At 43.2% G+C, this 72089-nt stretch overlaps 2 protein-coding genes across 2 annotated transcripts in view; both read right to left on the bottom strand.

Moving 5' to 3' along the window:
• Positions 1-2998, bottom strand: part of MIDN (midnolin) — a 10581-nt gene extending 7583 nt beyond the window's left edge. Inside the window, 3 exon segments of the mRNA XM_056517332.1 lie at positions 673-735; positions 1814-1901; positions 2474-2998. Of these exon segments, the coding sequence (XP_056373307.1) occupies positions 673-735; positions 1814-1901; positions 2474-2670 (348 nt within the window). The 5' untranslated portion in view covers positions 2671-2998.
• A 24350-nt stretch (positions 2999-27348) lies between these two features.
• ATP5F1D (ATP synthase F1 subunit delta) lies at positions 27349-56697 on the bottom strand. The gene is made up of 5 exons (XM_056517343.1): positions 56471-56697; positions 49973-50126; positions 48545-48633; positions 28939-29067; positions 27349-27418 (listed from the first exon to the last, which is right to left on the bottom strand). Exons 1-4 carry the CDS (start codon positions 56591-56593, stop codon positions 28945-28947), a joined length of 489 nt encoding a protein of 162 aa, XP_056373318.1. The 5' UTR covers positions 56594-56697; the 3' UTR covers positions 27349-27418; positions 28939-28944.
• Positions 56698-72089: the final 15392 nt, after the last annotated feature.

Raw genomic sequence — 72089 nt, forward strand, 5'->3', positions numbered from 1 at the left:
CTGTGTGTATGACAGGTACAGCATGTCCTCTTCTCCCTGTATATATGAATGCAGCTACTCTCCCAGTTTTATCAGGCTGCTCTCTCTGACTCACCCCCCTCCAGCCCACGCCTGCAGGAACAGCTAAAAATAGCAGAGTCCAGCACGCAGTTGGGAGAACAAGGCCAAGGGAGGGGGTATGGGGGAATAAGGTACAGAAATGGAAAGGCTTTGTAGGGTGGGAGGTATACAGGGCACGGAGAGAAGTAGTACAAAGGCTTGGCACCAGTGTAAAGAGCAGTATGTACAGAAAGCTGCTGTGCAAGCAGTGACACGGAATGACACCCCTGGTGATGTACGAGTGTGTTGCAATAAGGAAATGCAGCTGTCGTGAACAAAGAAAAGTAACAAAAAAAACAAACTGCTGGTGGAATATCATCACATAGCATAGTCGACATTTATCAATTGAAATCACTATAACATAAATAACATAAAATAACCCCGCCAACCAGGAAGCTGCCACTTTAAGAAACAAAGTATGGGAACTACTCAAGGGAGGAGAAACAGAAAGGAGTCACCACCCTTCACACCATCCCATTAGTAACCAGCTTGTTTGTCAGTAGGAAGGGCACGATCTGCGTCATAGGGCGCACAGTGACGTCATACCAATTCCAGTCCTTCAGGGCTACTCACCTGGGTCTCCGTGAGACTCTCCAAGGCCTGCATCACAGACTGCTCCGGACGTGACATCTGGGACTACAGGAGAGATAAACGGGGGTTACTAGAGAGCACCTTATCCCAGGTGTAACGGGGGTTACTAGAGAGCACCTTATCCCAGGTGTAACGGGGGTTACTAGAGAGCACCTTATCCCAGGTGTAACGGGGGTTACTAGAGAGCACCTTATCCCAGGTGTAACGGGGGTTACTAGAGAGCACCTTATCCCAGGTGTAACGGGAGTTACTAGAGAGCACCTTATCCCAGGTGTAACGGGGGTTACTAGAGAGCACCTTATCCCAGGTGTAACGGGGGTTACTAGAATGCACCTTATCCCAGGGGTAACGGGGGGGGGGGGGGGGGCGTTCTAGAATGCACCTTATCCCAGGGGTAACGGGGGGGGGGGTTACTAGAGAGCCCCTTATCCCAGGGGTAACGGGGGGGGTTACTAGAGAGCCCCTTATCCCAGGGGTAACGGGGGGGGTTACTAGAGAGCCCCTTATCCCAGGGGTAACGGGGGGGGTTACTAGAGAGCCCCTTATCCCAGGGGTAACGGGGGGGGGGGGGGGGGGGGGATTACTAGAGAGCCCCTTATCCCAGGGGTAACGGGGGGGGGGGGTTACTAGAGCGCACCTTATCCCAGCTGTAACGGGGGGTTACTAGAGCGCACCTTATCCCAGCTGTAACGGGGGGTTACTAGAGCGCACTTTATCCCAGGTGTAACGGGGGGGTTACTAGAGCGCACTTTATCCCAGGTGTAACGGGGGGTTACTAGAGCGCACTTTATCCCAGGTGTAACGGGGGATTACTAGAGCGCACTTTATCCCAGGTGTAACGGGGGGTTACTAGAGCGCACTTTATCCCAGGTGTAACGGGGGGTTACTAGAGCGCACTTTATCCCAGGTGTAACGGGGGGTTACTAGAGCGCACTTTATCCCAGGTGTAACAGGGGGTTACTAGAGCGCACTTTATCCCAGGTGTAACAGGGGTTACTAGAGCGCACTTTATCCCAGGTGTAACAGGGGTTACTAGAGCGCACTTTATCCCAAGTGTAACAGGGGTTACTAGAGCGCACTTTATCCCAGGTGTCTCAGTATTAGGGCCAGCCAAGGAACTCACCATAAGTCCTGCCTCCACCGTAGGCAGAAGGGTCAGCCGGCTCCCGTCTGCAACTCCCAGATCTTGTAACTTTCCTGAACTTAGACGTCTGAAGAAAGGAGAGATACAAAATTCTAAGCGGCCGCTCCATAACCAATACTACAAGGCATCAGCAGGCAGGCATAGCAAGGGTGCCACTATAGGGGCTTTATACTGGCAAGGCTATAGGTTCTCCGGCAATCAAGGGGTTAAGATGTTGCGATGATGTCACCAGCGCTGCTAGAGCCTCCCTGAACTACTTACTGGAATAGAAGGTAGCTGGGGCCAACCTGGGGGGCAGATTCCTTCCACTGGAGGAAAGCCTAACAGGAGATCACTGAATGAACCTCCATGGTAGGAAGGGGGCAGCAGCTCCACACAAAGGAGGACATGTGCACACACTGGGCAGGAAGGAGGCAGCAGCCACTGGGCAGGAAGGAGGCAGCAGCCACTGGGCAGGAAGGAGGCAGCAGCCACTGGAGAGCGATCAAGTTCGGTGACACAAAGACCCCCCCCCCCCTCCTCTCCCCCGGGGTGCAGAACAAAGGACGGAAACACCGGGGTACCGGCACGTCCCCGGGCAGGGCGAAGCCTACAAGTGAATACACGGCCGGTACTCCTCCGTACAGCGCAGACACTCACGTCTCCCGGTGCAGCAGGGTCAGCCGCTCCTTGGGCACCTTCAGTCTCTGGGAGATGCGGCGCTTTAGCCCGTCCACCGTTTCCTCGAGCGGCACAGAGAGCTCATAGCGAGTGCCGGTGGTGCTGTGAACGTTCAGGTTCATGAGCGTCTCTCCTCCTACGGTCGTGCAGCTCCGGGCGCTGGGCTGCTGCTCCATCCGGGGATCGTTCTCCAGCTCCGGTTTCCGCTCTGAGCTCCGGCGTAAAACTAACACACAAAGTTCCACGAGCTCCCCCTCCTGAACAGCCGCGCTAGGCCCCGCCCCCAAACCAATCACAGCGCCCTCTCACCTCCCCCACGTGGCGATAACGTGACCCCTCCTCTACAAACTCCAGCCAATCGATAGCAGGAACCAATCTAGCTTCACGCTGCCCCGCCCCGTCTCGCTGAAGCCACGCCCATCCAGGCCATTCATAATAAATCGGATATAAAACAAAGAAAAGCTGGGTGCAGGCGGATGACAAGGAGAGACGACCACGTACGCCGGTAGCTGGAGGGTACAGGGCTGCCACCAGGGTTCACTCAAGTGCCAGGCAGACAACAAGCCGTAATCCAAAGTGTCGTAATAGAAAGCTGATAATATGAGAACAATGAGGCTGGGTCACATCGGATCACCGGAAAAATGGCTTCTAACACATACTGCGGTGTACCCATAGAGATGAATAGACTGGGGGGTAGGGGACCACAATTATACTGGACTACATGCAGTTTATGGACACCACACAATCCTTTACAACTCCTGACGTGCTGTGCCCTGACGTGAACCCAGCCAAAGGCAAGGGTCACAATACGTTTTTGTCTCTCTTTCAGGCTGGGTTCACGTCACATTTTTCAACTACGATTCCCGCATAAGTTTTCATTAGTGAAAACGTATGGAACGGTATTGAAAACTATACATAGGCAAAGCATTGCAAACCGTATGCACCCTGATGCATACGGTTGCGTACGGTTTGCTTGCAATACGGTTTTTAACAGTACTCCAAACCGTGTTCAACCGTGTAAAAACTATTGCAACCGCATACCCTTTTTTTTTTAACATGGACATCAATGGGAAATGCACATGTATATGGTTCCATACGGCAAAACCGTCTGTGTTTTTTCTTTGCACATGCGCATTTGCATCCTAAAGTCCCCACCCAAGACCCCTCCCATTAAAAATGGACAGAATTTTCAAAAACTTATGTTTTAAAAAAATAAATAAAACCGGACGGAACTGTATGCACTTTTAAAAACTATACGGTGTTAAAAAAACGCATACGGTTTACTTTTTTCCATACTGTTCCATCCGTTTTTTCCCCATACTGTTTTTGATAGAAAACGTATGAGGGAACCGTAGGCTGGGTTAACATCACGTTTTGTCCCATACGGGACCATATACGGCAGGGGGAGCTGAAAACTTGCGGTCCCGTATGTAATTCATTTCAATGAGCTGACCGGAGTGAAACACTGACTCCGGTCGGCTCATTTTTGCCCCGTATGCGGTTTTCCACTAGACCTAAAATCGTAGTCGACCACAATTTTAGGTGTGGTGGGAAAACCGCATACGGGGCAAAAATGAGCCGACCGGAGTCAGTGTTTCACTCCGGTCGGCTCATTGAAATGAATTACATACGGGAGCGCATACGAAGGCATACGGGAGCGCAAGTTTTCAGCTGCCCCTGCCGTATGCGCTCCCGTATGGGACAAAACGTGATGTGAACCCAGCCTTACATATGTTTTTCAGAAAAAAAAAATTGTTGCTAGGGTTTATCGTTTTTTTAGGGCCGATACCGATACTCTGTGGAGGTTAGGGGCAATAGCCGATAACTTATACCGATATTCCGGTATAAGTTAATGGCTATTTATCCCCCCCGGCGAGACCGCTGTAGATCATTGATTTAAAGTGGGCGCTTTAAATCAATGAACTGCAGCAGCTTTTGCGGTGCCAGAGACCGCCGCCGCCACCCACTACTCTCCCCCTGCCTTTCCCGGGATCCTGAGTCCTATCCCTGCCACGACCCCCACCCCCCCCTCCACGCACCGCTCCGGGCAGAGACCGCCGCCGCTGCCCCATTGCCTCCCCCATTCCCGGTTTTATAATTACCTGTTCCCAGGGCGCGGAGTCTGCTCTACTTCTGTCTCCGGCGCCATCCTCCTGAGCTGTCACTGTGTGCAATGACGGTGAAGTCGCGTTGAGGACATCACTCGTCGCTGCGCAGCGCAACACAGGACGGCGCAGGAGCCAGAAAAACCTAGGACCCCGGGAACAGGTAATTATAAAACCGGGGATGGGGGAGGCAATGGTGCAGCAGCCGGGGCGGTGCGGTGGGGGCGGGGCATTATCGGATTATCGGCAAGGTAATTGCAGATACCGATAACGTCCAAAATCGTGAATATCGGCCAAACCAATAATCTGTCGATCCCTAATTGTTGCTGTATGCCCTATGGCAGTGGTCTCCAACCTGCGGACCTCCAGATGTTGCAAAACTACAACTTCCAGCATGCCCGGACAGCATGCTGTCCGGGCATGCTGGGAGTTGTAGTTTTTCAACATCTGGAGGTCCGCAGGTTGGAGACCACTGCCCTATGGCATTACCTGCTTTCTAATTACTTAGATTTAAATTGCATACAGCAAAAGTAAACAGATTGTAACAGAGCTAAAAATGTGGTGTGAACATAGCCTAAACCGTAAGGGGATATTCACACCCACCGTTTATTCCCAAACATCACATCCCTTCTATTTATTGGATGGTGTTGTTTCTGTGGCAGGCAAAGGGATTTCTGGGAAAATGACATATCCCAGAATGTAAGCCTTAGGCTAGGTTCAGACTACGGAATCTCCGGGCAGAAAATTTCCACCCGGAGATTCCGAGTGCGGCCAGCGCTGACTGAATCAGTCGGCGCTAGGACCGCACGGACACTGCAGTCTCCAATAGACTGCAATGTGTTCCGCGCGGATTTCCGCCTGAAGAAAGAGCAAGCAGTAAAATGAAGTATGTGCTGTGCATTATACAAAACACTGCCAGAACCTATCCTGTAATCTGAATATCGCGCAGAAATAGATATCATCTGTCTCATCCTGTATTTATTATTTACACTGCAAAAATAAGACAGGAAAAACCGCAGAGCTGTCAGATTTGGCCTGAGAATCCATGCTGACAACAATATAAAGAAGAGCTGCTAGTCCTCAATCTACATTTATAAAGCCATATACTAGTGGGGCTCCATTCACCATACGGAGGGCTTTCTTACTGAACAGCATTATAACTAAAACCTCTTTTTTTGGGGGGGATTGCAAGTGACCAACCTCCTTTAACATGGCTGGAGCAATATACAATTAGATAGGTACCCTCAGACTATCTCATGTGAATTAGGAAATGGGAAATATCTGGGGAGAAATGATTGGATATTATTGGCGACGGTAGGGGTATCAGAAACTGCAGTGGTGCCATCACCAAACTGCAGGGCCAGTTTTACAACTGTTCGTGATGGTAGCCCTAGTTGGATAACCCAAAATTAAGACTGGATTGGATCCTGACAAAGAGACTAGATAGGTGTACCACAAACTGGAAATAAGGCTGCTACACCATGTGCGTGTCAGGCTCATACTTTTTTGTGCCCAACTTTCTCTGTGAATGACCAAATACCTTATTTACCAGATTCCCTTCTACTATGATAGTACTGACATGAAGAAAAAGCAAGCGCTGCTCCCCGTGACCGTGCTCAATGTTAAGCGAGCTTGTGGCAATCATGCCAGCAGCAGTGTCTTACAGTTCAGGGATATTGCTTCACATGAAACAAGCCATTAATAAGGCTCACACTTCCCTCTCTGTGCCTTCACTTCCCACATCTCATGAGCTGCTATTGTGACTGACACACATCCTGGCCTGACAAAGGACACAGTGTACAGCAGGGCGGAAGCTTCTCTTCCTTCCACAGGTCACTCTGACCTTGTGGAGCTCTGAACTGTTCTTCCCTTCATGAGGCACAAATGGAGTGTTTATTAAAATAAGGAATGCATGGAAATCCTACATGGCCCGGGTACAGAACAACTCCCGACCACCAAATAACATGCTTTCTTAATTTTACTGTCTATTCACATGGTTTACAGTATCCTATATTACAAAAAATTAGGCTGCATTCACACCTGCATGGTAAATTCCTTTGTTCTGTTCTTTCATAGGCGCAAAAAAAAAAAAAAAAAATATATAAAAAAATTCAAGTTGTTATGAACCACACTGACTAACAATAGCATCCAACAGATTCTGTCATGGTGTCAGTCACTTTAATGTAAATAGTGCTGCATGTTGTGCTGTTCTTCATGTGATGGCTCCTTCTTTGAATGCTCTAACCAGATCCTCTAACACAAATGTTAACAGAGCCTTATGTAGTAGAAGGTGATTCACATTTGGCATTAGAAGATAAGGACATGACATCCCCTTGTAATTTTTCCCCTTTTAGGCCAGGTTCACACTAAAGAATTTTCAAGCAGAATTCCACTGTAAAACTCTAAGATGCAGCAGAGTCCCATTGCTGTCAGCGGGATCCTGTCAAATGCGATCCAAGCACTGACTGATTCAGTCTGCCCCGGCCACCCTCAGGATTGGGATCTCTGGCCATAGAATGAATCTGGCCTTCTAAAGAATCTATCACTTTCATGCTGCCCTTACCATGAATCATCGAGACTGCCCCCAGCAGCTTCTTCCTGTTCCACCAGCATTGACAGATAGCGCTCTCTACACCCAAACAGGTAGAGAGATATCCACCAATGCTGGTGGGCAGGAAGAAGTCATCTGGAACGCCCCTGATGGCTCATGGTTAAGGTAGCATGAAAATGATGACCGGTTCACTTCTAAGAACTTCTTCCCCAAAGCTATGGTGTTACCTAGAGATATTGCAGGTGTGGTTTATTCCCTGCCCAGTTTTCTTGCTCCTCCTGTTTCCTCAAACTGAAGACCTACATAACAACATTGTAGAAGAGAGTGCAGCTGTTTGGCAGTATATCCCTAGCAACTAAACTGCCAGATATACAGCCTGATGGTAGATAAAGGATATGTCTAGCTAATAAACGTGTGTGGACACAGACATACAAAACTGGGGAGCAGTTTGACATGTAAGGTAACCAAAGAGTATTAGCAAGTGATGATAGTCAAGAGTCTGGATAATGTTTAATCGTATACGATAAAAACCAGAGCAAACGATGACCAGGTACAATCTGCGATCATATATGGTCACAACTGCAACGTGTAAACCGGTTTCTAAGGAAATTACTATATGCTATATACCAAGAGGCGAAGGAACCAACGTAAATGAACACATTCTATGTATAATATTGTTTAGCATATGGGCATTAAATACATACTGGTTTTAAAGAACAGTCTGCAAGATTAGCATGTTAAATCTGGAATGAGAACAAGATACGTTAAGTACTTGAGAAATAATTAGACAACTGATGTGAAATACAATAAAATAGCACTAAATAAATCCTAGTGAAAAAGTAATTACAAAATCATTCAAATATAAAAAAAAAAAAAACTGCAGAAAAACTTTTGGGGGAGAATTATCAAAACCTGTCCAGAGGAACCAATCCGATCACTTCTTTAATTTTTCAGAGGCCTTTTAAAAAAATGAAAAAAGCGAGCTGATTGGTTACTATGGGTAACTCAGCAACTTTTCCTCTGGTTAGGTTTTGATAAATCTCCTCGTTAGGGTTTATGTTTGGCTGGCATGTAGTATTTGGTTCAGGATAGGGTAAGTATTTTAGACAAAATCAGAAGTAGAACTGACAAAAGAAAAACTATGGTAAGTATAATTAAGATTTGCACCTTTTTTTCTGTGTTTTGGACCCACTCCTGGTTTTGGCTAAAATACTAAGCAAAATACTATGGGGATTTATCAAAAACTGTCCAGAGGAAAAGTTGCTGAGCAACCAATCAGATAGCAACCAGATTGCTTCTTTCATTTTTGTAAGAAGCTATCTGATTGGTTGCTCAGCAACTTTTCCTCTGGACAGGTTTTGATAAATCCCCATAGTATTTTGCTTAGTATTTTAGCCAAAACCAGGAGTGGGACAAAAATAACATTGAAATGGATATAAGATGGAGATTAGCAATTCCAAGAACATTTTTATAAATGAAATTCTGATTTTCAGTATCAATGTATTTACCATGTATTCGTAATATGCATATCTTCAAAACAAAGCATGAATCATTCCATGATCTCAAACCTGTTCTTACGTTAAATAGTTCCCCTGTGTACACAGGGAATGTCGGTCGCTGCCGAGCTGCTTCCCTCCTCACTCACAGGTGGTGACAAGAGTCATGTGTCCATTGGTCGCACCCAGAGTGGCTGTAACTACATATGCATTCCTTTAAAATTACAGTATAGATTTCTGAGTCACCCTCAATCCTCTATTTGTTGAATAAAAGATCGAAGTACCCAACATCATTATGTGTTAGAAACACGCTTATTTTATAGATTGTTTTAACATACAAGAAGAAATTCAGTTCTTGTCCTCTAGAATATAGAGATAATCCAGTCTGTGACTACGAAAAGGTCCTCATGACAACCTATGGAAATTTTAAATTCTCAACAGCCCGTCAGTTCCTACAGCTCCCTAAAACAATCGCAATTGGGCCTTATTTTATCTTGCATGAATATATCCATAATTGGGACTCTTTTTAACATGCTGAATCCAGATGTTACATGAATAAATGATACATTTTTATAAGCCACAGTAACTCCTAAAGGGCACCATAACCTATTTGTTGCAGTTTTCGCCCCAGTGTGCAAAAATAAAAAAAGGACATCTTTTACATCGCAGTTGTGTTGCAGGTCTAGGCTGCAATGCAGAAGGAAAGAAAAATCTATAATGGAACACTTCATAAATTTATATTGTGAAATTCCTAAACACGGCCAGTATATGATCCACTAAAGGCTATATACATATTAGCAACAGGTTTTTTTATTGCTACAAAGAATCTAAAAAAAAACAAAAAAAAAAACTATTTAACAGTCTTAAATATCATTTGTGTGTATAGTTTCCATACAGATCAATAGGTGTCCATGGTAACAGACTACAAATTCGGCGTGTAGTCTGATCCTGCAGTCATATTCTCTTCCATTTGTCCTTTTCTTCTTGCCAATTATTGCAGAATAAGGCTTCACAGGAATTGGGGCCAATACTCTTCTTATTTGCTCAGTGGTTTTTTTTAAAGTACAAGCCAGGAGTGGATCCTTAATAAAGAAGATATTAAATAGAAACATATATTTTTTTTTTTTTCTTTAATCCACTCCTGATCTTGGGCTTTAAGGGGTTTCTCTGGCTGTTCACACTACGGAATGAAAATCATAGTCGGCTATGCATTCCGTGTGGAGTCAGCAGAAAGAATGAACAGGTTAATTCCGCCATGTGCACAGCACAGCAGAATCCCGTTGAATTCAACAGGATGCAGCGGAATCTCCATGCAGAATTCCACACAGACATTCCGATGCGTGAACATAGCCTTTAGTACAGGACACTGCAGCCAATTGTTTGTTTTTTCATTTTTCTTCCCAGTCCCTGCTTAGCAATTAAACCTTCCCTGTCATCCCTCAGTAGCACAATATGGGGTGCTAATAGGGCAGGGGATTTTTTAATTAAATCAAACAAAATAACCTATAGGCATCTCCCCTTTTGCCTATATAACCGCCGGCTACACAACAGGACAGTGAGTTTTTATTTTCTGTCCTGATGTGAGCGTGGATGTCAGGCTGTTCCCTTAATCCTTCCCTCATTTTTTCTTTTCGGTTACCTGATCGTCTTGCTTAGTCTGCTGGCAGCTCCCGTGTTCAGCGCCATTTTGGTGAAGCCCTTTAGGCCGCAATCCCTAGAATTTGCATTGCGTGTGCAGCACTTCCGGTGATGTCACTGGAAGTTCTCGAACGGCCGAGAAAAGATTTCTGAGGGCAGCTGCAGGGAACCAAAGGAGGTTCCCTGCATTTTCTTTACATAATGTTTTTTTTAGTTAATAATCTATTATTCTAAAATTCTTTTGTTTAGTTTGCTTTCTCATTATGAATGCCCCGGAAGTAGGCGGGGCTTATTTTTTGGCACCAGTTATTTAAACCCTCCTCTTGCTCTGCTCAGTCTGAGCTTATCTGCATTCCAGTGGTGCTTTGTGTTTTTTTACACTGCCTTCTTGAATTGCTTTCTTTCTATCCTAATAGCTTATTTTAAACCTGTAATGTAAGTTTTTTTCTTAGAATCCCTTCTCTGGCTCTTTTTTTTCTTTTTTTCTTCTTATACTTGCTAATGATTTTTTAGGTATACTGTCATGGCCGTAAATGTTGGCACCCCTGAAATTTTTCTAGAAAATGAAGTATTTCTCACAGAAAAGGATTGCAGTAACACGTTTTGCTGTACACATTTTTATTCTATTTGTGTATATTGGAACTAAACCAAAAAAAGGGAGGAAAAAAAGCAAATTGGACATAATGTCACACCAAACTCCAAAAATGGGCTGGACAACATTATTGGCACCCTTTCAAAATTGTGGCTAAATAAGATTGTTTCAAGAATGTTATGCTCCTTTAAACTCAACTGGGGCAAGTAACAGGGGTGGACAATATAAAAAATCAAACCTGAAAGCAGATAAAAAGGAGAGAAGTTCACCTTGTCTTTGCATTGTGGGTCTGTGTGTGCCACACTTGAATTGAGAGCCAAAATTGTGGAAAAATATGAATAATATCAAGGTTACAAGTCCATCTCCAGAGATCTAGATTTGCCTTTGTTCACAGTGCGCAACATTATCAAGAAGTTTGCAACCCATAGCACTGTAGTTAGACTCCCTGGGCATGGACAGAAGAGAAAATTGATGAAAGGTGTCACAGCAGGATAGTCTAGATGGTGGATAAGCAGCCCCAAACAAATTCCAAAAGATATTCAAGCTGTCCTGCAGGCTTGGGAGCATCAGTGTCAGCGCGAACTATCCGTCGACATTTAAATGAAATTAAACGCTATGGCAGGAGACCAAGGAGGACCCAACTGCTGACACATAAAAAAGCAAGACTACATTTTGCCAAAATGAACTTGAGTAAGCCAAAATCCTTCTGGGAAAACATCTTGTGGACAGATAAGACCAAGATAGAGCTTTTTGATAAAGCACATCATTCTACTGTTTACCGAAAACGGAATGAGGCCTACAAAAGAAAAGAACACAGTACCTACAGTGAAATATGGTGGAGGTTCAATGATGTTTTGGGGTTGTTTTGCTGGCACTGGGTACCTTGAATGTGTGCTAGGCATCATGAAATCTGAGGATTACCAATGGATTTTGGGTCGCACTGTACAGCCCAGTGTCAGAAAGCTGGGTTTGTGTCCAAGATCTTGGGTCTTCCAGCAGGACAATGACCCCAAACATATGTCAAAAAGCACCCAGAAATGGATGGCAATAAAGCGCTGGAGAGTTCTGAAGTGGCCAGCAATGAGTCCAGATCTTAATCCCATTGAACATCTGTGGATAGATTTAAAAATTGTTGTTGGGAAAAGGCGCCTTCCAATAAGAGAGACCTGTAGCAGTTTGCAAAGGAAGAGTGGTCCAACATTCCGGCTGAGAGGTGTAAGAAGCTTATTGATGGTTATAGGAAGCGACTGATTTGAGTTATTTTTTCCAAAGGGTGTGCAACCAGATATTAAGTTAAGGGTGCCAATAATTTTGTCCAGCCCATTTTTGGAGTTTGTTGTGACATTATGTCCAATTTGCTTTTTTTTTATCCCTTTTTTGGTTTAGTTCCAATACACACAAAGGGAATAAACATATGTATAGCAAAACACCTGTTACTGTAATCCTTTTCTGTGAGAAATACTTCATTTTCTTGAAAAAATTTAGGGGTGCCAACATTTACGACCGTGACTGTATTTTGGATGTCATCTATGAAGTCTGGCGACTCTGGAGGCCGCAGAGAGTCACGTGGAAGGTCTGCACATAAACGCAGACACTGAGTGTACATCTTGTAAGACTCCTCTCCCGGTGGGATATGAGTACTCTGTTTGCCCCTCATGTTGTCCCAGACTTCTGCCTAATCAGGAGCCTTCCATGCAGGATATATTTATTTGTGTGGGTTAAGGAGTTCGTTTTTGGATCCATTTAAGAACTAAAAGGATTCACTAGCTGTTGTCCCTCCCACTAGCAAAACATTTTGACAGGGTGAAGCCACTATAATCCACTCTGATGAGGAATTTAGAGTAGTGGATGAAACTATATCATCCTCTTCTGAGGAGAAAGAGATTCAGGGAAGGACTCATTTTCCTGTGGATAAATTTCCTAAATTTATTGGAGCTGTGCAGACTAAAAGGACCATTGTACCTTCAGATGACGGATCTAGCATAAAGGATCCTATGGACCGCTGTATTGAGGTTGCCCTGAAGCGGTCCTATACTACAGCCACTAGTCAGAGTACTGTAGGGTGTGCCTCTTTTGAGGTTATTAACTCCATGAAAGCCTGGCTCTCAAGAGTTCAAGACAATATTGGCTCTGGGGTCAGTAGGAAGGATATCTCGAAGTACTTCAAATATATAAATCTAGGTATGGAGTACCTTTATGATGCCAACTGCCAGCAGGTTAAACTGTCCGCCCGTAACATGTCCCTCTCCTCTGCTGCTAGAAGGGCTCTATGGCTTAGACCTTGGCCTGTGATAACTCTAAGTACACTTTATGCAACTTAGAATATATGCTGGGGAAATTGTTTGGATCTGAACTGGATACAATAATGAAGGAGCTCTCCTACAAGAAAGGGACAAGTCTTCCCTTATCCAATACATCCTTTCGAGGCCGCTTTAAACAACAGAGGCGTGAACGTTCTCCACAGAGATCCAGATAAAAGAGAAACTCTGGACGAGGTAGAGGATCAGGATCTGCTAGATGAGGATCCTCTAGAGCCAGAGGTGCCAAGAATCCAGACTTCTGACTCGGACAGCATGCCTGTTGGCGGTCGTCTCCAGTCTTTTCTCCCAGCTTGGCAGTCTCCTAAACAACAAATGGGTTCTAGACATTGTAAGAAGAGGTAAAGCAATCTCTCTTGTTTCACATCCTCCAGAAAGGTTACTTATATCCTCCATCCTATAGGAGTATATACTCCATCCTATAGAAGTATATTCTCCTGTGTTTTTTGTTCCCAAGCCAGGAGGGAAGTGGAGATTAATAATAGATCTCAGATACCTAAACAAAATTTATTGTAAAGAAAAAAATTCAGACAGTAAAATCTTTGAAGTCAATTCTTCTGAAAGATGACTATATGGTGTCCTTGGATCTCAAGGACACATACTTTCACATACCTATTTTTCAGAACCACAGAAAGTTCCTCCGCATTGTAGTCTACATCCAAGGCGTTCATCATCTCCAATTTCGAGTCCTTCCTTTCGGCATCACAACTGCCCCGTTTGTTTTCACAAAAATAGTGTCTTCCATGATGGTGGTACTCAGAGTACTAGGCATCAGAATTATACCTTACCTAGACAATTGGCTAAGTCTAGCCAGATCCCAGGAAGAACTCCATCTCCACACCAGTCTGATTCTAGACTTACTTAAGCTCGGATTGGTGGTAAATATGGAAAAATCCCATTTAATTCTGGACAAGGTAAGAACTTTTCTGGGGTTCAGCCTAGATTCTCACAATATGAGAATTTATCTCCTGCAAGGAAAGAAAGGATATCCAAGGGATATCAATTCCTTTGGACCCCTTGCAGGGTATCCCTAAGGACACGCATGAGATTTTTAGGTCTATCATCCTCAGCAGAAACAGTCCCATGGGCATTGTGGCATATGAGCCCCCTACCAGCAGAAGTCCTGCAATCCTGGGACAGGCAGATTTCCTCCCTGGACCCTCTCCTCAGACTTCCTCCCTCAGTTTGCAGGTCCCTGAGGGGGTGGGATGGGATGTCCCTTCTAGAACCACGTTGGTTAGTCTTGACAACAGACGCCTCAGGGTCCGGATGGGGCGCTCATCTTCTAGGGAGGAAGGCGGCTGGGAAATAGAGTCCGGAAGAACTACTTCTATCTTCCAATATCAAGAACTGAGAGCAATCTATTATGTGCTCCTTCATTTCTCCCCTCTCATGGGAGAAGCTGTCAAGGTGAGAACAGATAACATGGCAGCAGTTTATTATATAAACAAACAGGGAGTAACAACATCTGTTCTGCTACTTCAAGAAGTGGCAAAGATCTTCTGTTGGGCAGAGACCTGAATACTCAAGCTATCTGCTGCCCACATGAAGGGAATTCAGAATGTCATTGTGGATTGCCTGAGCAGAGATCTGACAGTTTCTGGAGAATGGACGCTGGACCAGGAGATATTCCTTCAGCTTGTGGATCTTTATGGTCTTCCAGAAATAGACCTAATGGCTACAAGAGCCAATCGCAAGTTAGATGATTTCTGCTCCCTTTACCTGGCGGACAATCCTTCTTGGATAGATGCCATGAAAATTCCTTGGAGATTCAATCTGGCATACATCTTTCTGCCAACTTCCGTGATACCCAGCATATTGATGAAGTTCAGACAGGATCAGGCCTCAGAGATAGCAATCATTCCATTTTGTCCCAAGAGATCCTGGTTATCCCAGCTCATTCAGATGAGCAGAGGAGTTTATTGGAGACTTCCCCCCAAGCAGAATCTGGTGTCTCAGGGCACTCAGCTCTGCCACAACCTCAGAACATTCAATCTGACAGTATGTAGGTTGATAGGTCCTTATTGAAAGACAGAGGGTTTTCGGACTGCATAATTCAAATGCTATCTCACTCTAGGAGTGAGGCGAATAACAGGACTTATGCCAGAATTAGAAGAATTTCTCACAAGTGGTGCACTGTCAAGAAGACTGAATCCCTTCTCTCCTTCTGTTCCATCAATTCTGGAATTTCTACAGGATGGATTTGCCAAAAGCTTTTCTCCCAACTCTATCAAGGTACAGTTAGCAACCTTATCAGTGTTCCTTCACAGACGCCTCACTCAAGAATCGCCTCACCTCACTCGGTGGTCAAATCCTTTATTAAAGCAATCACCAGAATTCATCCAAGTTCTGTGAAACCTGTTAACTCATTGGATTTGGCATTAGTCCTGCAACAACTTTGTGCTCCACCCATTGAACCCTTAGAGGAAGTGGAACTTAAGTTTCTCACTCTTAAACTGGTTTTATTGTTGGCTGTTACTACTGCCAAGAGGGTTAGTGAACTTCAAGCTTTGGCTTCAGTTGAAGCTTATACCACCTTCTTACCTGGGAAAGTTCTTCTGAGATTCCTTTTATCTTTTATGCCTAAAGTTACTTCCATTGCAAACATTAATCATAATTTTTAGTGAACTTCAAGCTTTGGCTTCAGTTGAAGCTTATACCACCTTCTTACCTGGGAAAGTTCTTCTGAGATTCCTTTTATATTTTCTGCCTAAAGTTACTTCCTTTGCAAACATTAATCATTAATTTTTAGCCTAAAGTCTATGTGCGTGTTATACGCCGATTCACCCCCAGGAAAGGCAGGGGGAGAGAGGCCGTCGCTGCCCGCTTCTCTCCCCCTGCCTTTCCTGGGGTCTAGAGCGCTGCTGCCGGCCCTTCTCTCCCCCTGGCTATCAGCTACCGACAGCCAGGGGGAGAGAAAGGGCAGCGGCACCCGGCGCCGCTGCCCCGTTGCCTCCCTCCATTCCCGGTGGCATAATTACCTGGGTCAGGTCCGCGCTGCTGCAGGCCTCCGGCGTGCGTCCCCGGTGTCGTTGCTATGCGCTGCACGGCGCGGCGCATGACGTCAGTGCGCCGCACCGTGCATAGCAACGACGCAGGGGACGCGCGCCGGAGGCCTGCAGCAGCGCGGACCCGACCCAGGTAATTATGCCACCGGGGATGGGGGGAGGCAACGGGGCAGCGGCGCCGGCAATGGGTGCCGCTGCCCCTTCTCTCCCCCTGGCTGTCGGCGCCGCTTCTCTCCCCCTGGCTATCGGCGCCGGCACCGATAGTCAGGGGGAGAGAACGGGCAGCGGCGCCGATAGCCAGGGGGAGAGAAGGGCCGGCAGCAGGGCTCTAGACCCCAGGAAAGGCAGGGGGAGAGAAGCGGGCAGCGACGGCCTCTCTCCCCCTGCCTTTCCTGGGGGTATATCGGGGTATACACGCGCACACACGCACCCTCATTTTACCATGGATATTTGGGTAAAAAAATTTTTTTACCCAAATATCCTTGGTAAAATGAGGGTGCGTGTTATAGGCCGGTGCGTGGTATACCCCGATAAATACGGTATTTGGAAAGAACTAAATCCTTTTTGAAAATCTTGTTATTTTACATCATGGTCCAAAGAAGGGTTCTAAAGAATCAAAACCTACCTTCTATTTCCCATTGGATTTGTGAGTGTATCAATCTTTATTACACTTATAAGGGTTTGACTGGACCAGAGATCACTAGAGCATACTCCAGAAGGTCTATTTCAATCCCTTGGGCTGAACGTAATTCTGTCCCTTTGGAATATATCTGCCATTCTGCAACTTAGAGTATACCATTGACCGTTCTCAAACACTATGGGGGACATTTATCAATGTTTGCTTATGTATTCCTTTTTTTAGTTATTTTTTTCTTACAATTTTTTTTGCTTATGTGCGACTTATGCATCAACTACTTTCAGCCGGTTGATAAATTTCTTTCACGTAAGCACTTTTTCTGTTTTTGCTTTGGTAGTGGCTTTTTCTGCTCCATGTCTGAGCTGGAGTAAATTTAGTAGCTTTTTTCATGCAATGCGACTTTTTTGCGATTTTCGCACTTGATAAATCTCTGATCACTGCAAGTCAAAAATCACTTTTTGCTTTGGTAAGCAAGATTTTTATTTTTTGCTTAGGGCACTGCACAAGCAAAAAGTCGCAGAAAAAAAGAGTGTAGGCGCACGTGCGACAATTTTAAGCAAAAAAAAAAAAAACTACTAAATGCGTTGATAAATGTCCCCCTATGGGTTTGACACTTTTCTATCTAGTGAAACTGTTTTTGCTAGAAACTATTCAGAATTCTGCACGGCAGGAGAGCCCGCCCCAGGGGTTATGCTTGCTAAATCTCCATATTGTGCTGCTGAGGGACAACAGGGAAGACAACATTTTGTTTGTTAATTGTTTTTCCCTTAGTCTTCTCAGCAGCACAAGCCTACCTCCCTTATACTTTCCTTTTTTGTTACTTGACAAAAGGGGAGGTATCTGTAGGTTTTTTTTTTTATCCGTTTTAATTAAAAAATCCCCTGTCCTATTAGCCCCATATTGTTCTGCTGAGGAGACTAAGGGAAAACAAATGAAACAAACAAAATTTGGTCTTTATAAAAGAGAGATGCAACATACGGATGAAATATTTAAAGTGTACCCACTGTTCTAAAAGACTTTTGACATGGTCCTAAAATTTTGAATTAGACAATTTTTCTTATGCTTCATCTATTGATCAGTTGGGGTCTGACCACTTAGACCCTGACTGAGCAGTAGATTGAGCATGCTTCTCTCCCCGATTCGTATCTTCATAAGAAAAACGAGCCCATACACTTATGAGTTTCTCGATCTTGTGACACACAGCCAGGAGAGAACAGACTGGTCATTTTACTGATTTGTTGCTGTCTGCGTGTTTTGCGGGTGTCTCTACAAGATATCAAAAGTTTTTGAAAATGCCAATGCCCATTTATGGGTGAATGAGGACTTTACTTGTGGCCTTGTGTACCATGTCAGAATTACTCTTCTTGAAGAATATCTTTCAACTGTAAGTATTATTAAATAAAAAAAACAATTGTTGTGTATATTCCAGAAGCAATGACGTGACCACAGTAGTGATACCAGTCAATACAGCATGTGACCACCCAGGCCAGTTACTGATGGCAACCATCATGTCATCACTTCCACGATCAACGCAAGGATACAGAACATTTACAAAGCTGTTTATTATTATTATTACTACATCATTAAAACATTTGTTCCAGCTATTTTTGTTTACTGTCAGACAACCCCTATAGATGCAGGGAAGTCTGTTGATTTTTATTTAAATATATACCAGATATGGAATGTATATGGTGTTTGGTGATAAACCAATTAAATGGTAAATCACAATCTCGCTGTAGACTTCCTTTCTTCTAGCAGACTACTGGGACCTTTTCAGAAATGTTTAGGTCTTCCCTTCCCCCTACCTTTTCCTCAACGTCAGGGCTTTCCCTGCATGTCAGATAGGATATTTTCAGGAAGATTGGAATTACAACATCCTGTACAACGGAGGGCTGACATTTACACTAACATTTCATTTATAGTGCTGCTCAATCTTTCTTGAAAGATGTCACATGATTTTTTAAAGGCAAGATTTAGATCAGAAAAACTATTAGAATAAAACCCTTTTCCAGCAAAATGTATTACAACAACTATAAAAGGCATGAAGGGCTGGTTTATACTACTACTCTGCTACTCAATTTTTATATAACAAATAGATTTGTAAATCTGTAGATTTCTTTCTTAAAGATTAGATATCCTGTTATCTTTTCATCATTCATGTCCAGGCCTAATGCTATTTTAACCTTTTCCTGACACAGCAATGTTTGAGGACAGCATTTTAGTTTTTTTCTATCCCCACTTTCCAAGAGCCATAATACTATTTTTCCTTCAACATAACCATGATTTATTCCTTTTTACTATCACTTATACTGCAAATTGTTACCGCCATTTACTGAAAATACTTTTTACATTGCCCAGACACGTGAAAGTTTAGATTGCACCAGGTCTTAGTCTTGAGATCTACTGCAATTGTGAGTTGTAACTGGGTGAAGTGCGTGGTAGCATTACTCCCCAGCTGGCTGCAAGATCCAACTGATGCACTCCATACACTATAATGAAGTGCATCAGTTGGATCAGGCAGCCAACCAGGGAGCGAAGCTTGCTACCATTTGCTTCACCCAGTGTAAGCGAGCAGCTGGTAAAATGGTGGATGGGAGGTATGTATCACTGAAGCTTCTTGCCTCAGACATAAGACTGGAGCTTGAATCCGGATTTTGGGAGTTCTGTTGTTTTTTTTTTGAAGGTTCTAGACATAAAGTCACTCATGTACTCTAGTCTAGTGGTGTGCTGCAGTCCTGAACCTGATGTCACAGGTGTGTGAGCTTGGCCAGAGAGCAGCAGAGAGAGGTTGCTCTGAAGCAGATCAGCTTGTCTGGTGTAGACCATGTTCACACTTCCAGAATGTCCGCAAGAAAAATCTCAGTGCAGACATTTTGGAGAATGCGGGCGCTGGCATAACATGGCAGCGCAGAGGAATGTGCAGTCTTATAGATAGCTATGCATTCCATGCAGTGTCCACACAAAGAATGAAGAGGTTCATTTCGGTGCCAGAAACATGGAAATTCCAGCCGTGTGCACAGCTCAGCAGAATCCAGCTCCGGAATCTGTCGGAATTCGGCACGGAGAGTCTGGACATGTGAACATGGCCTTATGTTGGATGCCGATACACTGCACTAAAATGATGGACTCTGGGCCTGAACCTGCCAAGTTTTGGAAGAGAAGTTGGGAAGTTATGTAAAGAACCAGATGTGAAGGATGTTTAAGTTTCTGTTATATCGCATGCTTCAAGTGGAAGTTATTGCTGTATGTGAATTGTTACAAGAAACCCAGAACTACTGAACTGTGAACCTTCCTGTTTGGGTCTGTTTGCTTACTGACAAGACTGTTTGAAGGGTCACATTCTACACCAGTTATAACTCATGATCCTAGTGAGTCTCATGATCGAGATCAGTTGCAATCTTAATTTTTGACATTGATTAGCGCACTAGTGATTAGTTTATATAGTGTTTTACCCAATATCTTTATATAATTTTTTATCACAATTCTTATTGTTTTTTTGAGGGGCAAACTTTAGTTTTCAATGGTACTATTTTGGCTGTTCATACGATCTTTTGATCACTTTTTATCCCATTTTTAGGGGTTGGTGAGGTGGCCCAATAACGTCAGTTCGAGAATTGGTTATTTTTTATTTTAACAAGTTAACCTGGCTAGTTAAATAGTTTAATAACATTTAGAGTTGGTATTTTACAAACAGGGTGATATCCAGTTTATTGGTAAAAGTTTGAGATATAAGCAGAAGTAAATTATTTCTTAATGTATTTAAAACTTTTTTTTTTGCAATTGCTTGTACAATATACAGTAACACTTGAGATGTACTGCTGTTGCTTAGATATTACACCCCCTGGTTTAGACGCTATGGTCAAAAGTGACTGCGCCATCTAACTGTTTAAACAACTGCAGCGTTCTAACACTTATCCCCCTATCCACAGGATAGGGGATAAGTGTTTGATCGCTGGGACCCCCGTGATCTCCTGAACGGGGCCCCAGCTTTAGCGCTCATTGAGAACGCTAATGCACGTAGCGTCAACCTAGAGAGGTCGATGTTACACCCCCTCCCCATAAAGTTCTATGGGAGAGGCGGGAAGACACAGCTGCCTCCCTGCCTCTCCCATAGAACTACATGGAGGAGGCGTGTTGGCCGCAACATCAGCACACCTCCTGCATGGGAGAGCCTCAGCAGAGCTGTGCCCTGTACAGGAGATCCCGATCAAACGGGATAGGTTGTTTTCGTCCGCAGATGGCCTTTAAGCAGCTGGTAGAGATGAGCGAAGTTACAGTGATTCGATTAGTCATGAAACTCAAGGCTCGGCGTTTGCTGACTTTAGCCTGCATAAATGAGTTCAGCTTTCAGGTGCTCCGGTGGGCTGGAGACTCTCTCCTAGGACTGTATCCACCTTTTTCAGCCACCGGAGCACCTGAAAGCTGAACTCATTTATGCAGGATAAGTCATCAACTACCGAGAAGTTTGTGATGAATCGAATTACTGTTACTTCGTTCATCTCTAGCAGCTGGGATCAGATTTATCTTAGATCCCTGCCTCTGACAGCATGTGTTAAATTTAGTTAACAGCCAGCATTCACTAAGTTGCAAGGAGGCCCCTCTTCTGTGTCTGTTATATATGCCCTGCCCGGACATCTTAAAAAGGGAAAAAAACAAATTCATTAATTTAGCGGGGAAAAAAAAAAAAAAAAAACAGTACCAGACCTGTCCTCCATTTACTTTAACGGAAATGAGCTGCAATATTCACACACAAGCTGAGGACAAGCGTGGCATTCTTTTTGCAAAAATATTAATAAAAAATAACTATGGAAGCAAATAAGGGAGAAGGATTAAAGCTATCCATACGCCTTCACACCTTCAATAGCTGTCAGCCAAATAATAATTTGACCTAGAGCTATACCTCCAATCAATCTCCCCCATTTCTATTAGAGAAGCCAATGCAAGATACAGCTTAGCCCCTTAAGGACCCGGGGTTTTTCCATTTTCGTTTTTTCCTCCTACCTTTAAAAAAATCATAACTCTTTAAATTTTTCACCTAAAAATCCATATGATGGCTTATTTTTTGCGCCACCAATTCTACTTTGTAATGACGTCAGTCATTTTACCCAAAAATCTACGGGGAAACGGAAAAAAAAATCATTGTGAGACAAAAATGAAAAAAAATACGCCGTTTTGTAGCTTTTGGGACTTCCGTTTCTACGTAGTACATTTTTCGGTAAAAATTACACCTCATCTTTATTCTGTAGGTCCATACAGGTAAAATGATACCCTACTTATATAGGTTTGATTTTGTCGTACTTCTGGAAAAAATCATAACTACATGCAGGAAAATTAATACGTTTAAAATTGTCATCTTCTGACCCCTATAGCCGCATATAGGGAGGTATGAGGGCTCATTTTTTGCGCCGTGATCTGAAGTTTTTAGCGCTACCATTTTTGCATTGATAGGACTTATTGATATAAAAATTGACCAAAAATTAACTATTTTGGAATTTTTTTGCGCGTACGCCATTGACCGTGCAGTTTAATTAACTATATATTTTTATAATTGACATTTCCGCACGCGGCGATGCCATATGTTTATTTTTATTTACAGTTTATTTTTTTAGGTGAAAAGGGGGGTGATTCAAACTTAATAGGGGAGGTGTTAAATGATCTTTATTCACTTTTTTTTTTTTTTTCACTTTTTTTGCAATGTTATAGCTCCCATAGGGACCTATAACATTGCACACACTGATCTTTTACATTGATCACTGGTTTCTCATAAGAAACCACTGATCGATGATTCTGCCGCTTGACTGCTCATGCCTGGATCTCAGGCACTGAGCAGTCATTCGGCGATCGGACAGCGAGGAGGCAGGTAAGGACCCTCCAGCTGTCTTGTAAGCTGTTCGTGATGCCGCGGCTATCCCGAACAGCTCTGAGCTAACCGGCATGCTTTCACTTTCGACGCTGCGTTCAACTTTGAACGCCGCATCTAAAGGGTTAATAGGGCACGCCAACGCGATCAATGCCGCGTGCTATTCGCCACGGGTCCCGGCCGTTGTTAGAGGCCCCGCGTTATAGATCGGGAGCGGACTCATGACGTACAGGCAGGGGTACTCCACTGGAATTTTTTTTTTAAAATCAACTGGCTTCATAAAGTTTAACAGGTTTGTTAAATTATAAAAAAAAAATAATAATCTTAATCCTTCTAGTACTTATCGGCTGCTATATGCTCCACAGGAAGTTTTCTTTTTGAATTTCCTGTCTGACCACAGTGCTCTCTGCTGCTACATCTGTCCATATCAGGAACTGTCCAGAGTAGGAGCAAATCCCCATAGCAAACCTATGCTGCTCTGGACAGATCTTAAATGGACAGAGGTGTCAGCAGAGAGCACTGTGGTCAGACAGAAAGGAAATTCAAAAAGAAAAGAACTTCCTGTGGAGCATATAGCAGCTGATAAACACTGGAAGGATTAAAATTTTTAAACAGAAGTAATATACAAATCTGTATAACTTTCTGGCACTAGTTGATTTAAAAAAAAAATAAAAATAAAGTGTTACAGGCCTTTCCCCAGCACCTGCCATCAGGGAAATGTAGACACAACCCCTTACACAGTAGATGGACAATGGAGTCTGTATTATGGGGAGCTAAGGGCACTCAGACTCTGTATGAAAGAGTCTCCTAGGACCGTATCCACCTTTTCCAGCCCACCGGAGCACCTGAAAGCTGAACTAATTTATGCAGGATAAGTCATCAACTGCCGAGCCGAGAAGTTTGTGACGAATGAATTTACTGTAAGTTCGCTCATCTCTAATTGTATTACCAGAGAAGCAATACTTCTAGGTTAGAATGATTCCATAATCTAGACAAAAATCCTTACAAAGTCTTCCATGTAAGGCATTTTACGGAGGTGCCAAGTGGTAGAGCAACACGATGCCCTGCTAGAATGGAAATACGTACTTCATCTTCTCTTCATCCACCGCAGCTTCTGTGATCAACATCTGGGAGAACTAGATTATAAGCATTAAGTGTGTTATTGCGGTATTCTCATGCTTTTTTGGCACCTTGAAATTTTTATTTTTTAAAGAAACAATATGACTACATGCATGAAAATCCATAACACACATATAAGGCCCTGCTGAGACCTTACTTTTGTTTTGCTGTAAGGACCCCAAACACATAGATAAATGACAGCTTGGCAAATGCTGGCCTGTATATAGTCTTCTCCAGTTTCCTATACAAAGGGTACCATAAAAACAACTATATACCATTTGGCCTACTTATGCCACTGCACAACTATACTGTAGTGACATATGTCTAGAAATATTTAACATTTACCTACGATTCAAGGGGGGGAGAGGTTGAAGTCTGGAGAAGAAAAGGTTTAGTCTAAAGGGGCAACACGCCTTCTTTACCATAAGAACTGTGAATTTATGGAACAGTCTACCTCAGGAACTGGTCACAGCAGGAACAATTAACAGCTTTAAAACAGGGTTAGATACATTCCTGGAACAAAATAACATTAATGCTTATGCAGAATTATAAAACTACATCCCTTTCCCTTATCCCCTTACACCCTTCCCTTCAATTCCCTGGTTGGACTTGATGGACGTATGTCTTTTTTCAACCATACTAACTATGTAACCTCAGCTTAATGCAGAGTGAATATTAAACTTAGTAACATAGGTGACACATGTGGAGCATTTCTGGCATCTGTAAACTATCTTTATATAGGTAGAATTTTCCTGCTTGGCAAGGGTGGCTTGGCATGAGTCACCAGTAAATCCAGTCACCTGTCCAGGTGTGTGCTGTAGGAGTGGGTTACCGTGACACACAGGATGTGCACATTCCATACAATGACACAAAAGGAAGCAATGAATTCCTGAAATATGGAACTCCTAGAAAAAGGAGTGCCTCAGATCATGTGTGTCACATGTGTGTCATTTCTGTACTCTATCATTTTCCTATGGGTCATGCTGTACATATTCCCAGCTTAGAAACACTACCTTTTCCTGTAAGTCCTGAGTAATGTTGCCAGAGGCTGAAGGAGGTACATTCCACACAGTTCAACAACAACGACCACCAGCCTAAATGGTTAACACTGTGCGTCAAACTCCCTCTGACACTGTGAAGCCTTGTAAGAAAGCTATTTGAGTGTGACGTGGAGGGGAGGCAACTATGTAAGAGGTATGAGTTGGAAGGGAGGGAAGATAATAAAGGAGAGAACAGGGAGGGAGAAAGAAGGGGAAGGCAGTTGAGGAGGGGGAGAGCTGGGAGGAGAGGACTTCCAAGAAAAAGCAGAACAGCCTGTAAGGGAGCTAGGACAAAGGAGGAGTGGTGGGGGAGCAGGAGTTAACCTGTTCCCTGCCTGAAGCACTGAGAATTAAGGCAATTCCTCATTGTGAAGACAATCATCATTACATATGATTAGGCAAAGTCTTCCTGAAGATGAATCCGTTCTCATCGGGATACTATGGTCACAATAGCTAGCATTCCCTGAGTTACCTGCTAAGAATGACCATCTCTTCTGATAACTGTAAAATAAATCTAGTGTTTTCACAGAAGGAAGTGGTTAATCTAGGATCCATTATCCCGTATGATTATATCACTACCATAGAAAGAGTTAATCAAAGCAGGGCTTGTCACGGTCACGGCCTAGCTGAGTCACACAAGTGACGTGTTCAAGAGGACTTGGTGGCAAGACCTGATATGACCTCAGAATGATCCATTATAAAACCAGGGCGAGTCTCACCTGCACAAAAGGTTTATAAAAAGAAATGGGTCTACATGAAAAAGGGTAAAGCTATGCTTTATAGTTCCAGGATTCCCATGCCTGTCACAACATGTCTGAGTTTAAGTATTAGCAATGGTTTGTCTACCTCAAGCTGGCCATACATGGTGCAATAGATCAGCACGATACTACAACTGGACAGTAACTAGGCCATGTACAGGAAGACATGGGGCATTATTCAAGATTTTCTAACACTGCTACATCTGATCCTCATACAATTGTGAAGATCAGATATGCTCTGGCAGTGGCAGGCCTGGCCAGTGGGTTGCTAGAGAACACATCCAGTGAACCGTAGCTGTGTTAGCCTGGCCATTCCCATTAGACGTGTGTTGGCTGAATCCATCTAATATGTAGAGGGGCTTCCTGACTCTCCCTCATTGGCTTCTTTCTATGTCATTGTATGGAATGTGCAAATCTTGTCTGTCACTGCAACCCACTCCTCCAGCTGTCCAATTCTTTTGTTCTTAAGCTCATCATGCATTGGTATTGGGGGGGGGGGGGGGGGGGGGTCACACGAGTGTTTGGCTGACAGCTATATTGTGTGTGTAGCCTGCTTTAGCGGTCTCACTTATTTACAGACATGTAGAAATGTTCAAAAACTAAATTAGCAAAACATTAAACATAAGCTTATTTAATATGGTTGTTAAGGCCACAGTACAGACCCTAAGGCCAGGTCTTAAATAAATCGCTTGTAGATTTAGGTGTGGAATCACTGCAGATTTGCATCAAGATCCAGAGCAGGATCATTACGCTATGTGTGGAACCCTAAGATATAACCATATGATAGGCATGTAAAACTGTACCCCTAAGATGCCATAAATCTTAAAGGGAATGTATAATTGAAAAAAATAACCCATTGTTTAAGTTTTTAACCATATTTTTTAAGAACTCTTTGTGATTTTTTATTTTTTAGTTTACTTCCTATATTTTAAAATAAAAAAGATATTGCAGTTCACATCTTGGCCATTAGGCCTAAAACTAAGCTAGGCTCCCTGTTCTGTAGCAATTATTTCCTAGTAATGCCTTTCTTCTAGTCAAAGACAGGAGTACAGTAAAAGGTAACATCAGTATAGAAATAACTAATTCAGTGACAGCAGAGGTCAGCACCCCCTCCATGGGTCAGGCAGCTAAAAAAGGCTGTGTATATGTATCGTAGAAATTTCACTGAAAATGTGACTTTCTGTATCCCCAGCTTTTAAAGTACAGCTTAAGCTACCCACACACATCAGAAGACATCAGAGGCAGCCAAACCTGCAGAATTCAAAAATTCACCAGGATCAGCTGACTATCTGAGACAAAAATGTGAATTGGGGGGGGGGGGGGGGCTTCCTGACAATAAGCCAAGTGAGGATGTTGGACTTCACCATGTCTGGTCCTTTGTTTCTCACAGGAAATAGGCTGTTGCCAGAGGGGTCTGGCAGAAGCTTATTCTCCTCTACCCACTAAAACCTGTGCCAGGCTGAGCCAACAGTGCATATTTCTGGGGAGGTCAGAGATTTCAGAACAATGCCATGTGTATGGTCAGCTTATTTCTGGTATAAAGGGGTCATTTGTTTAAGTGGTTTGCTAAGAATTACTTTATCAATGTTCTTTATCATCAAGGTGTAAGGTGCTTCTTGCAGTTAATACAACTATAAATCTACCTACAATCACTAGTGATATTTTAAACCATTTTTGAATCTGTTGTGCAACAGTATTCTGTCACATGACAAAAAACACACAAGACAGTATATTTTTGAAATTTTTTTTTTATTACTCGGGGGACGGCGGCTGGAAACATTGCTGTACAACAAACAAAACCCCTGTAAAAGAACAATAACATTGTATAAAAATAAGAGCAGGTAACACACTTTTCCCTTAAGCTTCAATGTGGTGAAGTAAAAGAAATATCACATTACCACCACCTTGTGGTAAAACTGTGCTCTTAGCAAGAAGCCAACTATTACTACTACAGGAGATTTACTAGAATAGAAAATAATAAAAACAGCAAGATGTAGAGAATCCTGCAAAGCATGTTACAATAGACTAAATGATGCCAAAAGTGTATTCTACTAAACATCCTCTATTTTAACACAAGAAAGATGAAGATACAGATACATGCAGAAGATGGCAGCAGGAAAGACGTACAGCTAAATGGCTGTCATAAGTAGGAATTTCATGTATATAAAGAAATAGCATCTGTCTGAATGTGCAAAGACTGTAGAGGAGAGGGGCTGTGGTGTGTGTGCAGAGCATGGGGACACCAGATGAAAGGTGGGTGAGTGATGTGTCAGAAGTGGGTGGAAAGCAAAGAACATTAAAAAATAATAATAATAATGGAGGTTAAAACCATGCTGAAGGTGAAACATGTTTACAGTTTAAAATTACAAGTACGTGGAAGCAGTATTGTATTTACAGCCCATAAGCCAAGCAAGCAGTAAATAAAACTTATAATGCAAAGCTGTGGATGCACATATTAGTAGGTGTGCATCCACAGACGATAAAAGGTGGTGGTGGTAGTAGTAGACGACTACAAAAGGTCGCTAAACAGCTATCTCCTGACCCACCGATACACATTAGTGCAAGGCTGAGCATTCATATATCCGCAATGGAAAGCAGGAGGAAATAAAGGGGGGCTAAGCTGCTTCCAGACTCGCTGATGGTGGCAGCTTATCTCCACGAGAAAGGACTGATCCTTCTCTCTTCCAACATAACCTGTTGGGTGAGAGTCAGGAGGCCTCTATGCACATTTCTAATGTGTATAAGGGAAATTGACAACAGGTTAACCTGCACTAAACACAATACACAGGGTTATAGTGCGGGTGAACAGGATTGCAATGATGTAACACTTACCCGGTTCTGCAGTCTGGCTCCGAAGATACTGTAGTATTAGCCAGCATTGTTACTCCAGAAATGGCAGACTTTGTGCTAAAGGAGACAGGATCCAGTAAACCCAGGAACCCTGCCTGCGTCCCCTCTGAAGCTATATGCCCGCCCACCTCACGCACACACTGTCAAAGTTGTCTTATGAATAATCAAGAAGCAGGCAGGCATATAGGTGCAGAGGGGACTGAAGCAGGGTAGCTGGGTATACAACACCCTGCCTCCTTTGAGCAAAGGCAGTCATTTCCAGGTTAGCAATGACAGTAATTACAACGGGTATCTCCAGAATTAGACCACAGATTCGGGTAAGTGATACCTCATTGTAATCCGGTTCATCCATACTATAACCCTGTGTATTGGGTTTATTGCGGGTGAACCCACTGTCAGTTTCTCTTTAAGCAATGCAAATATAAAAAACTAAGCAAAGCAGACATTAAAAACCCCTTGTGAGTATACATACCTGTCCTTATTCCAGGGCTTTAACAATGGCCTCACAAGCCTCTAAGTTAACCTGTGCCTCTGCCTTGGCAACTTCATCTCCGGCACTCTGCAACTCTGTCAGGGCCTTTTCCAGGTTTGACTTTGCAGTCTATTGAAAAGCAAAAAAGATAGAAGAAAATTAACTGTTAGGCAAATTCCAAATTAGGCCCAATATTCTTTCCCCAGCGTCATGTGACTTGTGTTACAAGGTCTCAGATGTGAATGGGAAGCAGGTGTCTAAAATTTGGTGTTTTTGCTCTCACACTCTCAACACAACAACACCTCATAGCAAAGAACTGAGGATCTGAAAAAAAGAATTGATGCTCTACATAAAGATGACCTAGGCTATTAGAAGATTGCCAAGACCCTGTCGGTGATCAGACCATACACCGCACACTGCATTAAATTGGTGTGAATGGTTGTTGTCCCTGAAGGAAGTCTCTTCTAAACATGAAGCCCCACAGTTTGCTGAAGAAAAGCAGACTAAAGGACGTTGATTACTGGAACCATGTCATGTACGATGAGCCCAACATAAACTTATTTGGTTGAGATGGTGTCAACTGTGTGGCGACAACCAGATGAGGAGAACAAACACAAGTGTGTCTTGCCTATAGACATGTCATGGGAGTGTCATGGACTGGGCCTGCATGAGTGCTGCTGGCACTGGGGAGCCATGAATATCAACATGTACTGTGACATACTGAAACACATCACGATCCCCTCTCTTCAGAGACTGGGCTGCAGGGCAGTACTCCAACATGATAACCTCAAACACACTTCCAAGAAGACCACTGCCTTGCTAAAGAAGCTGATGTTAGAGGTAATGGGCTAACAAAGCACATCTTCAGACCTATACTCTATTAAGCATCTGTGGGGGCATCCTCATGGAGGGGTGGAAGAGGACTCCAGTGGCAACATATGAAGCTCTGGTGAACTCCATGCCGAAGAGGCTTAAGGCAGTGCTGGAAAATAATGGTGGCCACACAAAATATTGACACTTTGGGCTCAATTTGAACATTTCCACTTAGGGGTGTGCTCACTTTTGAGTGTTGAGTTATTTTGAGCAGACACAACATTAAACACTGTTATACAGGCTGTGCACTCACTACTTTACATTGTAGCAGAGTGTCATTTCTTCATTGTTGTCAAATGAAAACATTTAATAAAATATTAACAAAAATGATATGTGAGAAACTGAATGTAACTTTTTCTTAAATGGAAGAGGTCATCATAAGCCGGCACTCATTAGATCTTCATAGCTTTATTGCTGAGTGATAAAGCATAACTGCAAAATTCACATAAAAACTACACCTGTATTTCTGTTTTGCCTAAGACAGTTGGATCTATAGAATCTATTAGGCTGGGTTCACATGTTTTTCCCTATAAGGGAGCGCATACGGCAGGGGAGAGCTGAAAACTTGCACTTCCGTATCCCTGCGTATGCGGTCCCATATGTAATTCATTTCAATGAGTGAACCGGTAGGCTCATTTTTCCCCGTATGCAGTATTCTACCGTACCTAAAATCGTAGTCAACCACGGTTTTAGGTCCGGTAGAAAACCGCATACGGGGAAAAATGAGCCAACTGGTTCACTCCGGTCGGCTCATTGAAATTAATTACATACGGGACCGCATACGCAGGCATACGGGAGCGCAAGTTTTTAGCTCTCCCCTGCTGTATGCGCTCCCGTATGGGGAAAAACGTGATGTAAACCCAGCCTTAGCCTGGCACAGAATGAGGATGCAGTCTAAGTGGATGTGTAAAGAGTAGCCTGGCAGACTGCATACTCCCCCTGGGGGCTACAATCTGAGGAATACATTTTCCTATACAGATTGACAAGCCGCTCCTAATACTGCTTAATATCAATGATCAAGAACAGGCTGTTCACATACTTTACACTATGCTACATTGGATGTAAACTCCAGGACAGCTCCCGACACATACAATGGGCATATTATTGGGTCTTTGTTACCCAAAAGAATGTTTCTGGTATCCACTGTTTGTATTTAGCCAGCATATCTTTTTTCTTATTGCACAGAAAAATGTAGTCTGTTACTATTTCCTATTGAGATGCATCCCCCCCCAAAAACAAACAAAAACAAACCACATGAATATTTTGATTATGGGATGGGCAACATATACCCATTTATACCTGTACAGTAGCATGTGTCAGAGCCTTCCATTGGGGAATACATTGGGAAGTACCTACAGATACCTCTGAAAGGGTGACTGGAGCCATAAAAGGAGTTTCCCAGCTCAGAGTGATGGCATATTGCTGAGATATTACAATATACCATCATTTTATCACTGGTGAGGGTCTGACTTGTGGGACCCCCACCATTCCTGAAAATGAATGGCACATAGCAATGATGTAGTGCTTAGTCCCCCTACAGAGTTTTTCCATGTACAGTGGTTCTTAATGGCTGTGCAGCACATTAAATCTAGCCCTATTCACTCTACATTAACACTGCAGTCAGCCAAATCAGAGGGGAGTGACACTGAAGGGGACTCAAGCACTGTACAAACATGGAAGGGAATTTATCAAGCTGTTTAGACCGCTTTTTTCGTCTAAATTTGTAGCAGGAAAAGTCGCGTACTGGTCCCGTGTGACTTTTCCTGCGACATTTCAGTTAGACTGCATAATCTTTCTGACCAGGAAGTGATCTGATTTAGATCACTTTGTGCAGTGGTCACTAATTTATCAAGTGCGACTTTTCTGCAATTTTTAGAAGAAATCACAGGGCATTTCAACCCTGCCCTATATCACTCAATGCGACAATTGTATTTAGGTCTGTGCGATTCAAAGTCCGTACGCCAATTAATAAATTTGGCGCACGTCTGCCACTTCCCCGCAACTTTTTTCATCAAAGCTGAACTAAAAGTTCAGTTCAGTTTTGACGTGCAAACAATGAGGGGCATTTATCAGTCTAAAAATTGGTTAGAATGGCTGCTCTGTATCAGTGTATTCCTGCTTCCATTTTGTTTTAAGCTAATAAGGAGAGGCTTTATTATTTTCCTCCATGTGCATAGATGAAAATACACCGCTTTGTTTACACCCTGTTCCAAATTATTATGTAAATTATATTTTTCTCATTTACCTAAATAATTCTCCTGTTATCAACTATTAAGAGTACAATTCTAATTTTGTTGAACAAATCTCCTAATAACAGTATTTTTTTTTATATAAAAAAAAAATAAAAAATTATAATACACTGTTCCAAATTATTACGCACAGTAAGTTTCAAAACACTTTATAGGTTGTAAAGAACGGAAAATTGTAATTTGTTGTGTTTGCAGCATATTTTCTGAAATCAAAAGATATTTCATTCAAACTTTTAAAAACATTTTAACTTTTTAAACATTTTAACATAGGACCCCCTTTATTTTATAGCAGCTTCATAAGTCTTGAATCCATTGAACTTGTGAGTTTTTGGACAGTTTCTGCTTGAATTTGTTTGCAAGATGTCAGAATAGCCTCCCAGAGCTGCTGTTTGGATGTAAACTGCCTCCCTTCCTCATAGATCTTTTGCTTGAGGATGCTCCAAAGGTTCTTAATAGGATTGAGGTCAGGGGAGGATGGTAGCTACACCATGACTTTCTCTCCTTTTATCCCCATAGCAGCCACTGATGCAGAGGTATTCTTTGCAGCATGACATGGTGCATTGTCATTGCTGAAGATTATTTTATTATGGAAAGAATAGTTCTTCCATCTGTACAAAGGAAGAAAGGAGTCAGAAACTCCAAATACTTTGCAGAGGTCATCTTTACACCTTCAGGGACCCTTTAGGGGCCAACCAGCTCTCCTCCCATGATTCCGGCCCAAAACATGACTCCACCACCACCTTGCTGACATCTCAGCCTTGTTGGAACAGGGTGGCCGTCCACCAACCAACTACTACTCCATCCATCCATCTGGACCATCCAGGGTTGCACGGCACTCATCAGTGCACAGAACTGTTTGAAAATGAGTCTTCGTGTATTTTTCTGCCCAATGCAGCAGTTTCTGCTTGTGAGCATTGGTTAGTGGTGGCCAAAAAGGTTTATGCACAGTTGCAAGACTCTGGGAGGACTCTGCACCTCGATGTCCGTGGGACTCAATCTTCCTCAATGTGCCATTATCTGCACAAACCCGTCTGTGCTCTGAATAAGCCACAAATATCTTAATAGTGCAATGATCACGCTTAAAGGGGTACTCCGGTGCTTAGACATCTTATTCCCTATCCAAAGGATAGGGGATAAGATGCCTGATCGCGGGGGTCCCGCCGCTGGGGACCCCCGTGATCCTGCACTCCGCACCCCGTCAAAATCAGTCCGCGGAGCGTGTTCGCTCCGGGTCTGATTACTGTCGATCACGGGGTCGGAGCATTGTGACGTCACGGCCCCGCCCCCTCAATGCAAGCCTATGGTAGGGGGCGTGACAGCTGTCTAAGCGCCGGAGTACCCCTTTAATTTTTCGTTAAATATCTAATGTTTTCAATCCTCGTCCAAGGCATTGAACTATTTCACTCTTTCCGGCAGCAGAGAGTTCTTTTTTCTTCTCCATATTGCTTGAAAATGGTGCTCTGCTTAATAATGTGGAACACCCACCTTTAGTAGTTTTTCCTTAAAGGAGAACTCCAGAATATAAAAATTGTCGCCCATACTGCCGGCAGTAAAAAATTTAAGATGTACATACCTTCCTCCGCTTCCCCGGGGCCTCCGGTAACCGGCTCCGGTTTCTGCCGCGATCCACTTCCTGGTTGCCGGTGGTCGGAGAATCATACTGCGCTCAGCCAATCACCAGCTACAGCGAAGTCAGACTCGGCCGGCGATAGGCTGAGCGGCAGTGTGAAAACGCTTCAGGACACAAAATTCTTCACTACACTGGCACCTGCGGCCGGGGCCGAAAACGTCACACTGCAGCTCAGCCTATCGCCGGCCGAGTCGGGACATCACTGCGGCCGATAATTGGCTGAGCACAGTAAGACTCTCCGACCACCGGCAACCAGGAAGAGGATCACGGCAGAGGCCGGAGACTGTTACCAAAGGCCCCGGTGGAGCAGAGGAAGGTATGTACATCTTTATTTTTTTACTGCCGACCCTATGGGGGACAATTTTTTATGTTCTGGAGTTCTCCTTTAAGTTGGGCTCTCCTGGCAATCTAATTGTCACAAATGTCAGATTGTTTTTAGTGATCGAAAGAGCCCGGAGAGACAATGTCGTTCATGAATTAAACTGAAAAACGAAATATTTATTTAATCTTTGTGACACTTAAGTATCAGGACATTAGGGCGTACCTTTACGCCCTGTGTCCTGGATGGGTTAAGGACCCCGGGCATACCTGTAAGTCCCGAGTTCCATTTTACCAGGTTTAAAACAGTTCTAACGAGCGAAGAATAGGTTAAACCCGGTTGGTCCCAGTTACTACGGGCAACCAGGACCCACGGCTAATGACGGGCACCGCCGATCAAAGTTGACTGCGGCATCTAAAGCACAGGGTTAACAGTGCCGGTTAGCCCAGTGGAGCTGCTCGGAACATCCGCGGCGACATCACCAGTAAGTGAATGCCAGGGGGGTCCTCACCTGCCTCCTCAGCATCCGATCTGTGTCCTGCTGCTCCTAGCCTGCTATGCAGGCTACAGCAGCAGAGTGACGAAAACACTGATCAATGATATGCTATGGAATAGCATTGATCAGTGTAAGCAATCAGAAGATTGCATGTTATAGCCCCCTAAAAAAAAAAAAAAGGAAGAAAAGTGAACACCTTCCCTATTAAAGTTGAAATCACCCCCTTTTCCCATTTTTTTTAAAATAAAATAATGCAATAAAAATAATCATATGTGGTACCACCGCGTGCGTAAATGTCCAAGCTATTAAAATATAAGGTTAGTTCAATCTCACGGTCGATGGCGTACACGTAAAAAAAATACCAAAGTACAAAATTGTGCATTTTTGGTCCCTTCATATACCATAAAGAAAAAAATAATCTAAACAAAAATGGAACCGATAAAAACTGCAGGCCACGGCACAAAAAAAATTTCCGCATACATCCCCGTATGCGGAAAAATAAAGTTATAGGGGTCAGAAGATGACAATTTTAAAACATACTAATTTTGGTGCATGTTATTTTTTTTTTTAAAGTAAAACCTATCCAAAAGAAAGGAACCACTGCAAAAAGCGGACCAAGTAAAATTAATATTTTATTATTAGGTATACAAAAAACCAATGTAAACATTGGAAAAAAATGCATAAAAAAACACAAATGGTGTGGACACAGAAAAGTGGCGGACTGGGGAGAGGGGGGGGGGGGGGGACAAAATTAATTGGGTATAAGCAGCAAATCAAGCAATAAAGTGCAGACACAAAAAGAGTATATAAATATATACACACACAAGCAATGTAAAAATATGCAGATATTTGAATTGGGCACTAACTTGTCTAAAGTAAAGTGCAAGATGTGTCTAGCAGCAACCTCCAAAGAGGGAAAATAACCCAGCACAAGTGTGCAAATATGCAATATTAGACAGCAGTATGGATAATGTGTTGCAAACGGGATAAAGGTGCATTTAAAGCACAAAGTCAAAACCGGCCCGGAGATAACTACATGCAGGAAAATGTATACATTTAAAATGGTCATCTTCTGACCCCTATAACTTTTTATTTTTCTATGTAAGGGCAGGTGTGAGGGCTCATTTTTAGCGACATGATCTGAAGTTTTTATTGGTACCATTTTTATATATTGATCGGAATTTTTGATCGCTTTTTATTCATTTTTTCATGATTGAAACAGTGACCAAAAATACGCTATCTTGGAATTTATTTGCGCGTACGCCATTGACTGTGCAGTTTAAGTAACAATATATTTTTATATTTCGGACATTTCCGCATGCGGCGACACCACATATGTTTATTTACACAGGTTTTTTTTTAAATGGGAAAGGGGGGTGATTCTTACTTTTATTAGAGTAGGGGTTAAATGATCTTTATTCACTTTTTTTTGCAGTGTTATAGCCCCCCCCCCCCCCTTGTGGCTGTTACACTGAACATACCGATCTCATACACAGATCATTGCCGTGCATTAACACGGCAAAGATCAGTGTTATTGGCAGTCGATTGCTCAAGCCTAGATTTCAGGCTTGGAGCAATCAATCGCCGATCAGACATGACGGAGGCAGGTAAGGGGATCTCCGCTCGCGTTCTAGTCAATTGGGACATCGCGATGGTCCCGATCAGCCCGACTGAGCTGTCGAGAAGCTTTTACTTTTATTTTAGACGTGGCGATCAACTTTGAACTAAAGGGTTAATAGCGCGCATCACAACGATCGGTGCCGCACGCTATTAGCCCAGGGTCCCGGCTGTCATTAGCTGTCGGGACCAACCCGGTGTCACGGCATGACCCCGCGTTATATGCTGGGACTGGGTGCAGGGTGTCCAGGTACGCCCTGCGTCCTTAACCCCTTAAGGACCAGGCCCATTTTGGCCTTAAGGACCAGACCAATTTTATTTTTGCATTTTCGTTTTTTCCTCCTTGCCTTCTAAAAATCATAACTCTTATATTTCCATCCACAGACCCATATGATGGCTTGTTTTTTGCATCACCAATTGTACTTTGTAATTACATCACTTATTTTACCATAAAATGTACAGCGCAACCAAACAAATATTATTTATGTGGGAAAATTGAAAAGAAAACCGCAATTTAGCAAATTTTGGAAGGTTTTGTTTTCACGCTGTACACTTTCCAGTAAAAATGACATGTTTTCTTTATTCTGTGGGTCAATACAATTAAAATGATACCCATGTTATATGCTTTTCTATAATTGTACCGCTTTAAAAAAAATCTCAAACTATTTTAACAAAATTACGGTAGTATGTTTGAAATTGCCCTATTTTGACTACCTATAACTCATTTTTCCGTATATATGGGGCAATATGAGGGCTCATTTTTTTGCGCCATGATCTGTAGTTTTTATCAGTATCATTTTTGCTTAGTTTTTACTTTTAATAAAAAAAATTTTTGAATAAAATTTGACAAAAAAGGAGCAATTTTGGACTTTTTTAATTTTTTTACGTTTACGCCGTTCACCGTACGGGATGATTAACAATATATTTTACTAGTTCAGACTTTTACGCATGCGGCGATACCAAATATGTGTATTAATTATTTTTTTTACGCTTTTTTCAGGGTAAAATGTGAAAAACGGACGTTTTACTTTTTATTGGGGGAGGGGATTTTTCACATTTTACTTTTTTATTTCTTTTATTTTTTTTTACACATTTTTTTATTTTTATTTTTATTTTATTTTTTTTTTACACTTTTTATGTCCCCATAGGGGACTATTCATTGCAACCAGTTGATTGCTAATACTGTGCAGTGCTATGTATAGGACACAGCACTGCTCAGTATTATCGGTGATCTTCTGCTCTGGTCTGCTCGATCTCAGACCAGAGCAGAAGACCCCGGGAGACGGCCGGAGCAAGGTGGGGGGACCTCCGGCCACCATGCAAAGTACCGCAATGCTGTAATCTGTATTGATTACGGCATCGGAGGGGTTAATGGCGGACATCCGCGCGGGACCGGGACCTGCCAGGCACGACGCGAGCACCGCTCTGGTGCTCGCGATCATGTCGGCGCGTAAATGTACGTTATGGAGCGTTAAGTACCACGTCACCATGACGTACATTTACGTTCATTGTCGTTAAGGTGGTAAAAAAAAAATGTATTGAGAAAAAAATAAGTGAAAATCATACACTATTAAAAATTGTGAGTCTCCTAGGACTGTATCCACCTTTTCCAGCCCACCGGAGCACCTGAAAGCTAAACTAATTTATGCAGGAAAAGTCCAACTGCCGAGCCGAGAAGTTCGTGATGTATCAAATCACTGTACTCATCTCTAAATAACAAACAGGTTATAATATTAACAGGTTAGAATATAAAATTAAAATTCCCATTGCTTTAAAATTTTACTTGTTAATTTATAGACCCCTTTTATTGTTTTGTTCCCGTATGAAGATCCATGCTGCTGTAATTTAAAAAGTCCATTGTGGTATTAGTTTTGGTTTATTTCTTTAGTGTAACAGTGGTTTAACTTCAACAGGTGTAAGTTATTCACAGGAATACATTTCAGGGCATCTGTGGTGTTTTCTTTTGCAGCGCTGGAGACCTCCACAGGGAAGCCCATGCTGCTTTGTTATAAGGATGCGCTCCGCTCTGAGATCAGGAGGGTGTTCATTGAGGAGGTTTGCAGTAGCAAATGGAATGGATATGTTGTAATGCTGAGGAGCTTGGATATGGATTCGCACTGTTGGTTGAACTGTCGGATGCCGAGCTGATTATATCTAACGGGTGCATTTTGCAGCTCTGGAGACCTTTGTTATAGGATACCACACATAGTCTGAGCCGGCATCGCTGACATATTATGCAGCGCTGGGGGTAATGCTACAGAGGACCACGCTTCATATGAGGTAGGTACAGTGTTGGGACAATTTATAACAAAATATAACAAAAGTCTACAGGATATAGGAGAATATTGTAGAATTGTGCAGTGCGGTTCATGCTGTAATGCAGTAATATAGAATATAGAAACTCCAGCGGTAATGCTTAAAGAATTTGGATATGGGATCCACTCTGTTTTAAACTTGCGGTTGCGCATATTTGGGGAGGGATAATGTGAATGATCGGATGTTGCACAAGTTTTATTCTGTATAACGGGCTCATTCTGCAGCGCAGTGGAACTTACTATAGGAGTCCTCGCTACACTAAGGTAGGCATGATGGGCGCATTCTGTAGAGCTGGAGATCGTGCTACATGAGACCAAGCTTTACTTGAGGTAGCTACAGTATTGTGGCATTTTGTAACAAAAACATTCAGATTGCTAAAGTAGCATAGAAGGGAGACACTTTGGGGGGTATTTATCAAAGGATTTATGTGTTTTTTCCCCCCATATCTTTGCACAATACTTTGGCGCAATGTCTTTTTGCGCCAAAGTTTGGCGCATTTTCTCCACTGTCATTTGTACAACTTTCTCAAAATCACACGGTCCTGTGTGTGATTTTAACTTTAGTCAGTAATTCGTCATTTGTGCCAATCGATCTTTGGCACAATTTTGCACCTTTTTTTGGCGCAACTCACCGCCAAGAAATTTTGCACATGGAAAACACACATAGCAATGTCAGAAAATGTAAAGGTGTCAAAATACATTAAAACATTTTTTTGTGAAAGCAGACACCTCTGGGGCTGCGCAATGCTATCCTGCGACATAGTTGTCTCTGAGGGACCTTCACGGCATTGGACATGGCCACACAGGTTCAGGAAAGGTAAGCACTACAGTAACCAAAAAAAAAAACAAAAAAAAAAAAACACTCAAGCTAAAAATAAAATCCATTTCACATGGTGGCTATAAACCCCACAATAGAAAATAACTCATGTCGCTTGCTGATATACTGCAGGAGGGACTCCGAAATGGCTGCTCTACAGGGTAAAATACGTTGTCCTCTGTGGCGGTAAGTTCTGTATAAAGGCGCTGTGAACAACTGATTTCAACATTTGAGCCAAAACTACTAACAACTTGCACCAAATGATAAATTTGGTGCATGTCCACGAAAACCTAAGTGAAAAAAAAAGGGTAAAAAGAAACTGTCAACAGGCAAAACTGATAAATACCCCCCTTTATGCCTCTGAGATGGACTTATTTGTAGGTTTGATAACATTGTGTCTTTTTGTTGACTTTTGTTAAAGCCTCCTGATGGTAAGCTATTTTTTTCTTTTTGCTGCTTATGTTGTTGAATTTGATTGGGAGCCAGTAAATTCTTCAGGGTGGGGGCCTTCCGGAATGTGATTTGTGGACGGTCTGGGATTTTGTCTTTCAGGTGTACATCGCTCAGCAAAATATGCCAATTTGGTTTGAGAACCTCTCTTATCCTGGTCACCGAGCTGCTGAAGGTTGTAATAAAATTAGTTTTCTGTTTCTGTATTTGTCTTTCTAAGTTTTCTTTTCTTTGGATGTTATAGTGGTTCAAACATTCCTTTTGCGACATCTTTTGTACCTTCTGTAGTACATCTTTGATAATCATTCTGGGGTATTGGTTTTCCTTGAACCTTCTCTGTAGAATTTATCTACCTCAAGTAAAGCTTGGTCTCATGTAGCACGATCTCCAGCTCTACAGAATGCGCCCATCATGCCTACCTTAGTGTAGCGAGGACTCCTATAGTAAGTTCCACTGCGCTGCAGAATGAGCCCGTTATACAGAATAAAACTTGTGCAACATCCGATCATTCACATTATCCCTCCCCAAATATGCGCAACCGCAAGTTTAAAACAGAGTGGATCCCATATCCAAATTCTTTAAGCATTACCGCTGGAGTTTCTATATTCTATATTACTGCATTACAGCATGAACCGCACTGCACAATTCTACAATATTCTCCTATATCCTGTAGACTTTTGTTATATTTTGTTATAAATTGTCCCAACACTGTACCTACCTCATATGAAGCGTGGTCCTCTGTAGCATTACCCCCAGCGCTGCATAATATGTCAGCGATGCCGGCTCAGACTATGTGTGGTATCCTATAACAAAGGTCTCCAGAGCTGCAAAATGCACCCGTTAGATATAATCAGCTCGGCATCCGACAGTTCAACCAACAGTGCGAATCCATATCCAAGCTCCTCAGCATTACAACATATCCATTCCATTTGCTACTGCAAACCTCCTCAATGAACACCCTCCTGATCTCAGAGCGGAGCGCATCCTTATAACAAAGCAGCATGGGCTTCCCTGTGGAGGTCTCCAGCGCTGCAAAAGAAAACACCACAGATGCCCTGAAATGTATTCCTGTGAATAACTTACACCTGTTGAAGTTAAACCACTGTTACACTAAAGAAATAAACCAAAACTAATACCACAATGGACTTTTTAAATTACAGCAGCATGGATCTTCATACGGGAACAAAACAATAAAAGGGGTCTATAAATTAACAAGTAAAATTTTAAAGCAATGGGAATTTTAAGTTTATATGATAACCTGTTATTTGTATTGTTTTATATATATTTTTTTAATATATGTTTTTAATAACGGTCATTGTGAACCGGCAGCAATTGAAAGTCTATGTGTTACTTAAGTTGGCGCATTTTTTGCATCTGTAATACGTACTGCCTGAGGAAGAACCCTGCCCAGGTTCGAATCAACTGTGTTGCACCTTTTATTCCAATTAACACCAATTGTACAGAAAATACCTTAGCATATCTTTGTTTGGGGGCAGGCACCATACTGAATACGTCCACCTTTTTATTTTTTTTTACTTTCTACTTTACCGCACCGTTCCCTGAAGGTCACAGTGAAGGACGCCAGGGCAGCCACCCATCTGAATCTACGGACTTCAAGAGTGTGTACAGACAATACATGGTGTTGTGCCCTCAGCACAACTACATATGGTAAGGTGCAATTAACCCTGCACATGTACCCTACCATAATAATATTCCACTAGGAGCGCACCTCCTTCTTTCCATTTTTGTTTCACAACCTAGAACAGTCACACTCCAAACTCCACTATAGCCAAGACCAAAGAGCTGTCAAAGGACACCAAAAACAAAAAATTGTAGACCTGTACCAGGCTGGGAAGACTGAATCTGCAATAGGCAAGCAGCTTCATGTGAAGAAACTGTGGGAGCAATTTTTAGAAAATGGAAGACCAAAAAGACCACTGATAATCTCCCTCGATATGGGGCTCCATGCAAGATCTCACCCCGTGATGTCAAAACAATCACAAGAACGGTGAGCAAAAATCCCAGAACTACACAGAGGGACCTAGTGAATGACCTGCAGAGAGCTGGGACCATCAGTAACACACTACACCGCTAGGGACTCAAATCATGCAGTGCTAGACGTGTCCCCCTGCTTAAGCCTGTACCTGTCTGGGCCCGTCTGAAGCTTTCTAGAGAGCATTTGGATGATGCAGAAGAGGATTGGGAGAATGTCATATGGTCAGATGAAACTAAAGTAGAAATTTTGTGCAAAAACTCAACTAGTCATGTTTGGAGGAGAAAGAATGCTGAGTTGCTTCCAAAGAACACCATACCTACTGTGAAGCAAGGGGGGGTGGAAACATCATGCTTTGCGGCTGTTTTTTCTGCCAAGGGACCAGGACGACTGATCCTTGTAAAAGAAAGCATGAATGGGGCCATGTATCGTGAGATTGAGTGAAAACTTTCTTCAATCAGCAAGGGCATTGAAGAGGAAACATGGCTGGGTCTTTCAGCATGACAGTGATCTCAAACACACCACCTGGGCAACGAAGGAGTGGCTTCGTAAGAAGCATTTCAAGGTCCTGGAGTGGCTTAGCCAGTCTACAGATCTCAACCCCATAGAAAACCTTTAGAGGGAGATTAAAGTCTGTGTTGCCCAGCAACAGCCACAATACATCACTGCTCTAGAGGAGATCTACATAAAGGAATGGGCCAAAATACCAGCAAATGTATGTGAAAACCTTGTGAAGACTTACAGAAAATGTTTGACCACTGCCAAAAAAGGGTATATAACAAAGTATTGATATGAACTTTTGTTATTGACCAAATACTTATTTTCCTCCATAATTTGCAAATAAATTCTTTTAAAAAATCAGACTGTGATTTTATGGGATTTTTTTTTCTCATTAGGTCTCTCATAGTTGAGGTATACCTATTATGAAAATTACAGATCTCATCTTTTTAAGTGGGAGAACTTTCACAATTGGTGACTGACTAAATACTTTTTTTCCCTACTGTAAGCCCTTATATGGGTCTGTAGGTGCAAAATTTTAAGAGTTCTGATTTTTAGAAGGGGAGGAGGAAAAAACGAAAGACCAAAAACGAAAATTGGCCTGGTCCTTAATGTCAAAATGGGCTTGGTCCTTAATCCCTCAAGGACTCAGCCCATTTTCACCTTAAAAGGGGTACTCCGCCCCAGACATCTTATCCCCTATCCAAAAGATACAGGATAAGAAGTCTGATCGCGGAGGTCCCACCGCTGGGGACCCCCAAGATCTCTGCAGCGCCACCCCGCCGTCATCACTACAGAGCAAAATGACTGTGGGTGATGATGGGAAGATGCAGGGAACGGAGCATCGTGACGACACGGCTCCGCCCCCGCAAATTCAAGTCCCGCCCACTGAATACAAGTCTACGGGAGGGGGCGTGGTGATATTCAAGCCCCCTCCAATAGACTTGTATTAACCCCTTAACGACGCAGGATGTAAATGTACGTCCTGGTGTTGTACTTAACGCACCAGGACGTACTTTTACGTCTTTTACATGACCGCGAGCATCATCATGTGCGGCAGTTCCTGGCTGCTGATAGCAGCCAGGTAACCGCCGGTAATGGCCGACATCCGCATCTGTGGGAGTGCGGTCAGAAAAATGCATGATCGCCCACAGTGCTGCCGTGGTGATCTGATCATCTGTAATGGCAGACGGAGGCCCCCTCACCTGCCTCTGTCCGTCTCCCGGCGTTTTCTACTCTGGTCTGAGCGCAAGCAGACCAGAGCAGAAGCTAGCAGATAACACTAATCAGTGCTATGCCATATGGCACTGAACAGGATTAGCAATCAAATGATTGCTATAAATAGTCCCCTCAGTATTTTCTATAACATTTTATTCCAAAAAAATTACAGATCACGGCGCAAAAAATGAGCCCTCATACCGCTGCTTACTAATTTGGTTCAGGGAATATCGCACTTCCATGAAATAATAAATTGTCCCTTTTCATAAAAATGTTCCATAATTTGACCCCAATTTACCAAGTTCAGAGTACATTCCAAGTTTTAACCCCATAAAACCACTAAATTGCCCCAAAAAAGTATTTTATAAAAAATAAAAAAAAATTGATAAAGACCTTTGGGGGTATTTTTTCCAAGCGCTCTCTCTCCACTTGAGCAGGGTGTGTATTTGTAGCAACAGGTTAGGGAGGGCCAAACACATCACATTCCCAAAATGATGATTCAGAGCATAGGGTTTGGGGTTGGCATATTTTTTTTTAGTTTTGGCTATGCTCTGGGTCATCATTCTGGGAACATAACCTGTTTTATAATTTTACATCCCACTGTACCCCATTTTAGTAATTCACCCCATGTAACGCTCCTTGAGGGGGGTCCCATTGTTCTGGCTCCATAGGCAGCTATGTAGAAGCTCAAGGCCCCTGACTGCGCTCCTGCTCTTCCAAGACCGTTGTGCACCCGCAGAGCTGTTTACACCCAGATATGAGGTGTGTCCTTACTCCAAAGAAATGTATTTACAAATTTAAAGGTGACATTTTCTCCTTTTACCACTTGTGAAAATGAAAAAAAAATTTGGGGTAACCCCAGCAATTTAGTGCAAAAAATAATCGAATTTTTCCTTTTCACATCCCACTGTGGGGTGTTAAAGGGGTACTCCGCCCCAAAAGGATAGGGGATAAGATGTCATATTGCCAGGGTCCCGCTGCTGGGGACACCCGGGATCTCACCAGTGGTATCCCGCCATCATTGCTGCACAGAGCACGCTCGCTCTGTACGTAATGACCGGTGATACAGGGGCCGGAGCATTGTGACATCATGGCTCCGCCCCCTCATGACATCACAGCCCACGACGTGATGGCCGCCACGCCCCCTCCCATAGACTTGTATTGAGGGGTGGGCCATGATGTCACGAGGGGACGGAGCCGTGATGTAACGATGCTCCAGCCCCTGTATTGCCCATCATTACGCACAGAGTGAGCGTGCTCTGTGCAATAATGATAGCGGGGTGCCGCAGCGGAGATCTCGGGGGTCCCCAGCAGAGGGACCCCGGCGATCTGACATCTTATCCCCTATCCTTTGGATAGGGGATAAGATGCTAGGGGCGGAGTACCCCTTTAAGGCTCACTGTACTGCTTGTTACGTTCCTTGAGGGGTGTAGTTTCCAAAATAGTATGCCATGTGTTTTTTTTTTTTGCTGTTCTGGCACCATAGGGGCTTTCTAAATGTGACATGCCCCCCCAAAAACCATTTCAGAAAAACTCACTCTCCAAAATCCCATTGTCGCTCCTTCCCTTCTGAGCCTTGTAGTGCACCCACGGAGCACTTGACATACACATTAGGTATTTTCTTACTCGGGAGAAATTGGGTTACAAATTTTAGGAAGATTTCTCTCCTTTTACCTCTTGTAAAAATTCAAAAACTGGGTCAACAAGAACACGAGAGTGTAAAAAATGAAGATTTAGAATTTTCATTTTGAATACTTTGAGGGGTGCAGTTTTTATAATGGGGTCATTTGAGGTATATTTCTAACATGAAGGCCTTTCAAATCCACTTCAAAACTGAACTGGTCCCTGAAAAATTCAAATTTTGAAAGATTTGGAAAAAGCCCTCCGATGCCTTCCAAAAGCAAAAATATATCAACTTTATGATGCAAATATAAAAGTAGACATATTGTATATGTGAATCAATATATAATTTATTTGGAATATCTATTTTCCTTACAAGCAGAGAGCTTCAAAAGTTAGAAAAATTTACCACTAACAAAGTAGAATATGTCCAAAAATATCTCGGAATCAGAATGAAAAGTAAAGGCATCCCAGAGTTATTAATGCTTAAAGTGACAGTGGTCAGATGTGCAAAAAACGCTCTGGTCCTTAAGGTGAAAATGGGCTTGGTCCTTAAGGGGTTAAGGAGACCTGTATGCACTTCGCCCACTCCTTTTCTATAACCCGTCATGGCGGGTCAGGTCCGGCCTCTAACAACGGCCGGGACCCGTGGCTAATAGTGTGCGGCACTGATCATCATGGTGCCGAGTGCTATTAACCCTTTAGACGTGGCATTCAAAGTTGATCGCTGTGTCTAAAGTAAAACTAAAGTGCTGCCGGTTAGCTCAGGGGGCTGTTCGGGATCGCCGCTGTGAAATTGCGGTGTCCCAACCAGCTGTAGGACCTTACCTGCCTTCTGGTGTCCAATCGCCGAATGACTGCTCATGCCTGAAATCCAGGCATGAGCAGTCAAGCGGCAGAATCATTGATCAATGGTTTCCTACGAGAAACCACTGGTCAATGTAAAAGATCAATGTGTGCAGTGTTATAGCCCCCTATAAGAGCTATAACATTGCAAAAAAAAAAAAAAAAAAGTTAATCATTTAACTCCTTCCCTAATAAAAGTTTGAATCACCCCCCTTTTCCCCATAAAAAATTTGTAAATAAAAATAAACATATGTGGTATAGCCGCGTGCAGAAATGTCCGAATTATAAAAATATATATCTTTTATAAACCGCATGATCAAAGGTGTACGTGTCCAAAAATTCCAAAAGTACAAAATAGCGTATTTTTGGTCCATGTAGTTATGATGTTTCCCTGAAGTACGACAAAATGAAACCTACATAAAGTAGGGTATCATTTTAATCATATGGACCTACAGAATAAAGATAAGGTGTCATTTTTACCAAAAAATGTACTGTGTAGAAACGGAAGCCCCCAAAAATTACAAAATGGCGTTTTTTCTTAAATTTTGTCGCACAATGATTTTTTTCCCCGTAGATTTTTGGGTAAAATGACTGATGTCATTACAAAGTAGAATTGGTGGCGCAAAAAATAAGCCATCACATGGATTTTTTGGTGCAAAATTGAAATGGTTATGATTTTTAAAAGGTAAGGAGGAAAAAACGAAAGTGCAAAAACGGAAAAACCCTCCGTCCCCAGGGGGTTTAGGGGCGGGGTGTGGCATCACAGGGGGCAGAGCTGTGACATCACGATGCTCCATCCCCTGCATCGCCCCGTCACCAGGCACAGAGACAGTTTGCTCTGTAGTGATGATAGCGGGGTGGCACTGCAGAGATCGCGAGTGTCTCGCCTTTGGATAGGGGATAAGATGTCTGGGGCGGAGTACCCCTTTATGCACTTTCGTTTTTTTCCTCCTCATCTTCTGAAAATCATAATGCATTCAATTTTGCACCTACAGACTTATTTTTTGCGTCACCAATTGTACTTTGTAATGACATTACTTATTTTATAACAATCTGCGGTGAAACAAAAAAAAATAATATTTGTGAAGTGAAATGAACAAAAAACGCCATTTTGCTACTTTTAAGGGCTTTCGTTTCTACGCAGTGCACTTTTGAGTAAAAATTACACATTATCTTTATTCTGTAGGTCCATAGGGTAACAGGGATACCCAATTTATGTAGGTTCTATTTATTTTACCACTTTAAAAAAAATTATAACTACTGTATAAGACTACTTTTTAACCCAGGGAAATGTTCTCAAAAGTCGGGGGTCATCTTATACGCCGGGTGTCATCTTATAGGGCGGGAGCTGCAGTTGGCCGGGACACCCGGGATATGGATAGAGAGAGATCGGCGCTGTGTCCAGAAAAACACGCATCTTTCAACCGTCTGGCCCGCCCTTGTAAGTATCCTATAACCGTACCTCTTTCTCTGCCTCTCAGATCTCGCTCCTGAGGACTGCAGTGAAGTGGTGCACATGTGCGAGATCTGAGGCGGCACAGGCATGAATGTGCAAGAGCTGAGAGGCGGAGCAGGTGAGCATGTGCAAAATCTGACAGGAGGCGCTGTTGTGCATTTGCAAGATCAGAGAGGCGGAGAAGGAGGTAGGTTAATGGGATACAAGGGTGACGCATGTGTGAGTTCTAAGAGACATAATAGGTATAGCAATAGGATACAAGGGCGGGCCAGACGGGTCAAAGAGACATGTACCACTTTAATAGTCTTGACTGGGAGGGCTGGGCAGACAGGGAGAGCTGACCAATCCAAGCACTTTGTATACAACAACCAGCCAATCACTGGTAAGGTACCATACATCGCGGTAGAGGGGTAGTCTTATACGGCGAGTATATCCCAAACTCTATATTTTAACTGTAGAAGTTTGGGGTCGTCTTATGTGCCGAAAAATACAGTACATGCAACAAAATTTGTATGTTTAAAATTGTGATCTTCTGACCCCTATAAACTTTTTGTATTTATTTTTCTCCATACGGGGCTATATGAGGGCAAATTTTTTGCACCTTGGTCTGTAGTTTTTATCGGTTCCATTTTTGGCTTATTCACATTTAAAAAAATTTTTTAAACACTTTAGTTTTTTTTCCAACCCCCACAGGGGGCTACACCATGCAATCTTCTTATTGCATACACTGATCAGGCATGGAGCAGTAGATCACCGATCAGATGACCAGGAGGAGGCAGGTGTGGACCCTCCTGTCGTCTAGTAATCGCGATTCTGAGCTGCCGGAATAGTTTAACTTTCATTTTAGACGCCGCGATCAACATTGATTGCAGCGTCTAAAGGGTTAATGCCTGCCACCGGCACGATCGGCGGTATCAGGCATTAGCCGTGGGTCCTGGCTGCCCATAGCAACAGGGACCCATGGGGTTTAACCCGTTCTCCTCTCGTGAGAACGGTTTAAACACCGTTAGCAAGACTCTGCGCCCTGAGTCCTTAAGGGGTGGAGGGGTTAAACAGAATTTGCATAATAATTTGAAACAGGGTGTATTTATCTCTGCCATTATGAAAAAACAATTCATATGCAACTACTTATCTGCTTTTTACTTTATTTACCTTAGAGGACAAAGTGGAAAAATGCATGTTTTTTGTCACTAGTGGGTATGAACTTACACTTGGATCCAGCATGTCCAGAGTCACTGCCTCCTCAGCCAACAGCTGCACAGAGGAATCTGCATTCACAGTCACTGAGCCGCTGCTCACTAAATAGACAGGGGCACAAATTAAAAATTATTCCATAACACAAACAGCAGTACTATTTTAAATTTATTTAAAAAAATAATTTTTAAACACATCCGGACTAAAAGAAAGTAGTATGATTCTTGACCTTAAAGGAGTTATCCAGGATAAGAATACCACAGCTCATTTCTTCACAAAACAGCATCAAATCTGTCCTCAGGTTGTGTGTGGTATTGCAGCTCAGTTTCATTGAAGTTAAAGGGGTATTCCAGGCCAAAACTTTTTTTTTTATATCAACTGGCCCCGGAAAGTTAAACAGATTTGTAAATTACTTCTATGAAAAAATCTTAATCCTTCCAATAGTTATTAGCTTCTGAAGTTGAGTTGTTGTTTTCTGTCTAACTGCTCAATGATGATGTCACGTCCCGGGAGCTGTGCAGTTCCTATGGGGATATTCTCCCATCATGCACAGCTCCCGGGACGTGACATCATCATTGAGCAGTTAGACAGAAAACTTCAGAAGCGAATAACTATTGGAAGGATTAAGATTTTTTAATAGAAGTAATTTACAAATCTGTTTAACTTTCTGGAGCCAGTTGATATATATAAAAAAAGGTTTTGCCTGGAATACCCCTTTAATGAAGCAAAGTTGTAATACCACAAACAACCTGAGGACAGATGTGGTTCTGTATTTGGAGGCAAATAGCCGTCAGGAAGAAGCGTCATGTGAGCGAAAAAGTGGAAAGTGGAAAAAGTCGTCTCAGCTCCCTCTGCACCTGTCTTCCCTCCCTGCATAACCCAGCAATGTACGTGCTTTTATGGTGAAAGACATTTTCCATGGATGGAGAGGGCTTAGTTCCCTATTCTACATATTGACCCTCATATGAGTTTGTAAACTAAAAAAATTTAAGACTTCGTTCACACTGTGGAATGTCCACACATAAAATTTCTGTGCGGAAATTACACCAACAGCGGAGCTCCAGCAGAACATGCTGGCACTAGTACTGCTCTGAGATGCGCAATCTTATAGATGGCAATGCATTTCCATGCGGACTTTGCAGAAAGTAGACAATATTAATCTGAATTTACACACTACATGTTTCAGCCATGTGAACATTTCAGCAGAATCCCTTTGAAATCAATGGGACCCTGCTGCAGTGGAATGTCCATTGTTTATTCAGCAGCAGAATTGCGCACGGAAATTCAGTCATGTGAACATGTCCTTATGGTTACTAAAAGGCAAGATGGGAAAAAATTACAGTGCAAAAATGATTATTCACCCAGGGGTTTAAATTAGAGTAGAACATTTCTCAAAATTTTCAGATTCAAACAACACAAATTGGGGACATAAGGTATACCCACCAAAGTATTTGGTTGTGGTCCCATCTTCACTTAACACCGTGACTAGGCCAGGCCTGAGAACTTGTAGCGTGGGGACATGATTGGCGAGGATTCCAAACATTCCTGTTGTTGTGGGAACATCTACTTGCTTCACATTAGCTCCACTGTAAAATACCTGCGCAGAAGACATTGGTTACAATGACAGTCATAAGAAGTCTCATTGCATTACCCTGGATAACCTACGATAGAGGAAAGCATGTACACCAATTCCCATTTCTGTTAAACACTGAAAAGCAAAACACACTTTGTATATTGAGGGTTTTATAATCCCTGAACAATAAATAATCTATGCATTTTCTATAATAATAAACTATGCAAGAATAAAAAAAATAAAAAATAAAAAAAAATTCATAAATGGCCCAAGTATGAATAGGTGTGAAAGGACTAAAGACTACGGAGCAAAGGGGCACATGTGATTTCTATACTTTATTTTTTATTTTTAATAGAATCACTGCAGTTATTGAACCAAAGCCTAAAGCGGATTTAAAAAAGGACTGGAATAAATAAAAAGGACCTAGGCTCAGTATAATATAATATATATATATATATATACACACACACAGGTTCCAGTTTCTATCTCCGCAGCTAACTATACTAGCTGCTGCATGACGCACGTGACTGGACAGCCAGATACAGTCAATGACAGCCTGGAGCCATACATTCAGGGACGGGCGTCAGTGCCCAGCTGCTAAATGTGTACAGAAAAGAAGACCTTTTTGCCATGGTGACCTAGCAATCATGTTTTCCCTTTATCAGATAAAACACCCCTCTATTATAGAAATAAACACATCTCCAGCACACTCATATATGAAGAGAACAGGGGCCATATAAGAACACATTTCTAGCCCAGTAACCACCTGTTATTGCGGAGGGTTTCATGTGCCAGCCGGTCCATAATACAGAAATACTATATATCTAGCTGATCTTCAGTTACACAATGGTTCCTATTCATTTTGGGTCTAATGCTACACTCCAAACACTGCTGGTTTCCTAGTCAAAAACTGCTGTTCCGGTTTTGGCACATATTAGTGCAAGATCTATAGCCAGATAAAGCAAAGACTCTGGGGAGATTTATCCAAACCTGTCCAGAGAAAAAGTTGATGGGTTGCCCATAGCAAACAGATTGCTTCAGAGGCCTTTTCAAAAATGAAAGAAGCGATCTGATTGGTTGCTATGGGCAACTCAGCCACTTTTCCTCTGGACAGGTTTTGATAAATCTGCCCCTCTGTTCATACTGCTTTACCTACAAATGCATACAAGCAGAAGTAGAAAGTAACAGATCAAAAAAAATAAAGCCATTGACCCCTTAATGACACAGGACGTAACTGTACTTAACGCACCAGGACGTACATTTACGTCCTATACATAACTGCGAGCATCGGAGCGGTGCTCAGGTCATGCGCGACAGGTCCCGGCTGCTGATAGCCAGGGACCCGCCGGTAATGGCCGACATCCATGATCGCGCAGATGTCTGCCATTAACCCCTCAGATGCCGTAATCAGAAGAGTTGCAGTCACTAAAATGGATGACCGGATCGCCCGCAGCGCTGCCGCGGTGATCCGATCATCCAGAACGGTAGACTGAGGTCCCCTCACCTGCCGCTGTAGCCTTTCACGGGTCTTCTGCTCTGGTCTGAGATCGAGCAGACCAGAGTAGAAGACTGAATGCAGTCTGGACCAGAAGGGAGACCCCTAGTGGCCAGATATATAAGGCCATAAAAGTGACAAAATTTTATAACATTTTTTTTACAGGGAGTAAATTATAAATCTTATTTATTTAATCTGCTGCATCATATGCAAAAAAATTAATGACAGAAATTTTAACTCCTTAAGGACACAACCCATTTGGGCCTGAAGGACGCATACAATTTTATTTTTACGTTTTCGATTTTTCCTCCTCGCCTTCAAAAAATCATAACTCTTTTATATTTTCCTCAACAGACTAGTATGAGGGCTTGTTTTTTGCGCGACCAGTTGTCCGTTGTAATGGCATTACTCACTTTATCATAAAATGTATGGCGCAACAAAAAAAAAAAATACTATTTGTGTGGGGAAATAAAAAAAAAAAACGCAATTTTGCTAATTTTGGAAGGTTTCGTTTTCACGCCGTACAATTTACGGTAAAAATGACGTGTTCTTTATTCTCTGGGTCAATTCGATTAAAATGATACCCATGATAACATACTTTTCTATTACTCTTGCGCTTAAAAAAAAAAAATCAAACTTTTTAACCAAATTAGTACATTTAAAATTCCCCAATTTTGAAGACCCATAACTTTTTCATTTTTCCGTATAAGAGGCAGTATGAGGGCTCATTTTTTTGCGCCGTGATTTGTGCTTTTAATTGATACCATATTTGCTCATATAAAACTTTTAATACATTTATTTTTTATTTTTTGAGGAATAAAAGGTTATAAAAAAGCAGCTATTTTGGACTTTTTTTTTTACGTTCACGCTGTTCACCGTACGGTATCATTAACATTTTATTTTAATAGTTCAAATATTTATGCATGCGGCGATACCAAATATGTATATAAAATATTTTTTTAACACTTTTTGGGGATGAAATAGGGAAAATGGGACGATTAACGTTTTTATTGGGGGGAGGGGGTTTTTCAAATTTTTGTTTATTTTTACACTTTAATAGACCCCATAGGGGACTATTTATAGCAATCATTCGTTTGCAAATCCTCTTCAGTGCTATGTATAGGACACAGCACTGATCAGCTTTATCGGTCATCTTCTGCTCTGGTCTGCGGGAAGGCAGATCAGAGCAGAACACTCCTGCAAGGCAGCGGAGGCAGGTGAGGGGACCTCCGTCTCCCGTGCTGGATGATCGGATCGCCGCGGCAGCGCTGCAGGCGATGCGATCATCCATTTAAGTGACCACGATGCTGCAGATGCCGTGATCTGTATTAATCACAACATCCACGGGATCGTGGGTGTCCACCATTACCGGCGGGTCCCTGGCTGCGATCAGCAGCGCGGACCTGCCGTGCATGATCCGGGCATCGCTCCGATGTCCGGGGTTATGCTTAGGACGTATATATACGTCCTGGTGCATTAAGTACCACGTCACCAGGACGTACATTTACGGCGCTCGTCGTTAAGGGGTTAAGGTTCTGGTCACATATGTGGTTTACATTGTAACTACTTGTGTTGGATCTGTCTCGCACTGGATACTGCCAGGAAAGAGTTACATATATATGGTACATTCACATCACATTTCGTGTCACCATGACTCTGATCACAGGATTTGTCTAAGCCTGTTTTGCGGAGATCTGTTATTGAGGTAGACTGTTCCACACATTCACAGTTCTCATGGTAAAGAAGGTTTGTCGCATCTGTAGACTAAACTTTTTTTCTCTCAAGGCCGAGGGAGTGCCCCCTTGCATTTTGAGGGTGTTTATTCTGGAACAGTTCCAAGTCGAGCTCTATTCTGCAGTGATGCTACTGCTCAGCCAATCACTGACTGTGGTAGCATCCCAACTCACTTGATTGGCTGAGCAGACTGTCACTGCAGTGAAGAGCATGTCTCAGAAGTGGCAGGAGCTGCAGGCGACCGGATGAGTGCCAGGGGAGCAAGTTCTTAACCTTAAATCTTAAACCTTAAATAAATCTCTGGATCAACCATCTGTCCCTATAAATCTAGTATACATAACCAGTGATGTTATTATTCTCCAAAACTGCATCCAGCCCCTTTTTGAACTCTTTTACAGAGTTCACCATGACTACCTCCTCCGGGAGAGAATTCCACAGTCTCACTGCTTTTACAGTAAAGAACCCCCGTCTGTGCTGGTGTAGAAACCTTCGTTCCTCTAGACGTAGAGGATGCCCCCTTGTTATAGATACAGTCCTGGGTATAAATGGGAGAGATCTCTGTACTGTCCCCTGATATATTTATACATAGTTATTAGGTCTCCTCTAAGCCTTCTTTTTTCTAAACTAAATAACCCTAATTCTGATAATCTTTCTGGGTACTGTAGTCGTCCCATACCCCGTATTACCCTGGTTGCCCGTCTTTGAACCCTCTCCAGCTCCACTATATCTTTCTTGTACACTGGTGCCCAGTACTGTACACAATATTCTATGTGTGGTCTGACTAGTGAATTGTACAGTGGTAGAATTATTTCCTTGTCGTGGGCATCTATGCCCCTATTGAAGCACCCCATGATTTTATTTGCCTTGGCTGCAGCTGCCTGACACTGGTCACTACAGCTAAATTTACTGTTAACTAAGAATCCTAAGTTCTTTTCCATGTCAGTCATAGCAAGGTTAAAGAGGCACTGTCATTATAAAAAAAACTTTTTATATTTTGTAGTACTACTGATAAGATTACCTTTTTAAATATACACTTATTTAAAAAAATGTCAATTTTACTAAAATATCTAAAATGAAAATAGCCGCTACTAGGGGTCATCTATCTTTATGCAGACAGACTACTCTGTATTTTGCAGCATACTGGATACCGGCCATAAAATGTGTTGGTATCTAGTATAGCAGATCACCATTGCACCACTGCAGGCTTCAGCTGTTCCTAAACTACAACTCTCACAGCTGGGGGTACAGTCTTTGTAAAACTCTGTTATAGAGCCGAGTATTCTCCAGCTATGTGCCTCCAGCTCTTGTAAAACTACAGACAAAGGATGTGTGGGTATGCTGAGAGTTGTAGTTTTGGCAACAGCTAAAGGCAACACTGCTCTAACACAGTGCTTTACAAACACTGCAGCTTCAGCTCTAGCAAAACTACAACTCCTGTGCAGTGATTTCCAGACTGCCAGGCTGCTCCCAGACACAGATAAGTAATCCACAGTGAGGGAGAGAGATGGAAACGCCTCCTCCAGAGGGCAAGAACACAAACAAGTAAGCTACATATAAATGCTATTTGTTAGTGATATATAGGTCCTAAACACAAAAATGATATGTACATGATCAGGATTAGGTACTGAGTAACATATGTCTTTTTTTTTTTCCCCACTATGACAGGTACACTTTAAAAAGTTAACTATAGACTCCTGCCAGTCTTCTATAGTGTAGCAAGGGTGAAAGTTACTATAGGCTCCTGTCAGTCTGCTATAGGGTAGTAAGGGTGGTGGTTACTATAATCTCCTGTCAGTCTGCTATTGGGTAGTAAGGGTGGTGGTTACTATAATCTCCTGTCAGTCTACTTTGGGGTAGTAAGGGCAATGGTTACTATAGGCTCCTGTCAGTCTGCTATAGGGTAGTAAGGGCAATGGTTACTATAGAATCCTGTCAGTCTGCTATAGGGTAGTAAGGGCAATGGTTACTATAATCTCCTGTCAGTCTGCTATAGGGTAGTAAGGGCAATGGTTACTATAGGCTCCTGTCAGTCTGCTATAGGGTAGTAAGGGTGGTGGTTACTATAATCTCCTGTCAGTCTGCTATAGGGTAGTAAGGGTGGTGGTTACTAGAGGCTCCTGTCAGTCTACTATGGGGTAGTAAGGGCAATGGTTACTATAGACTCCTGTCAGTCTTCTATAGAGTAGTAAGGGCAATGGTTACTATAATCTCCTGTTAGTCTGCTATAGGGTAGTAAGGGTGGTGGTTACTATAATCTCCTGTCAGTCTGCTATAGGGTAGTAAGGGCAATGGTTACTATAATCTCCTGTTAGTCTACTATAGGGTAGTAAGGGTGGTGGTTACTATAATCTCATGTCAGTCTGCTATAGGGTAGTAAGGGTGGTGGTTACTATAATCTCCTGTTAGTCTACTATAGGGTAGTAAGGGTGGTGGTTACTATAATCTCCTGTCAGTCTGCTATAGGGTAGTAAGGGCAATGGTTACTATAATCTCCTGTTAGTCTGCTATAGGGTAGTAAGGGTGGTGGTTACTATAGGCTCCTGTCAGTCTACTTTGGGGTAGTAAGGGCAATGGTTACTATAGGCTCCTGTCAGTCTACTATGGAGTAGTAAGGGCAATGGTTACTATAGACTCCTGTCAGTCTACTATGGAGTAGTAAGGGCAATGGTTACTATAGGCTCCTGTCAGTCTACTATAGGGTAGTAAGGGTGGTGGTTACTATAATCTCCTGTCAGTCTACTATAGGGTAGTAAGGGTGGTGGTTACTAGATGCTCCTGTCAGTCTACTATGGGGTAGTAAGGGCAATGGTTACTATAGGCTCCTGTCAGTCTACTATAGGGTAGTAAGGGTGGTGGTTACTAGGGGCTCCTGTCAGTCTACTATGGGGTAGTAAGGGCAATGGTTACTATAGACTCCTGCCACACTTCTATAGGGGTAGTAAGGGTGAAAGTTACTATAGGCTCCTGCCCTTGACTGTAGAAAGCCTATGGGACTAACGGGAAGGTCACGGCCTTTACAACGAGGCAGGTCTGCTTCTAGTACCCCTCCCCCCAACGTGCCCACCTTATCCAGTGCTATGTAACCTGCCATTTCATACATTTCAAGAGCACACATGACATAGACGCTGCAGAATACAACCTGGTTAGGGGAGGCGAATGTGAAGCTCATAGCCGGTGATCCCGCTGGTGCAGCTTCGGCATAAGATCTTACATGACCCAGTACTACCCGGCGAAGACCCAAAAGACCACGAGCAGAGAACATGGTGAAGCCGGGCAAACTGTGACCGAAAGCAAGGACACCGGATAAGAAGCTAGGCCGTCGCGCAGGTGATGACGGGACTTGTAGTGTGACCTTACTGTGTAGTACAGCCCTCAGCCTGACAGGAAGTACAGCTTGAAGCGCACGACGTGCGTTCCATTGGGGGCAAGAAAGGCTGTGTGTCTATGGAGGGTCGTGCGGCGCCGCTCTAAAGTTTATCATTGTAGTAAAACTCTACTATGTGCTAATTTAACCCAAATATATACTTAGTTGTATAGAGAGTTATTAACCTCTAAGCCAGATATCTGGGGCGGGAAGAGTTAATATTTTAGCATGGTTTACTATGTATGTTCTTGGAGGCATAGGCAATGGTGTGTAATGTAGTGGTTCCACAAAGGCAGTGTTTCCCAACCTTGTGTCTCCAGCAGTTACAAAACCACAACTCCCAGCATGCCCGGGCAGTTGGAGGCATCCTGTTTGGGAATCACTGCATGTTTCCTCATGTTAACTCAGGCATAAGCTATGTGGGTTTTACTGGAAAGACCACATCAAAAACATGTCCTATTTTCTGCTCTACAAAGCTCTAATAATAATTAATGACAGGACGTCGCTGCGCTAACCAGTTAAGAGAACCATAGCACAATACTACACACATGGGACTACATTTTCCCTATACCCTAACAGATACAAACTGTACAATAGCGGCACAACAGGCTTGATTGTTACCGATGTCATGTAAGCACAGAAGCATGGTAATTACAGTTCATTCTTTATGGCTTTACCATTCACGCTTCCATTTAGTCCACTACAACTTAACCCCTTCAGGACCAAACCCATTTTGGCCTTAAGGACCGGAGCGTTTTTTGCACATCTGACCACTGTCACTTTAAACATTAATAACTCTGGAATGCTTTTAGTTATCATTCTGATTCCGAGATTATTTTTTCGTGACATATTCTACTTTAACTTAGTGGTACATTTTTGTGGTAACTTGCATCTTTTCTTGGTGAAAAATCCGTAAATTAGATGAAAAATTTGAAAATTTTGCATTTTTCTAACTTTGTGGCTCTCTGCTTGTAAGGAAAATGGCTATTACGAATAAATATTTTTTGGTTCACATTTCCAATATGTCTACTTTATGTTTGCATCATAAAATTTATGAGTTTTTACTTTTGGAAGACACCAGAGGGCTTCAAAGTTCAGCAGCAATTTTCCAATTTTTCACAAAAACTTCAGGTTTGAAGTGGATTTGAAAGGTCTTCATATTAGAAATACCCCATAAAAGACCCCATTATAAAAAACTTCACCCCCCAAAGTATTCAAAATGACATTCAGTCAGTGTTTTAACCCTTTAGGTGTTTCACAGGAATAGCAGCAAAGTGAAGGAGAAAATTAAAAATCTTCATTTTTTACACTCGCATGTTCTTGTAGACCCAATTTTTGCAAGGGGTAAAAGGAGAAAATTTTTACTTGTATTTGTAGCCCAATTTCTCTCGAGTAAGCACATACCTCATATGTCTATGTAAAGTGTTCGGCGGGCGCAGTAGAGGGCTCAGAAGGGAAGGAGCGACAGGGGGATTTTGGAGAGTACGTTTTTTCTGAAATGGTTTTTGGGGGGCATGTTGCATTTAGGAAGCCCCTATGGTGCCAGAACAGGAAGAAAAAAAACACATGGCATACCATTTTGGAAACTAGACCCCTCGGGAAATGTAACATGGGATAAAGTGAACCTTAATACCCCACAGGTGTTTCACAACTTTTGCAAATGTAAAAAAAATAATAATAATTTTTACCTAAAATGCTTGTTTTCCCAAAAAATTTTCATTTTTTAAAAGGGCAATAGCAGAAAATACCCCTCAAAATTTGAAGCCCAATTTCTCCCGATTCAGAAAACACCCTATATGGGGGTGAAAAGTGCTCTGCTGGCGCACTACAGGTCTCAGAAGAGGAGTAGTCACATTTGGCTTTTTGGAAGCAAATTTTGCTCTGAGGGCATGCCGCATTTAGGAAGCCCCTATGGTGCCAGGACAGCAAAAAAAAAAAAAAACACATGGCATACCATTTTGGAAACTAGACCCCTCGGGGAACATAACAAGGGGTTAAGTGAACCTTTATACCCCACAGGTGTTTCACGACTTTTGCATATGTAAAAAAAAAATTGAACATTTTTAAAAAGGGTAAAAGCAGAAAATCCCCCCCAAGATTTGTAACACAATTTCTCCCGAGTACGGCGATACCCCATATGTGACCCTAAACTGTTGCCTTGAAATACGACAGGGCTCCAAAGTGAGAGCGCCATGCGCATTTGAGGCCTAAATTAGGGACTTGCATAGGGGTGGACATAGGGGAATTCTACGCCAGTGATTCCCAAACAGGGTGCCTCCAGCTGTTGCAAAACTCCCAGCATGCCTGGACAGTCAACGACTTTCCGACAATACTGGGAGTTGTTGTTTTTTCAACAGCTGGAGGCTCCGTTTTGGAAACAGTGGCGTACCAGACGCTTTCATTTTTATTGGGGAGGGGGGCTGTGTAGGGGTATGTGTATATGTAGTGTTTTTTACTTTTTATTTTGTGTTAGTGTAGTGTAGTGTTTTTAGGGTACAGTCGCACGGGCGGGGGGTTCACAGTAGTTTCTCGCTGGCAGTTTGAGCTGCGGCAGAAAATTTGCCGCAGCTCAAACTTGCAGCCGGATACTTACTGTAAACCTCCGCCCATGAGAGTGTACCCTGTACATTCACATTGGGGGGGGGGGACATCCAGCTGTTGCAAAACTACAACTCCCAGCATGCGCTGACAGACTGTACATGCTGAGAGTTTTAGTTTTGCAACAGCTGTAGGCACACTGGTTATGTATCACTGAGTTTGTGACCTAACTCAGTGTTTCACAACCAGTGTGCCTCCAGCTGTTGCAAAACTACAACTCCCAGCATGTACGGTGCATGGTGTACGGTGACTGCTGAGAGTTGTAGTTTGCAACAGCTGGAGGCACACCGGTCGTGAAACACTGAGTTAGGTAAAAAAAAACTCTTGAGTTTCACAACCATTGTGCCTTCAGCTGTTGCAAAACTACAACTCTCAGCAGTCACCGACGAGCCAACGAGCATGCTGGGAGTTGTAGTTATGCAACCAGCAGATGCACTCCCAGCATGCACTTTAGCTGTTTGTGCAAGCTGGGAGTTGCAGTTATACAACAGCTGAAGGTACACTTTTCCATAGAAAAAATGTGCATCCAGCTGTTGCAAAACCATAAGTCCCAGCATGCCCATAAGGGAATGCTGGGAGTTGTGGTTGTCTGCCTCCTGCTGTTGCATAACTACAGCTCCCAGCATGCCCTTTTTGCATGCTGGGAGCTGTTGCTAAGCAACAGCAGGAGGCTGTCACTCACCTCCTGCTGCTCCGGGACACAGGTCAGTCCCTCGCCGCTGCCGCCGCCGCTCCTGGGGCCCCGATCCCAACATTGATGCCGGGGATCGGGGTCCCCAGCTCACGTCCTCCGGAAGAGGGGCGGAGTGGGTTGCGGGAGTGACACCCGCAGCAGGCGCCCTGATCGGCCGATGAATCAGGGCGATCGTGAGGTGGCACCAGTGCCACCTCACCCCTGCAGGCTATGGCTGTTCGGGGCCGTCAGAGACGGCCCCGATCAGCCAGTAATTCCGGGTCACCGGGTCACTGGAGACCCGATAGACCCAGAATCGCCGCAGATCACTGGACTGAATTGTCCAGCGATCTGCGGCCATCGCCGACATGGGGGGGCATAATGACCCCCCTGGGCGATATGCCGGGATGCCTACTTAACGATTTCAGCAGGCATCCGGCTCCGGTCCCCATCCGGCTAGCGGTGGGGACCGGAATTCCCACGGGCGTATGGATACGCCCTCGGTCCTTAAGGATTCGGAATGCAGGGCGTATCCATACGCCCTATGTCCTGAAGAGGTTAAGGGTATGTTCAATGGGGTAACAATAAATTTGGGGGCCCCCCTGCGAGACCTTCTGTGGAGGCCCTAAGCTCCTCCCTCACAAGGTATGCCACACCCACGCCAATATACCCCACCCAGACCAAATTGCTCTGCCCACACTAATATGCACTGCCAAAGGCATTTTCTGTGGACGTATGAAGAGCATCTGTAAGTAATACTTTTGTTTTTTTAAATATCCCTGTAGTGTACAATATATAGAAAGGAGGTGTTGAATAGTGGACAGTGTTAGGGACTTCCAAGTCTGTGGGTGCCAGTCCTCAAGCTTGACTAAGGTTATGTTACAAGTAGAAAGAAGATGGAAGACGGCACTCCAATGATGTGGTGTCCAAAAAGCGTGAAGTTTTATTGGTCAATCAATATACAAGGTGATGCCTGAGAAAGACCTTATTGTCAGGTCAAAACGTCGCATCACCTTGTATATTGATGGGCCAATAAAACTTCACGCTTTTTGGACACTGCATCATTGGAGTGCCGTCTTCCATCTTCTTTCTACTGTAGTGTACAATATAATATACAAAACCTGTGTAGAGGAAGAGTGGTGGAGTTGCTCATAGCAACCAATCAGATCACTTCTATTTTTAAATAGGGCTCTGAAAAGTGAAGGAAGCGATCTGATTGGTTGCTATGGGCAACTGCTCCAACTATTTAAACCTGCTCCAGCATGGTCTGACATTTCAGTGTACTTTCAGCCGATGCGACTTGTCGCCAAAAAGTCGCTATTGATAAATTCAGCACCAATGCATTTTTCTGTCTACAATAGACTAGAATGCATCATGTTCTAAAAATTCTCTAAAGCAAAAGTTGCGGAAAAATCACAAATATTTAGACTGTGACTTTCTGTGCGACAATTTTGACAGGAAAAACCAGTCAAAATCCTTTGATAAATTTCCCCCATAGTATCTACTAGATATACAGTGGGGATCAAAAGTTTGGGCATCACAGGTAAAAAAATTTATTAATGTGAATAAAGAAGCCAAGATGGAAAAATCTCCAAAAGGCATCAAATTACAGATTAGACATTCTTATAATATGTCAACAAAAGTTAGATTTTATTTCCATCATTTACACTTTAAAAATAACAGAAAACAAAAACAATGGCGTCTGCAAAAGTTTGGGCACCCTGCAGAATTTATAGCATGCACTGCCCCCTTTGCAAAGCTGAGACCTGCCAGTGTCATAGATTGTTCTCAATCATCATCTGGGAAGGCCAAGTGATGTCAATCTCAAAGGTTTAAATGCCCAGACTCATCTGACCTTGCCCCAATAATCAGCACCATGGGTTCTTCTAAGCAGTTGTCTAGAAATCTGAAACCGAAAATAGTTGATGCTCACAAAGCTGGAGAAGGCTATAAGGAGATAGCAAAACGTTTTCAGATGTCAATATCCTCTGTTCGGAATGTAATTAAGAAATGGCAGTCATCAGGAACAGTGGAAGTTAAAGCAAGATCTGGAAGACCAATAAAAATGTCAGACAGAACAGCTTGCAGGATTGTGAGAAAAACAATTCAAAACCCACATTTGACTGCACAATCCCTCCAGAAAGATCTGGCAGACACTGGAGTTGTGGTACACTACTCCACTATAAAGAGATACTTGTACAAATATGGTCTTCATGGAAGAGTCATCAGAAGAAAACCTCTTCTACGTCCTCACCACAAAAATCAGCATTTGAACTTTGCAAATGAACATATAGACAAGCCTGATGCATTTTGGAAACAAGTTCTGTGGACCGATGTAGTTAAAATTGAACTTTTTGGCCGGAATGAGCAAAGGTACGTTTGGAGAAGAAGGGGAACAGAATTTAATGAAAAGAACCTCTGTCCAACTGTTAAGCATGGGGGTGGATCAATTATGCTTTGAGGTTGTATTGCAGCCAATGGCACAGGGAACATCCCACGAGTAGAAGGAAAAATGGATTCAATAAAATTTCAGCAAATTTGGGATGCTAACTTGATGCCATGTATGAAAAAGCTGAAGTTAAAAAGAGGATGGCTTCTACAAATGGATAATGATCCTAAACACACCTCGAAATCCACGGGGGATTACATCAAGAGGTGTAAACTGAAGGTTTTGTCATGGCCTTCACAATCTCCTGACCTCAACATAATTGAAAATCTATGGATAGACCTTAAAAGAGCAGTGCGCGACTGACAGCCCAGAAATCTCAAAGAACTAGAAGACTTTTGTAAGGAAGAATGGGCAAAGAGACCTCAAACAAGAATTGAAAGACTCTTGGCTGGCTACAAAAAGAGTTTACAAGCTGTGATATTTGCCTAAGGGGACAGTACAAGATATTAACTCTGCAGGGTGCCCAAACGTTTGCAGACGCCATTTTTTTGTTTTCTGTTATTTTGAAAGTGTAAATGATGAAAATAAAATCTAGCTTTTGTTGACATATTATAAGAATGTCTAATCTGTAATTTGATGCCTTATGGAGATTTTTCCATCTTTCCTTGGCTTCTTTATGCACATTAATAAAATTTTTTACCTGGGGTGCCCAAACCTTTGATCCCCACTGTATATAAAATACTATTGATATAAAAAAATGCCCCCATTGCTCCTTTAGGGTATGCTCACACTGCGGAATCTCCACTTGTGGAATTCCACGAGCGGAGATTCCGTCAGGCGGCCGCCGCCGCAAATACTTCAGCGGTAGGACCGTGGGGCACTGCGCCGTCAACATTGATGGCTATGCAGTACTCGCGCAATCCGCGCAAAGAATGAACATGTTCTTTCTTTGCGCGGAACAATTTTAGCAGCGGAATTGTCCGCCGCTGAAATTCCGCAGTGTGAACGAGAAGACACATTCACACTGATTCTACTGTTCACTGCGCGGAATTCCGCAGTGTGAACGTACCCTTATTCATCCAGACAGTATTAAAGGGGTATTCCAGGTATTTTTTTAATTTGACTATGCTACAGGGGTAAAGTTAGTGTAGTTCATAATATAGTGTATGTACCTGTGTGTGACGGTTTTCTCACAATTCATATGTGATTTTCACCCCAATATTTATTTTTAACAGCATACAAAATGACTTGTCTCAGGTGGCAATGCGTCCGAGACCCGACCTCACTAGTCAGCTGGCGACAGGGAGCCTGTCTGCTTCAATGGGTGGAGGAATCGCTTGGTGGGAGAGAGATCAATCTGCAACTAATGCAACAGCGGTTGGCACCCTGATTGAAAACCACAGGTCTTTTGAATGAATGCAGCTCATTTATGTTTCAATGGGTGGGGTGGCTGATGTGTGGGAGGGAGGAAAATGGAATTATGGGATTTGTAGTAAAAAAAAAAGAAAAGTCAAACAGGAGATACCAGTTCACAAAAAGCTAGCCACAGTGTTATGGTAATCTCACAACATAACCATTTAGCCCAAAGACAAGTGCAGATCCTTCCTAAGCATGTCCATTACTGCCTGCCAGGTACGTACTACACAGACCACTGGTGCTCCTCAAGTATACAAGTTCCATCTGGCATTCCAGTTCATTAATACTCTTCTACTGGACAGATGCCAGGACTGGCTAATCGCACAGGTCAACTTGACTTAAAGAGGCACTTTCAATATGAAAAACTTTTTATATCTTGTAGTACTACTGATAAGATTACTTTTTTTTAAATATACATTTATTTTTTTTATTTATTTTTTTTACTGAAAAATCAAAAATGAAAATAGCCACCACTAGGGGTCATCTATCTTTATGTAGACTACTCTGTATTGTATTTTTCAGCATACTTGATACCAGCTGTAAAGCATGTTCATATCCAGTATAGGAAATCACCATTGCACCACTGCATCCTTCAGCTGTTCCTAAACTACAACTCCCATGATGGGAAATGTAGTTTTACAACAGCTGGGGGTACAATCTTTGTAAAACTCTGTTTTAGAGCTTTGTATTCTCCAGCTGTGTGCCTCCAGTTCTTGCAAAACTACAGACAAAGGATGTGTGGGTATGCTGGGAGTTGTAGTTTTGGCAACAGCTAAAGGCAACACTGCTCTAACACAGTGCTTTACAAACACTGCAGCTTCAGCTCTTGCAAAACTACAACTCCCAGCATGCTTGAACAGCCAAAGCTTTCACTGACTCCTGAATGACAAAGAAGCTGATCAGACATTCAGGAGTCTGTGAAAGCTGAATGACACATATAGTGACAGCTATGTTGATTAGCATCCAGCTATACTAGGAACAGATGAAAAATGTATGCATAAAAGCTACTGTGCAGTGATTTGCAGACTGCCAGGCTGCTCCCACACTCAGAGCAGATGAGTCATCCACAGTGAGGGAGAGAGATGGACACCCCCCCTTCATAAGGCAAGAAGAAAAAGCAAGTGAGCAACATATAAATGATATGTAATAGAACAGAGAAAAGAAAAACATCTGGCACTGCTAGCAATTAAAGACTCCTATGCTATGCAGTGATGGTTACCAGCATTCAGCATGTGTGTCAGTCTTGATATGATCTGGATTGTGGCGGTGCTCTTATCCCAAGACAGAAAGAACTCAGCAAATAAAAGCACTGTACGGTTGCCGCCCCTGTGTACGCCCCCTGCCTCACCTGTCCACCAATGCTCCCTAGGTGTCTGTCCGTTTGGATGTATTCTTATGCTTTGAGTTGAATAAAGCTTGGATTTCTCATCGATCAAGTTGTTGGTGAGTGCATTATCCCCATATTCTACAGTGCTTTTATAAAATGATATGTACAGGATCAGGATTAGGTACTGAGTAACATATCAGTTTTTTTTTGCACTATGACAGATACGCTTCAACATAAATAAAGTTGCATGCAAAAGTTTAGGCACCCCTGACAATTTCCATGATTTTCATTTATAAATACCTGGGTGTTTGGATCAGTTATTTCATTATGGGGGTATTTATCAATTTTGCCTGTTGAAAGTTTCTTTTTACCCTTTTTTTTTTTCACTTTGATTTTCGTGGACATGCACCAAATTTATCATTTGGTGCAAGTTGTTAATAATTTTGGCTCAAATGTTGAAATCGGCTGTTCACAGCGCCTTTTACACAGAACTTACCACCACAGACGACAGCGTATTTTACCCTGTAGAGCAGCCATTTTGGAGTCCCTCCTGCAGTATATCAGCAAGCGACATGAGTTATTTTCTTTTGTGGGGTTTATAGTCACCATGTGAAATGGATTTTATTTTTAACTTGAGTAGTTTATTTTTTTTTTTTGGGGATACTTTAGTGCTTTAACTTTCCTGAACCTGTGTGGCCATGTCCAATGCTGGCTCAATGGAGGGTGAAGGTCCCTCAGAGACAACTATGTCGCAGGATAGAATTGCGCAGTCCCGGAGGCGTCGCTGCTTTCACAAAAAAATGTTTTTATGTATTTTGACGCCTTTACATTTTCTGACATTGTTATGTGTGTTTTCCATGTGCAAAATTTCTTGCTGGTGATTTGCGCCAGAAAAAAACCTAAAGGCGCAAAATTGCGCCAAAGATCGATTGGCGCAAATGATGAATTACTGACTAAAGTTAAAATCACACTCAGGACCATGTGATTTTGAGAAAGTTGTAAAAATGACAGTGGAGAAGATGTGCCAAACTTTGGCGCAAAAAGACACTGCGCAAAAGTGTTGCGCCAAAGTTAAGGTGAAAAAAACACATAAATCCTTTGATAATCCTTTGAGTTTCAAATATCTGAAAGACATAGTAATAGTATATATATATATATATATATATATATATATATATATATATACACACAGTAATATTTCACTAGTGGTTTATTGGATGAACAGAAAATGTACAATCTGCATCAAAACAAAACATGGCCATTCCAGAACATTGGACTTCTAGATTTTGAGCAGTGCTTTGGGTCATTGTCTTGTTGAAATATCCAACCCTGTTTCGTTCTTCCTTGTCACCTTCTAATAGCCATAACACATTCAATGTTCTACTTGCAGATCCATAAGAGGGCTTTGTTCTTGCGCTACCAACTGTACTTTGTAAGGACATAAGGACAGGGACTCCTTTTACCACCAAATTTACAGGGGAAAAAAATTTGTGGTGAGAAATTGAAAAACATTTGGGGCTTCCATTTCTACGCAGTGCACTTTTGGTACAAATGACACATCATTATTCTGTAGGCCCATACGATTACATTGATACCCAACTTGTATAGGATTTGTTTTATTTTACTACTTTTAAAAAACTATAACTTTTTTGTACAATAATTAGTATGCCTAAAATTGATCTCTTCTGACCCCCATAACTCTTTTATTTTTTTATTTTACCGTATATGGATGGATAATAGCTTGTTTCTTTTGCACCATGGTCTTTTATACCATTCTTGTTTTGATGGGAATTTTTGATAGTTTTTTTTTTTATTCTGTTATATGAAGCGACCAAACATATGCAATTCTTGACTTTTTTTTTCATTTTTTTTTTTTTATGCCATTGACTATTCGATTTAATTAACATTAGATTTTATTAGTTTGGACATTTACTCATGCGGCGATACTGCATATGTTTATATAAATTTTTGTTTACATAATTTTATTTTTAAAAAATTGGAAAAAAGGGGGATGAGAGGCTTATTCATATTTATTAACTTTTTTTATTTAAGTTTTGTAATTTTAATAGCAAACACTGCCAACATGGCGAAACAAAAGCAACATGTACAATAACAGTCTCCGAGGGTCCCAGAAACCACCAGAGGAGGCCCAACACAGACAAACACACATACATACACACAAGCACACTTCCCGGTGACCCCACCTCCCTCCATCCCAGCCCCCTCTCGCAATGAATAGCACCACACCTGTCACGCCGAACGCTCCGGGTCTTTCTCCTCCCCCGGAGCGCTCGCGGCGTTCGGCGCCTGTTTGCAGCGCCCCGGTCAGACTCACTGACCGGGAGCGCTGCTCTGTTTCCCCCGGCAGGGATGCGATCCGCGCGGCGGGACGTGCCTGCCCGCAGGTCGCATCCCGTTCTGTTTACCTGCCCTGTCCTCCTTCTGCTCAGTCCCAGCGCCCGCGATCCCGCTCTCTAGGGCGCGCGCCGGGTCTCTCAAATTTAAAGGGCCAGTGCACCATTAATTGGTGCCTGGCCCAATCTGTTCCCAATCACTCCCAAACACATATAAACCCACTTCCCCTTCCTATCCTTGCCGGATCTTGTTGCCTTGTGCCAGTGAAAGCGTGTGAGCCCATTGCCTGTGTATCCAGACCCTTGCTGTTGCCCCTGACTACGAACCGTTGCTACCTGCCCTGACCTTCTGCTACGTCTGACCTTGCCTTTGCCTTGTCCTTGTGTCCTGCGCCAGTCTCAGCCGCCAGAGGGGTTGAGTCGCTACCGGGTGGAACGACCTAGGGGTTACCTGCCGCAGCAAGTCCATCCCGCTTTGCGGCGGGCTCTGGTGAAAACCAGTAATCCCTGAGATTCCGTTCCCCTGGTACGGCCCACGCCATCGCCTCTCTGGCACAGAGGATCCACTACCCGTGTCCTCACCGCATACCAGTCCGAATCCTGACAGTAGATCCGGCCATGGATCCCGCTGAGGTGCCGCTGCCCAGTATCGCTGACCTAACCACCGTGGTCACCCAGCAATCTCATCAGATCGCCCAACAAGGACAACAGCTGACTCAGTTGACTGCCATGCTACAGCAGCTTCTGCCTCCACAGCAGCAACCATCTCCTCCGCCAGCTCCAGCTTTTCCTCAGAAGCGAGTGGCAGCTTCTAGACTCCGCCTGTCCCTACCTGATAAGTTTGATGGGGACTCTAAGCTGTGCCGTGGGTTCCTGTCCCAGTGTTCCCTACAGCTGGAGATGATGTCGGACCAGTTTCCCACAGAACGGTCTAAGGTGGCGTTCGTGGTCAGCCTGCTGTCTGGAAAGGCCTTGTCCTGGGCCACACCGCTTTTGGACCGCAACGATCCTGCCACTGATACTATTCAGTCCTTCTCCAAAGTACGCAGTGTCTTTGAGGAGCCAGCCCGGGCTTCCTCAGCCGAGATGGCTCTACTGAATCTTGTCCAAGGGAGCTCTTCAGTGGGTGAATAAGCTATACAGTTCCGCACCCTCGCCTCTGAGCTAGCCTGGAACAATGAGGCCCTCTGAGCGACCTTCAAGAAAGGTTTATCCAGCCACACAAAGATGTTCTGGCCGCACAAGAGATTCCTGCTACCCTGTCTGAAATCATCCATTTGGCCAGCCGCATTGACATGCGTTTCTCAGAAAGACGCCAGGAGCTTCGCCAGGAAAAGGATCTTGTTCACACCAGGCGGTTTCCTCGCTTGGCACCTCTTTCCAGTGTCCTTTGCAACCTGTTCCTGTGACTTCTGCCGAGGAGGCTATGCAAGTGTATCGGTCTTGCCTGAGCCAACAAGAGAGGACTCGCCGCAGGAACGAAAACTTGTGCCTGTACTGTGCTAGTACCGAACATTTCCTGAAGGACTGTCCTATTCGTCCTCCGTGTCAGAGAAATGCACACACCTAGTTAACGTGGGAGAGGCGTTGCTAGGTGTGAATTCTTCCTTTCCACGACTGACTATACCTGTGCGAATTTCTCTACCCGCTAATAATTGTCAAACCTCTCTTCATTTCATCAGTGAATGGAGTAAAACTGGTCTGCACAGAACCTCTGCTCATGAGCGTTGGAGTTCTCCATCATGAAAATATTGAATTTTTTGTATTGCCCAACTGTACCTCTGAAATTCTTCTTGGCTTGCCCTGGCTCCAGCATCACGCACATACCCTCGACTGGGCCACTGGGAACATTAAAAGTTGGGGATCTTCCTGCTACAAGCGATGTCTCAAGTCTGTTCCTAACAGCCAAGTCTCCATCGCTACACCTTTGCCTTCCTAAGGTCTATCAGGACTATTCTGAAATTTTTTGTAAAAAGCAAGCAGAGGTCTTACCACCACACAGACCCTAAGACTGCCCTATTGACTTGCTTCCTGGTATCACACCGCCCCGTGGCAGGATTTACCCACTCACCGCTCTCCAGAAACGCAAGCCATGACTGAATACATTCAGGAAAACCTAAAAAGGGGTTTTATCCGGAAATCTTCTCCAGCCGGAGCTGGATTCTTCTTCGTTGCCAAAAAAGACGGATCTCTACGCCCATGTATAGACTACCGCGGTCTTAATAAAATCACAGTGAAAAACCGCTATCCTCTGCCACTCATCTCTGAACTCTTTGACCGACTATGTGGAGCAAAATTTTTTACCAAACTTGATCTAAGAGGCGCATATAACCTCATTCGAATTTGTGAGGGTGACGAGTGGAAAACCGCATTTAACACTAGAGATGGACACTTTGAATATCTCATCATGCCATTTGGACTTTGCAATGCCCCTGCAGTCTTTCAAGATTTTGTTAATGAAATTTTTCGGGACTTGCTGTATACCTGCGTGGTAGTTTACTTAGATGACATTCTAATCTTTTCCTCCAACCTAGAGGAACATCGTCTCCATGTCCGTCAAGTGCTTCAGCGTCTTCGTGAAAATCATCTGTACGCCAAATTTGAAAAATGTCTTTTTGAACGCAGCAGCCTTCCTTTCCTGGGATACTTAGTCTCGGGTCAGGGTCTTCAAATGGATCTTGACAAACTCTCCGCGGTATTGGATTGGCCACGCCCCTCTGGACTCCATGCTATCCAACGCTTTCTTGGATTCGCTAACTATTATCGTCAGTTCATTCCCCACTTCTCCACCATCGTTGCTCCAATTGTGGCACTGACTAAGAAAAACGCGAATCCAAGATCTTGGCCTCCCCAAGCGGATGAAGCTTTTAACCGACTCAAGACCGCCTTCGCCTCGGCACAGGTCCTGTCCAGGCCTGATCCTATGAAGCCTTTTTTCCTTGAGGTTGACGCCTCCTCGGTCGGAGCTGGAGCCATTCTTCTTCAAAAATCGCTTCTGGAAAAAACATCACTTGCGTATTTTTCTCCAAAACCTTCTCTCCTGCAGGAAAAAACGATTCAATTGGAGACCGTGAACTTTTGGCCATTAAGTTGGCGCTTGGAAGGATCAATTCGCCCCATCACTATCTACACGGACCATAAAAATTTATCTTACCTTCAGTCCGCCCAGTGGTTAAATCCTCGCCAGGCTAGATGGTCGTTGTTTTTTGCCCGCTTCAATTTTGAAATACACTTCCGTCCTGCTGACAAGAATGTCAGGGCTGATGCTCTATCGTGTTCCACCGATGCCTCAGAGTCTGAAGCTCCTCTACAGCACATTATACCACCTGAGTGCTTGATCTCCTCTGCCCCAGCCTCTCTGGTGCAAATTCCTCCTGGGAGGACTTTTGTCCCTCCACGTCTTTGCCTCAAGATCCTCAAATGGGGTCACTCCTCTCTTTTTGCAGGCCACGCTGGAATAAAAAAATCCATTCAGTTAATTTCCCGACTATATTGGTGGTCTACCCTGGAGAAGGATGTGACTGATTTCGTTCGTGCTTTTACAGTTTGTGCCCGTGATAAGACTCCTCGCCAGAAGCCTGCAGGTCTTCTCCTTCCTCTGCCAGTGCCCGAACAGCCATGGTCCCATATTGCTATGGATTTCATCACTGATGTGCCTGCCCGCGGGTCACATCCCGTTCTGTTTACCTGCCCCGTCCTCCTTCTGCTCAGTCCCGGCGCCCGCGATCCCGCTCTCTAGGGCGCGCGCACGCTGGGTCTCTCAGATTTAAAGGGGCCAGTGCACGATTAATTGGTACCTGGCCCAATCTGTTCCCAATCACTCCCAAACACATATAAACCCACTTCCCCTTCCTTTCCTCGCCGGATCTTGTTGCCTTGTGCCAGTGAAAGCATTTTTGTGAGCCTCTTGCTTGTGTATCCAGACCATTGCTGTTGCCCCTGACTACGAACCGTTGCTACCTGCCCTGACCTTCTGCTATGTCTGACCTTGCCTTTGCCTTGTCCTTGTGTCCCACGCCAGTCTAAGCCGCCAGAGGGGTTGAGTCGCTACCGGGTGAAACGACCTGGGGGTTACCTGCCGCAGCAAGTCCATCCTGCTTTGCGGCGGGCTCTGGTGAAAACCAGTAATCCCTTAGATTCCGTTTCCCTGGTACGGCCCACACCATCGCCTCTCTGGCACAGAGGATCCACTACCCATGTCCTCCCCGCATACCAGTCCGGATTCTGACAACACCATATAAACCTACTGGGTCAGTCTGGCCAGAGGGTCAGCTGACACGTCCAGCAAAAGCCAGGGGGTCCATAGCCTGTCAAATTTCTTAGGGCACTTACGACTCACATATAGAGCTTGGTACAACGGGACATATTTGTTTACCAAAGTTAGCCAACGAGACAGTGGGGGAGGGGAGGTATGTTTCCAATGTCATTACTACCACTTTATGGGCACAGAATAGCAGGAAACGAATCAGCAAGCGTCTATGTGAACTAGAGACCACTTCATTAATAACTACCAGCAGGCACACCAAAGTGTAGTGTATAAAAGGGAAGTCTAGATTATCAGCCAGAAACCCCATCACCTCCCTCCAGAAAAGAGCAATGACCTGACACTCCCACACCGCATGCAAAAAGTGCCAACC

The sequence above is a fragment of the Hyla sarda genome, chromosome 1 (assembly GCF_029499605.1).
Source record: "Hyla sarda isolate aHylSar1 chromosome 1, aHylSar1.hap1, whole genome shotgun sequence".
Lineage (NCBI taxonomy): Eukaryota > Metazoa > Chordata > Amphibia > Anura > Hylidae > Hyla > Hyla sarda.

What these genes read in the sequence shown, in the direction of transcription:
- ATP5F1D (XM_056517343.1), bottom strand. Translation starts at nt 56,593, where the DNA reads ATGTTCTCTGCTCGTGGTCTTTTGGGTCTTCGCCGGGTAGTACTGGGT. An exon ending in GACCACAACCAAATACTTTG is followed by an intron (nt 48,634 to 49,972) that starts GTGGGTATACCT and finishes CTGTCTATTTAG; the next exon opens with TGAGCAGCGGCTCAGTGACT. An exon ending in TGGACATGCTGGATCCAAGT is followed by an intron (nt 29,068 to 48,544) that starts GTAAGTTCATAC and finishes GCTTTTCAATAG; the next exon opens with ACTGCAAAGTCAAACCTGGA.